Here is a 72,089-nt window from a genome sequence, read left to right as displayed (position 1 = left end):
CATATTCACTAAAGATCCATCCGGTATTCCATGTGTCACTGTTGAAGCCTTCTATTTCCAATCCTTTCCCAAATCGAAGTACTGCTCCTCCTGACCCTGTCACTGTAGACGGGGAAGAGAAATTTGAAGTAGAGGCTATCTTGGACTACATGAGGAGAAGAAACCAGAACCAGTTTATGATTAAATGGAAGGGGTATGGACCCAAAGAAAATTTGTGGGAAACCGAGGTGAACATCCACGCTAAGAGTCTGGTACAATCCTTTAAAAGGGCCCATCCGGAGAAGTTTGCCCGGATGGGCATCCGGAGGCTGCCCCTTGGGTGGGCAATGTCATGAAGATTCTGCCAGTAACAGGCACCCCAGGTTCCCTGGTTCTTGATCGCGGGCACCTCTGTTGGCGCCAGGCGGCTATTTAAACCTGCCTGTTGGATATGGTCCCCGCTGTCTGCTCTACAGCGTTTATGTGACTTACCTGTGAAAGACCCGGCTTACCTGTAATCATCCAGTTATCTGCCTGCACCTGATCTCGGCCTGTTTGTGACTACTCTTCTGCCTGCTCCTCTGTACTTCAGCTGCCCGCCTGATATCTGACCCAGCCTGTCTGACTATCCTTGTGTTGTTCCCATCTGTTCCTGGTTCCGATCCAGTCTGCCAAGCTTTTCGAGTCTGCTAAGCTGATCCAGTCTGCTAAGCTGATCCAGTCTACCAAGCTAATCCTGTCTACCAAGCTGATCCAGTCTGCTAACATGATCCAGTCTGCTAACTTGCTCCAGTCTTCTATGCTGATCCAGTCTGCCAAGCTGATCCAGTCTGCTAACCTGATTCAATCTGCTAACCAGATCCAGTCTGTTAAGCTGATCCAGTCTGCCAAGCTGATCCAGTCTGCTAACCTGATTCAGTCTGCTAACCAGATCCAGTCTGTTAAGCTGATCCAGTCTGCCAAGCTGATCCAGTCTGCTAACCTGTTCCTGTCTGCTAAGCTGATCCAATCTGCTGATTCAGCCAGGCACCCGTACCACTCCTCACTCCTGTGCCTTGTGTTACCTTACCAGGGGGCAGCGAGTGGGAGGTCTTCCTCTGCAATTCGGGCTCAAAACCATCAGGTACGTGACACATCAATATTTATGTTGTCATCTGCATAGCTCCACACCTATCATCCAGAATTTTTTAAGCTCCCTGGATGCAGGGTGAGCTATCATACTCATGGGTGTCCGCAAGGAGGGGGGCGAGGGGGGGTCAAGTGTCCTCCCCCCCCCCCCGGAATCAGCAAGGTGTCCGCACACCAGGGCCGGTACCAGGGCAATTGTCCAAAAACAAGTGCAGGAAAGTAAAGTGTTCAAACATGATAAGAGAAGGTTCAATTCCCCGGAGCACAGCCTTATATACTGTGGGGCTGACACCTGGATCTCCATCCCCAATGTCACAGGCTGGCCATCACTGTTATCTTCTGTTATCAGCGAACTGCTTGTGGAATGTATCTCCAGTTGCTGGACAGCGGGACCTGTCAGCATAGACAGTAACACCTTACACTGTCATCCAGGTTGGGCATCAGGCTGAACATTCTGTTATCATATGAAGAGATTTAACACTTTACTTCCCTGCATGCTTTTGCTTGGCTACTCTTATGCTGCGTAAGCACGGTCAGAATTTCCGACAACAGATGTTCGATGTGAGCTTGTTGATGGAAATTCCAACCATGTGTAGGCTCCATCGGACATTTGCTGTTGGAATTTCTGACAACAAATGTTTGAGAGCTGGATCTCAAATTTTTCGACAACAAAATTTGTTGACGGAAATCGCGAGCGTGTGTAGACAATTCCAACACACAAAATTCCACGCATGCTCGGAATGAATCAGAAGAGCCGCACTGGCTATTGAACTTCATTTTTCTAGCCTCTTCATACAGTACATCTTGTACGTCACCGCTTTCTTGAAGTTTGGAATTTCCGACAACATTGTGTGTATGCAAGACAAGTTTGAGCCAACATCAGCAAACTGTTCCGACAAAGTTGGGAGCATGAAATTGTCCACAATGTCTTGGCATGCTGACGCAAAGGGGACAAGCCCAACCCCTGAAAAACAAGCCCACACCATAATCCCCCCTCCACCTAATGATTTTGCCCAGTGCACAAAGCAAGGTCTATAAAGACATGGATGAGCGAGTTTTGGGTGGAGGAACTTGACTGACGTGCACAGAGTCCTGGCCTCAACCCGATAGAACACCTTAGGGATGAATTAGAGCAGAGATTTTGAGCCAGGCCTTCTCACTCAACATAAGTGCCTGACCTCACAAATGCTCTTCTGGAAGAATGGTCAAACATTCCCATAGACACACTCCTAAACCTTGTGGACAGCCTTCCCAGAAACGTTGAAGCTATTAGAGCTGCAAAGGGAGGGACAAATCATAAATAATATTTAACCCTACAGACTAAGACTGGGATGCCATTAAAGTCTATGTGCGTGTAAAGACAGGTGTCCCAATACTTTTGGTAATATAGTGTTTTGTTTATATATATATATATATATTTTAAACATATATGTTTGTTTTCTCTGTAAGTTCTTCAACTTTAGCTGTATCAGCCCTTCGTGTATTTTACAGACCATAGGACGCTATACATAATTATCCTCATCCGTGAAAACAACCGTGTAAACTAAAACAGGGAAACATAGATCCAAAATCAAAGCCTGGATGCAATCCTTAAAATGACACTAAATTCCTTAAAATGACAGTGATGTTTGCGTTCATTGTCTGATCTTTAGTGGCATTAGTGGCATTACGACAATCCATTTTGTCTGGCCGCTTACATCTGACGTACTTCTGAAGGGATGTTTGGGTATTTAGATATCTCCAGATGCATATCTTATATTGTTGGAAATTGTCCAATTTACAGTAAGTTCCACAAGAAAGGAAAAATAAATCCCTTTCCAAAATTGTTTTCAGCACTGGAAGCAAAAGCTGGCATACCATACCAGCATCTTCTAGGAACTTAAAGGGGACCTGTTAGACCTTAAAAAAGCATACAACTTTTTTAAAACTGCCAAGTATTTGGTAACATTTCCATATAATTTTGTTAGTCTTCTAAATAATGTCTTCCTGATTACAGATCCGGAATAACCAATGGGCCTGTTTTTTTTAAAGACAAAACTGGATGTTAGGGCATCTGTTTGATCCAATGACACATCTAGAGAACCATCATAATTCAATGCAACATTCAACTAAAGAAAATTTGTCATGATTTTTATTTTACAGTACATGTAGAACCTTGTTACATGTTTTTAGGTGCTTTCTAACCCTAGTTGTGAAGTCCGTCCTGCCTCCCCCCCACCACAGCCGATACGACAACAGCTATGAAGGAGGCGACTGATCCAGCTGCAAGCGCTTTCCTGAGACAAGCAATGGCAAAATTAACACAGAGCATGACACTACACCCTCCCTTTGCATTCCTCTTGCCCTTGCTGGTCTCAGGAAAGTCCTTGCAGCCGAGACAAACTGCAGCTATCTCCTTCCTTTTGCCGGATTGGCAAACGCAAGTATGTGCATTTGCAAGACTGCATATCAGATAGGGTGGTAAGCAATATTGGGGTTTCACAGGTGACAGTTCTCTCTCCCTTCCCATTTACTGCCACTGATTTCAGCTACCAGAATCTTGCTATCTTCAGAAGTTTTCTGATGACTCTGTGTTCGTGGGATGTATCACGGTTGGGGAAGAGACTGAGCATAAGATTGTGGTAAAGAACTTTGTCACATGGTGTGAGGATAGTCATCTGTATTTAAATGTGACTAAGACATAGGAGCTGGTTGTGGATTTGCTCACTGGCTTATCCATCTGTGCATACATGCACTTTAGCATGAAGATGACAGCATCCTCAAGCCTCCAGTCTTGGCTGGTAGGCAAACTGCAAAGGGTCTAAATATTTACTAACCACAGGCCGTAACTGATGTAAAGTCTCTCCAAGGTCTTCATTAGGGATGAGCTTCGTGTTCGAAATCCGAACTCTTGGTCCGTTCGCGTCAAAATTCGTGTGGCGCGCACGGCCCACAATGCACTGCGATGGCGCAGTGCATTGCTGGCTCATGATTGGCCAAGCATGCGCTGTGACCCCGCATGCTTGGCCAATCGCAGCGCCAGCAGCGAGGAGAGCCATGATTGGCCACAGGCAGGATGCCTGTGGCCAATCATAGCTCAGGCTGTGTAGTGCACGCCCCACACTATATAAGGCCGCCTTTGAGGCGGCCTCGTGTAGTGTGTTGGCATCTGAAGCAGTGGGTGTTCTGTGTACCTTCAACACAGTTACACACCGATCGTTTTTGGCTGATTTCCTATCTTGCTCTTGTGTAGTGGTTATTGTCTGTGCCCTGACCGCAGTATACACCGTGATATTCACCTCACCTATATAGCTAGTGATCCATCTTTAATAATAGAGCTTGCAGTCAGTAGTGTTAGGAGATAGTGCGTGCTGTTTGCGTGCTCTGTACCCAGTACATACCGCTATAATCCACCTACATAGCTGTTCTCTATTTGAGCCCAATTGCCATCTGCAGGAGTTATTGGAAGTTGTGTGTGCCTCCAGCACAGCACAGTATACATCTGTATATACCCCTTTATCTCTGCTGTTCTATAAAAAAGGCATCTGCAGGAGTTTTTTGGTTCTGGGTGATGCCAGCAGCCCAATTTTTCTGCCCCTGTTTAACAGGGGAGTTTAATTACAATTTTTGATGCAATGCTTTGCAGCAGGGATAATTCCTGCAATAAAACTAGAGTATATGGCAGAGGTTGCAGTGTGGTGGCACCAGCACCAGTGCCTAAGGCCCAATTTTTCTGCCCCTGTTTAACAGGGGCGTTTAAGTACAATTTTTGATGCAATGCTTTGCAGCAGGGCTAATTCCAGCAAAAAAACTAGAGTATATGGAAGAGGTTGCAGTGTGGTGGCACCAGCAGCAGTGCCTAAGGCCAAATTTTTCTGCCCCTGTTTAACAGGGACATGTAATTACAATTCTTGATATAATATTTCACAGGAGGGCCCCTTCCTGTGCCCACCCAGAGTAACGGTGAGGACTTATAGTGTTGTGGCACCAGCACCACAACCACCAAAGGTCAATTTTTCTACCACTGTTCAACAATGGCATGTAATTACAATTCTTGATATAATCGTTCACAGCAGGGCGCTCCAGCGCCCACCAAGAGTCACTTTGAGGGCTTACAATGTTGTGGCAAAACCAACACCTTGTTCCGCCATTTCTGCAGAGCATATAGGGCAGGCCCCTACTTTCAAACATCCAACTTACAAACATCAGACAGCAGCAAGTGAGATGAAAAAAGATGGACGACAAAACAAATTATACAGGGGTGATAACCCTTCCCTATGTTTTCCAAAAAGCTTAAAAATAGTTTTTTTGACTGGAGCTACACTTTAAAAAAGTACCAGTTGAAAATTACAAACAGATTCAACTTAACACAACAAACCTACACAGTCCCTGTCTTGTTTGCACCGCCTGTATACTGCTGTTCTGAGTATATAGGGCCTGGGGGCCACACGCATTTCCTTTTTTTAATATGGGTACAGGGTTCCCCTTAATATGCGTACAAGACCCAAATAGGCTGGTAATGGGCAGGGAGGGCTACCCATGCCATTTTTCTGAATGATTTTCAACCATATTGCAGGAACCAGATATAACATTAAAACCGCAAGCAGTTTTAAATGGTGTTATTTCCGTTTAATGTCATTTTGTGCAGGGACTGTTCTAAACACGGGAAACACGTGGCACTTCACAGGCATACTACAGACACCCCCAGGCACCATATTTAAAGGAATATTTCACTTTTTTTTTCACTTTAATCGTCATTAAAATCAGTGCTCCCGCCAAAACGGCCGTTTTTAAAACTTTTTTTTGCATTGACCCATGTCCCCTGAGGCAGGAGTCAGGTCCCCAAACCCTTTTTAGGACAGTATCTTGCATATTAGCCGTTAAAATTAGCACTTTCCATTTCGAACGTTCGAGTCCCATAGACTTCAATGGGGTTCTAACGTTCGTAACGAACGCGGGGTCCGTTCGAAAGTTCTGGTGCGAACCGAACCGGGGGGTGTTCGACTCATCCCTAGTCTTCATGATGTAGGAGGTCAAAGCCACTGGTCTGTAATCCTTGGAGCCACAAGGATGTGGTATCTTCGGCACAGGAACAAGGCAAGGCGTCTTCCACAGTACAGGTACCTTTCATAGACTCAGGTGAAAGACCCATTGAAGGACACCCCCCAGCTGGTCTGCACACTTGCTAAACACCCTGGGGCTAACTCCATCAGGGCCTGCTGATTATCCTGCCTTAAGTCTCCTCAACTCCTCAACTCTCCTGATCAGCTGTAACAGACATTGCTACACAGCTATAACAGACTTTCCTGTGAATGAGGAGTAGAGTTGTTCTTATAAAAAGAACAACTGGTGAAAATATCCAATAGGGGATAAGCAGAATGCCCCTTAAAGGAGGAAGGAGATCTAGTATGAGGAGTTAAGGGTACTTGCCTCAACTCTGCTTGTCTACAACTTTACAATGCAAGTCAATCAGCTAACTTTTGAAAACAATGTATTCTATGTGGCTAACAATGTATCTCAGGAGTTCCAGGATCTATATAGAGGAATCAAGATCTCCTTCCTTCTGCTGGTGAACCCTCTAGTGATATAAAGATCTGTATAGTGGAATCGGGGCCTCCTTCTTCCTGCTGCTGACCCCTCTAGTAATATACTGTAAATATCTATACATAAGGAATCAGGACCTCGTTGCTCCTGCTTGTGAACCCTCTAGTGATATAAAGATCTGTATAGTGGAATCGGGGCCTCCTTCTTCCTGCTGCTGACCCCTCTAGTAATATACTGTAAATATCTATACATAAGGAATCAGGACCTCGTTGCTCCTGCTTGTGAACCCTCTAGTGATATAAAGATCTGTATAGGGGAAAACAGGACCTCCTTCATCCTGATGGTGACCCCTCTAGTGCTATAACGATCTATATAGAGGAATCAGGACCTCCTTCCTCCTGTTGGTTACCCCTCTAGTGATATCAAAATCTATATAGAGGAATCAGGACCTCCTTTCTCCTGCTAGAGATCCCTCTAGTGATATAAAGATCTATATAGAGGAATCAGGGCCTCCTTCTTCCTGCTGCTGACCCCTCTAGTAATATACTGTAAATATCTATACATAAGGAATCAGGACCTCGTTGCTCCTGCTTGTGAACCCTCTAGTGATATAAAGATCTGTATAGGGGAAAACAGGACCTCCTTCATCCTGATGGTGACCCCTCTAGTGCTATAACGATCTATATAGAGGAATCAGGACCTCCTTCCTCCTGTTGGTTACCCCTCTAGTGATATCAAAATCTATATAGAGGAATCAAGACCTCCTTTCTCCTGCTAGAGATCCCTCTAGTGATATAAAGATCTATATAGAGGAATCAGGGCCTCCTTCTTCCTGCTGCTGACCCCTCTAGTAATATACTGTAAATATCTATACATAAGGAATCAGGACCTCGTTGCTCCTGCTGGTGAACCCTCTAGTGATATAAAGATCTGTATAGGGAAAAACAGGACCTCCTTCATCCTGATGGTGACCCCTCTAGTGCTATAACGATCTATATAGAGGAATCAGGACCTCCTTCCTCCTGTTGGTTACCCCTCTAGTGATATTAAAATCTATATAGAGGAATTAGGACCTCCTTCCTCCTGCTGGAGATCCTTCTAGTGATATAAAGATCTACATAGAGGAATCAGGACCTCCTTCCTCCTGCTGGTGACCCATCTAGTGATATAAATATCTGTATAGGGGAAAACAGGACCTCCTTCATCCTGATGGTGACCCCTCTAGTGCTATAACGATCTATATAGAGGAATCAGGACCTCCTTCCTCCTGTTGGTTACCCCTCTAGTGATATCAAAATCTATATAGAGGAATCAGGACCTCCTTTCTCCTGCTAGAGATCCCTCTAGTGATATAAAGATCTATATAGAGGAATCAGGACCTCCTTCCTTCCTCCTGCTGGTGATCCCTCTAAAGAAAACTAAAGATCTACATAGGGAAATCAGGACCTCCTAACTTCTGCTGGTAACCCCTCTAGTGATAGTGAAGATCAATAGGAGGGTGCACTTCAGGTTTCATGCTGGAGGCCCACAGTCGAGTGGGCTCCCAGCATGAATATATGTGTGGCACCATGGAAGAAAGCCCACTTTGGTGAAACTGTATATACAGTATGTATTGCGTTGTCGAATAATGGCACTGCCGTTGAACCCAGATGGAATACCGATTGAGAATGGGTGGTATAAACCTAGGTTTGTCCCAAGCATGTTTAAATTCACTAACTGTTGACTAGCTAACTACCTCAACTTGAAGTCTGTTCCAAGTATAAACTACTCTTTCGGTAAAATAATATTTTCTAAGGTTAGTTTTGAACGTTCCTGCTGCTAGTTTGAGGTCATGCACCCTTGTTCTTGATAGGTAATGTGTTAATAATCTTTTACTAATACAACTCACTTCTCTTTCCTTTATTTTTCTTTTTGCAGCTTGCATAAACTCCCTGAGCTAGGCTTTTTTATTTATTTTTTTCGTTTTTAAAAGAATACGCTTCCATTCCTTGCCCGAAACGGATTGGACAGACCCAGATATGAATTGGCTGACTGTACTACAACAAGTACAACGTCAAGTCAATCCGTCCTGGAACTCCAGCCAAATCCACCGGGGCCTGACGCGGAGATAAAATCTTGTCTAAACGGGAGTTGAAATGCATCATTCAGAACTGGCGAGAGTGAAAGGGGAGCACATTTCTGTGACCCGAAAGAAAAAATAAAATCCTTCAACTCTGCTTTTAAGTCCAGAACGAACTTTTGCTTATGAAAACAAATTGTACATGGGGGGGGGATCCTGAGCAATAGGCTTTGCGAGACAAAGGGGAAAATGTATTATAAGATGCGGTTAGGGTTCCCCAAGTGACCTCAATATGAATCAGGCTCGGCTCATTGGCTGTGCTAATCTTTCAATAGGAAAACGGGTTTTCTTTGTAAAAACAGAGAGCGGGGAGATGTTAACACTGTGGGCACACTGTGCTGCCAGTGAATCACTTCTTATGCATGTGGTTATTGCAACCTGCATAATCACTGAATGCTCTATTAGGGGGAAGCTATTTTGAATAAGTTTCTTTTTTTTTTTGTCACTTTTGTAACATTTCCCCTCTAACGGGGTTTTCATACTTTTAAAGAAGAACATTGGCGCCTAGATGAGGAAAGCACCAATGTTAAAGAATATGTAAGCCCGATCACTGGAATCTCATATAAGAATGTGTACATAAAATCAAGTTTGTTTAAAAAATATACATATTTTGTATTTATTTTTTTATATTTTCCTCACTATCGGGTTTTTATTGTTGTCTGTGTCCCCACTGAGGGTATTTACTCTCGCTATTTGTCCTGATGATCATTTTTACCGGGACCAAAATGAAGAGAAAATGCAAAATGTAAGAGTTGTTGCTGGAACAGGAATAGAGTGAAAATCTTCCAGTGGGGACATTTGTGCCAATGACAACTAAGGACAGTCATAGACAGAGCAAATGTCTTTCCTGCACCCACGAGGTGCAGGAAATGTAAAATCTGGCAGGCTGGTTGTACCCATGTTGAACGATTCCTCAGCCTGCCCATACATGGTTCAAACCTTGGCCGGCTTCTGCTTAACCAGCTGAGATTCGAACCATCTATGGCCGGCCCAAGACAGGATTTTTTCTCCTTTGGAGCGATCTCCTTTTACTTCCTGTTGCCTCAAGACAGGACATAAAATAAAAAAATTGAATATTTGAGGTGAGGAGTAAGGGTTAAAAGTAGGAGATGGATATTGGAGAAGGGTGGGATGGAAGATGTGGAATGAGAGGGGTTAGAGAAGGCAATTTCTGATCGTTGGTGATCGTGGAGCTTGAGTAGAGGAAGGGTGTCTGCCCCATTAACCACTTCAGCCCCGAAAGATTTTACCCCCTTCCTGACCAGAGCACTTTTTACAATTTGACACTGCGTTACTTTAACTGACAATTGCGTGGTCATGCAATCCTGTACCCAAAAACGGCATTTACGTCCTTTTTCCCACAAATAGAGCTTTTTTTTGTGGTATTTGACCACCTCTGCGGGTTTTATTTTTTGCGTTATAAACAAAAAACGAGCGACAATTTTGGAAAAAAAAATTATATTTTTTACTTTTTGCTATAATAAATGTAGCGGCTATAACCCTCGATAGGGCGGCCTTGACTTTTGGGCTTACCGGTTACCTCCGATTGGCTTGTTCTTCCACGTCTAGGGGTTCCCAGGGTTTGTACCCAACAACTTTGGACGCTGACACCGTAAAAGTCCTTTAGAAAGGTTTTTATTTGCAGGGGTAACATTCAACAAACAAAGTCTTGTATGGGAACAGAGGGCAAGGGTGAAGAATCTCAGGCACCTTGAACTGCTAATCACCAGAAAGTCTCTAATGCAACCCAGAGAGTAGCCACTTGCAGCTGGACGCTTCAAGGCTGAACAAATCTCTAGCCAGAGATTATGGCAGTCAGCACTTTGATCCAGAACTTACAAAGTCTTTGACCTTGAATAAAGCTTGCAACCGAAAATGAACAGGAGCCTTTCCTTAGTACCTGGAACGTTCTCTGTCTCCTTGGCAGTACTGGAAAAGCGTGGATTTCATTAGTGTCCTTGACAACCCAGCAACCAGGCACTTCTTGGGATGCCAGCTTGTTGGCCCTCCTCCGAAGAGTCCTCCCCGATCACTTACACGGGCTGTGGTACCCTCCAAGTTGAGAGCACACCCGGATGCCTTGAATCCTCCTTCAGTTACTGCGCCTCGGACCAGCCGGGTTCCGAGACTCGGGAACAGATGGATCCTTACCCCGGATCATGCGGGTCTAATGGGGCTAATGAAACCGACCATGTTGCGGGGCGGCACACGCTCCTGTGTCCGGGATCCCTCGCGGGGCTACCCCGGTCCAGATCCAGGAACAGGCAGCTATGGCCTCACGAATTAACCCTAAACACGTGACTTCAACACGTGACACACCCTCTGATTGGCTCCGGGGAACGCAGATACCTAAAGTGTCCAACCAGGCCTGGTTCTGGGCCTGTCATGTGCACCTAACTGTACACATGACCAGGCAGAACTCTAAGCCCTTGTACACACGGTCAGATATTCCAATGAGAAATGTCTGATCGGACCGTGTTGTCGGATATTCCAACAGTGTGTGGGCTCCATCGGACTGTTTCCGTCGGAATATCCAATGGACCAAGTTTTAGAGCTTGGCTATAAAACTTTCCGACAACATGATCCGATCGGACTTTGTTAGATCGTTTGTAGAGAATTCCGATCGGACAAAGTGCCACGCATGCTCAGATCAAATTCCTAGACCAAAGCTATTGGCTACTAGCCTCAACGTAGTCCCATCGTAACGAAATAACGTCATCACATTCTGAACGATCGGATTTTCCGACAACTTTGTCCGACCATGTGTATGCAGCACAAGTTTCGGACAAAATCCGTCTGACAAAATCTGACGGATTTTGTTGTCGGAATATCCGACCGTGTGTACAAGGGCTAACACAGCCAAACTGATGCCAAAGTTAAACCTACATAATCAGCCCTCAGAACCCCTTTACTGTTCTAAGAAAAGCAAAATTTGTACATAGCAGACACCTTGTCCAAAGTGTCGCCGCTACATAAATATCCTCCAATTTAAAAAAAAAAAGTTCTTCATCAGTTTAGACCAATATATATTCTTCTACATATGTTTGGTAAAACAAAAACGCAATAAGCGTATATTGATTGGTTTGTGCGAAAGTTATAGCGTCTACAAACTATGTGAACGATTTTTGGCATTTTTATTATTTATTTATTAGTAATGGCGGCGATTTTTTAGAGGTACTATGACATTGTGACAGACAGATCAGACACTTTTGACACATTTTTGGGACCATTGACATTTATACAGTGATCCTATGCACTGATTACTGTATAAATGTCACTGATAGGGGAGGGTTAACACTAGGGGGCAATCAAGGGGTTAAATGTGTGTTCAATAGATGTGTTCTAACTGTATGGGGATAGGACTGACTGGGGGAGGAGACATATTGTTGTTCCTACTTAGTGGGAACAACAATATGTCTCTTCTCCCCTGACAGAACAGAGATTTGTGTTTACACACACAAATCCCCATGCTGACTGTCGTGCACATGATCGCACGTGGCTGGTGGCATATGCATGCCCTCTGGTGGCTCTTAAAGGGAAAGCTGTACCCATACAGGGTTTCACCCAGGAGAGCCATTCTGCAGCAGTATATCTACATGAGGCTGTCGGGAACCAGTTAGAGGGCCAACATTTGAGGCTCTTAAGGTTACAGGTGGTGGCACCTAATAATTGTTCTCAAACGGTGGGAATGTATTAGGAGGAGTGAGAGGCATAAGAGAGAAATAAAAATAAAAAGGAACCCCCAAAGTTCAGATGTGAATAAAAGAGGTGCTAATCAGTGTCAGAAAGGGAAACAAAGAAAGGATGAGGGGATAAGCAAAAAAAGAAAGGAGGATAAAAAGGAAAGAGGGGAAGGGAGGACACGGGGTAGTGGACTTCAGTGTATAAAGAGAATGGACTCTGCAAAATGTCTTAGCCCTTGTACACACGGTCGGATATTCTGATGGACAATGCCGATCGGATCATGTTGTCGGATAATCCGACAGTGTGTGGGCTCCATCGGACTGTTTCCATCGGAGTATCCGACGGACCAAGTTTTCCAACTTGTCTATAACATTTTCTGACAACATGCTCCGATCGGACTTTGTCCGATCATGTGTAGAGAATTCCGATCGGACAAAGTGCCACGCATGCTCAGATCAAATGCCTAGACCCAAGCTATTGGCAACTAGCCTGAACATAGTCCCGTCCTAACGAAATAACGTCATCACGTTAAGTACGATCTGATTTTCTGACTACTTTGTCCGACTGTGTGTATGCAACAGTTTCGGACAAAATCCGTCAGACAAAATCCGACATATTTGGTTGTTGAAATGTCCGACCGTGTGTACAAGGGCTTATAATTCATGTGTGGCGACTAGAAACCCACCATGGATAGGTTATTATGGTCAAACCAAGGAGAACAGGTTTTAAAAAAAATCATTTTGGGTATCATTCAGAATAGCTTTCATCTTCTCCTGAATCGTATTGCCCATGATTCTTTGTTTAAAGTGGTTGTAAACCCTTACAAACCACTTTGACCCACAGGTAAGCCTAGATTAAGGCTTACCTGTAGGTCCAAGCAATATCTCCTAAACCTATATGGTTTAGGAGATATTTGCCCGAAAACGGGCACCGCTGTCTACGGCGCATGCGCCGTAGATAGCGGCGCGCAGGCGCACTGAACGCGGCAGTTCCAAGAACGGAGCTGCCGCATTTGTCGATTCCCGTGCGCATGCGCGGGAGCGACGTCATCGCGGCTTCGCCGAATGACAGCGGCGGAGCTGCGAGACGCCACCAGCAAGATGGATGGACTACAGGGGACAGCGGCGACTTCGCTGGCTCCTGTGTCAGGTAAGTGACAAATAATGGGCTACTATGCGATGCATAGTAGTCCATTATGCTTTACCTTTGCAGGGAAAAAAAGAGGAAGTAAACTCATCAGGGTTTACTTCCTCTTTAACTTCGGTGAAATATACCATTGCATGTTTTCACACTTTGACAATGGTTTGTCTAGTAGACAGAAATATAAACAATACAAACTTCTGCTCATATTTGGTTATATTGGGTATAGGTCTATGTAATAAGGCTTTCCAGGGGTTCTTGGGTAGAGAGATATTTAGGACTGAATGTATGAGATTATAGACACTGTACGCAGTCATAATTCCTTCATTTTGAGACACTTCCTCCAGATATGTAGAAGGGAACCTCTAAAACAATTTGGGGAAGCCCCAGGTGCCAATGTAGCAAAGAGTTTTGGAGTCATGTACCTGGGCAGTACTTTGTAGGAATTCTTCTGGGCTATGATTTTGGTCAAGATTCTGCCGCATCTAAACAAATGGAAAGGAACAAATTAATAACAAATAATAATAGTAAAATGTTTTTATTATTATTATTGTTATTTATTATTATTAATTTGTTACGTTCCATTCGTTTAGATGCGGCATTCGATATTTCAGGTCATTTGTAACTTTGGATAAATTTGTATTCGTTACGTTCACTAACAGTCAAATTTGAAAAGAAATTCCAATACCTATAATTTAATATTTTGTTATTATTTCTGATTTGTCAATTTTCAGGTTTTCTGATTTTCGAATTTACGAATTTACAAATATTCGGAAAAATCCGTTAAACAGGTTTTCGTTAATTCAAAAATTTCTAAAATAACGAATTTGTCTAAATTTGTTAAAAAAAAACTAATTTGGAACAAAACAAATTGCACATGTCTACACACCATCTTATGATGCTGTCATGACAGTGGCCCACTTCTTAGGTAAGAATTTCACCTACAGTATTTGCTGGTTTGCGCTAAATTCTTTATTTGGTATTTTGGTCTTAAAATATTCCACACTAAGGGCCCATTCACACCTAAGCGTTTTGTAGCTTGAAGCCTGAAGCTACAAAACGCTTGAGGGGAAAAAATCCATTATTCTCTATGGAGATGGTTCACATCTCCACTCCAAGTCTCCTGAAGCCCAACTCCTGAAGCTCAAACAAGTTCAGGGCCCTTTTTTTGTCGCATGCAGGGGGCAGATTTGGGCGTTTTTGGAGCATATTCACCCAGGAAGCAGATGAAAAAAAATCTAAAAACATAGCAACAAATAATGAAACAGATGAGAATTTTTCCTAGTGGCTAATAAAAAAAATGCCAAAGCTCAAAAACGCCGGAAAACGCTGCATGTAAACGTGCAAATGCACGCATCAAAACGCCTGAAAAACACAAAAAAATGCTACACTCAGGTGTGAATGGGGCCTACGGGTTTTAAACAGCTTCAAACTTTTTAAGATTTGCATAAATTGTATTATGTTTAACTCTTTAATGCACCCTTCCTCGTACACACCACACAACGTATGGGAAAGAGCTCTTTATACCTGCTGGAGAAATTCAATGAATTCCCACCCTCAGATGTTGTTTTAATATTGCTGCTGAATACATTGTGTCTATGCACATGCTACACAAGTGTTTCAGGCTGTGCTCCGTGTCTGTTTCCCCCATCCATATTTATCTTCATGACAGATGGTGACAGGTTCTTGGCCGTCCGTGGAGATGGCGTCCAAGCACTAGTTCAGGTCCTTCAGACGTGCGTGTTTACTTTGGTCCTTCTTGAAGTCGTCCAAGATGATCGATAGTGAGTTCAGTTTATTCTCCAGCTCTGGCCCTCTCAGGTACTTAACGGTCATTTAAATTCATTCACTTGTTCTTGAACTTGAATCTGTTATTCAAATTGAAACACCATCAGGGTTGTAAAACACAAACGGAATGGCATGAAACGTATTTATTACAGCCATAAATCAGGGACAGTGCGCTCTTGACATCCCTACAAAAACAAGGTCCTTCATATGGGGGGCGAGAACACGGCTTGAGCGTCTACAGCCAGACACTGGTCCGTCTGTGGTAGGGCCTGGAGCCGACGTGCTACCTATCCTGATTCACTGATTGGCTGTTTATTTTCTTTGAGTTCCTTCCATCCAAAGGGAAGGATTCGGTAGTTGTGGTCTCTGAGTGTACACGGAGCAAGCATATTTATTTCCCCTGGTGTGGCTAATACTAGGAAGAATTGCTGGGAGGTGGAAAATGATAGACGCATTACAGCTCTAAATTGTTTTACAGCTTGTAGGTTCAGAGTCGTACACATGCCAGTGGGACCACACGATATCTAGGTTGGCAAAAGCATGCATGTCACAGGCAAAGAGAACCAGTCACCGACAGGTCTTTTTATTCAGAATTTTTTGAATCATGTGAGTAGTCTGTGGCAAGCTTCAGTCACATGTCAATCAATCCACTGGCTTCTGCTCACCCAACAAATTAAATTCAAAATAGTAACAACTACCTACAAAGAAATCCACAACTCCGCCCCCAGCTACATCACTGACCTAGTCTCAAAATACCAACCTAATCGTTCTCTTCGTTCTTCTAAATACCTCCTGCTCTCGAGCTCTCTCATCACCTCCTCCCATGCTCGCCTCCAGGACTTTTCCAGAGCCTATCCAAGCCTATGGAACTCCTTACCCCCAATCTGAACCAAACAGAAAAGACAAAGACAAGTGGGACTTTATATGAGGCATGCACCCTGGAGATAACGCTGTGATAGTGAATATGATAGGTTCTACACACCTTGCGCTTCATATAAAGTCCCACCTAGTTGTTTGGTCTTTCCAAACTTTATTCACTTACCCCCAATCTGTCCATCTATCTCCTACTCTATTAGCTTTTAGACGATCCCTGAAAAACCCTCCTCTTCAGAGAAGCCTATCCTACTCACATCTAACAACTGTATTTTCATTTTGTCCATCTGATCAACCCCCACAGCTACTAACCTTTGTTCCACTTGGCCCTCCCTTCTAGATTGTAAGCTCTAACGAGCGGGGCCCTCTGATCCCTCCTGTATTGAATTGTATTGTAAGTGTACTGTCTTCCCCGATGTTGTAAAGTGATACGCAGACTGTTGGCGCTATAAAAATCCTGTATAATAATAATAATGTCAGCAGCCTCTGACAGTCATTTGTAACAATGGGAAGTTTTTGACAGACTTTTGATACATGGAAGAAGTCTCTTGTATTATGCAAGAAGCCTCTATCAGTCAATTGCAAAATGTGAACAGTAATGCCGCGTACACACGAGCGGACTTTTCAACATCCAAAGTCCGAAGGACCGAGTCCGTCAGACTATCCGATCGTGTGTGGGCTGCAACGGACTTTTGATTCACCAAAGTCTGACGGACTTTAGAATATGGAACATGCTTCAAATTTTCCCGAAGGAACTCCGCCGGACCCGGTCCCCTTCGAAAACTCCGCTCATGTGTATGCTACTCCGACGGACTAAAACCGACGCTAGGGCAGCTATTGGCTACTGGCTATGAACTTCCTTATTCGAGTCGGGTCGTACGTCATCACGTTCGAATCCGTCGGAGTTTAGTGTGATCGTGTGTGGCCAAGTCCGTTCGGCCGAAAAGTCTGTCAGAACTCCGTCGGAACTCCGTCGGAACTCCGGCGGAACTCCTTTGGAAGTCTGTCGGACATAAGTCCTCTCGTGTGTACGGGGCATAAGTGTGGATAACAGGTAGGGTTGCAGCATTGGGTCATTTTTGTTACTTGCAAGCAGTCTCTAATACCTATTGCTTAACCCGCATGTAGGCATGTGCAGTCTACTTTCTCCACTGCAGGTGACACTCTTCCGCAGTGGCACTGCAGTTGGAGAGGAAGTCAAAGGGAACACAGTTCCCTCTATAGTTTCCTGGGTCACTGTGGAAGCACCCAATTGCATGCTAATCCCCCATGTGACTCCAGCAGCCATCTTGGGTCAGACAGAGCCTACTTAAGGCTCTGGCTCCCAGGCTTTGTGCACTTTTTTTGCAAGTTGGTAGGGTAGAGACAGGTACCCCGCCTATTAGGGACAGAACTAGCAATAGAGAAAGGTTCCTGGCGAGGAGGAAAAGTCTCTGAACATCTTTCTGTTTAGGGCGCTGGGAGGCCAGGCCACATTCTGCTCTCTTAACAGATGCTGTAAACCCGTCTGATACCTGTCATCTTCATATCCTTGGAATTCATGAGTGCACTTGGTTGGGCAGGCATCTCTACGGGCTTTTGTTAACTGTCATTGCTTTACTTCAATACAAGTTTTCTATTGCACTTGTCTGTGTAAGTTACCCCTGCTGTACACGCTGCACCCCACCTACAAGCAGCCCTTTGGCACATTTTGTGTGGCCCTTGGGGCCTCTGCAGACACTAATCTGTGTTTTCCTATTGCCCTGTTATAGCAATGATTTCTAGGAGTCTCAAGTAAGATGTCTGGAGTCTATGACTGTCTCCCGAAGCATGTCCCAAGTCTCCCCAACTCCTATAGCATGTCCACAGCCTGACCATCTCTTGTGTCATGTCTGCTGTGTCTGACTATCTCCTGTACCATGTCCACATTTTCTGACCATCTCTTGTACGATGTTCACAGTCTCTGACCATCTTCTATCTCATGGGACAAGAGATGGGCCTCCCCAGGTGACATCATTAGGTAGATTAAACTCCATGCATGTGTGCTACCCCCGGCCCGCCTCTGTGGGATACATGTGTCAAAAGAAGTGGCTGTACACCACAATAATGTTAGTCCGTATATTGCAACAGCCCAGTTAATCCAACAAAAATCACCATGGTAGCAGGTACAGAAGGTTGACGTGTTTCACACATGTCCACAGTCTCTGACCATCTCTTATATTATATCCACAGTCTCTGACCATCTATTTTATCATGTCCACAGTCTCTGACCATCACTTATATTATATCCACAGTCTCTGACCATCACTTATATTATATCCACAGTCTCTGACCATCACTTATATTATATCCACAGACTCTGACCATCACTTTTATCATGTCCACAGTCTCTGACCATCTGTTATATTATATCCACAGTCTCTGCTCATCTCTTTTATTATGTCCAGAGCCGTCTTTAAGGCAGGGCAAAAGGGGCAGCTGCCCTGGGCCCTGCCATTGTTGTGGGGCCCAAAACAGTTGCCTCATACTTGCCAACTATTCAGATTTAAATTCCCTTGTCCCTTGAAGTTTTAGTCCTGTGCTGTGTCCCAATATCTCAGTGTGAAGTGCTGGTACTAATGCTGCCCAGCTCTTCCCTATTGTTGTGTGCAGATGACTCACCTGCAGACCCTGTGTTTACATGTAAATAACCGGCATTCATATGTAAATAGTGGCGACAATACTAATGTATATCATGCTCCCCTGCTGTGAGGTGATGATGTGCTGTAACCTCTAGCAACTAATCAGTGAGCCGTAATGTGTGCTGTAACCTCTAGCAACCAGTCAGTAAGCAGTAATGAAATGCTGTAACTGCTGGCAACCAATCGCAACTGCTGCCTGATCTGATACAGTAAACTGATTTTAAGTCTAGTCTAGCTGCTATTTATTGTATGTCTCAGAGCAGTGGGAGAGGGAAATTGCATGGGGGGGGGGGGGGGGGGCCCAAGAAATTTTTGCCCAGGGTCCAATCAATATTAAAGACGGCCCTGATTATGTCCACGGTCTCTTGTATCATGCCTGTCTGTCCAGATCGGACTGAATTTCCACTGTAAACTCTGTAAATAAGATAAATCGAGAAAAAAGGGCCCTTGAGCAATATTTCATATTTAGCTGATTTACTTACATTATGTTAGACACATAGAACCTTAAGGTTGGGCTCACCTACAGTCAGGTCCATAAATATTGGGACATCAACACAATTCTAATCTTTTTGGCTGAAGACAGTTGCAGTAGAGGCCTGGTAGAGCATCACCAGGGATGAAACCCAGCGTCTGGTGATGTCTATGCATTCCAAACTTCAGGCTGTATGTGACTACAAAGGATTTGCAACCAAGTATTAAAAAGTGAAAGTTTGATGGATGATTGTTAATCTATCCCATTACCTTTGGTCCCTTAAAAAGTGGGAGGCACATATACAAACTGTTGTAATTCCTACACCGTTCACCTGATTTGGATGCAAATACCGTCAAATTAAAGCTTAAAGTCTGCAGTTAAAGCACATCTGGTTTGTTTCATTTCAAATCCATTGTGGTGGTGTATAGTGGCAAAAAGATTAGAATTGTGTTGATGTCCCAATATTTATGGACCTGACTGTATATGCAAATTGAATGCGGGTTTCCCCAACCCGTATGACAGGAGAGTGTGACTGGCTCTCAATGGAGCTGGTTCACAAAGCTCTGGGCAGCTGCGGTCCACACTTGGAAAGGGTCCTGTGTGCCTTTTGGTCCGATTTAGGTGCGAATTCAGGCAAAAATTCAGACCTGATTCACACCTGAATCAGTGAACCTGGATGCACCGGGCTCCATGTTGCAGCCGCAGCATGTGTGAACAGAGCCTGAAGAGGAACTGTGGGCAAAGTAAAAATTGCATATGTGATAATGTGAACACAGCTGCTTTGTTTTTTTTTTTAGTCCTAAGTTAGTTAAAAGGTTTAGATACAGTTTAAAACTCCCCCCGTCCCTCCATTTTTTTCCCCCCTCTTCACTATTTCGGTGCCACACAACAGGTCCCGTACCACAATCTCGGTCCACTTCAGATGGCTACTTCTTCTGGGTGCATGAAGTCAGCTCTGATCATACACTGGACTCCCTTTGCATTTAAAAAAAATGATGACAGCAAGCAGGGGTGTGGCAGGAAGGGGAAAAGATCCCCTGCTTGCTGTCACTAGGTGCAGTGGATCGGGGAGACACTGCAGGAGTGGGAATTTGTTATTGTTACATGTTCCAAACGATGAACTTATCCTTTAAAGCAAAAATAACTTCCTTTTTGAAAAATTTGTCTTTAACCACTTGCTTACTGGGCACTTAAACCCCCCTCAGTCCCAGACCAATTTTCAGCTTTCAGCGCTGATGCACTTTGAGTGACAATTGCGCGGGCATACAACACTGTACCCAAATGAAATTTTTATCATTTTTTTCCCACAAATAGAGCTTTCTTTTGGTGGTATTTAGTTACAGCTCGGAGTTTTATTTTTTGCTAAACAAACAAAAAAAGATGCAAAAAAAATAAAAAATCATGTTTTAATAGTTTGTTATAAAATTTTGCAAACGGGTCATTTTTCTCCTTCATTGAAGTGCGCTGATTAGGCAGCACTGATAGGCTGCATTGGTGGGCACTGATGGGCTGCATTGGTGGGCACTGATAGGCTGCATTGGTGGGCACTGATAGGCTGCACTGGTGGGCACTGATAGGCATAGTTAAGGCGGCACTAATAGGCACAGATAAGGCGGCACCGATGGGCACAGATAAGGCGGCACTGATGGGCAAAGATGGGCACAGATAAAATGGCACGGATGGGTGGCACGGATAAGTGGCACGGATGGGTGGCACGGATGGGCACTGATAGGTACCACTGATAGATGGGACTGATGGGCACTGATAGGTGGCACTGATAGGTGGCACTGATGGGCGGCACTGCTGGGCACTGATGGGCGGCACTGCTGGGCACTGATGGGCGGCACTGGGGTGCAGCACCTTTGAGGCAGATTGTGGGCACTGTGGGTGGCACTGTGGGTGGCACTGTGGGTGGCACTGCTGGGTGGCACTGTGGGCACTATGGGCACTGCTGGGTGGCACTGACGGGGGGCACTTACTTTTATTCAGGATGGCACTGCAGGGGGCAGGTGGGCACTGGCAGGGGGCAGGTGGTCGCTTGTATTGCTGGCCGTGATCGGGACTGATGTCCCGATCACAGCCGCCGGTGATCGGCTTTTTTTTTTTCTCCTCGCGCTGTCAGCGCGAGGAGGAATAATAGCCGATTACCGGCTCCGTTCTATCACATGATCAGCTGTCATTGGCTGACAGCTGATCACGTGATAAGGGGTCGGGATCGACCCCTTGCACGGATCGGTGATCAGGCGAGTCTCATGGACTCGCCGATCACAGGGCGCGCAGGCCGCTCGTGCACGGGACGACGTCAATAGACGTAGTCCCGGAAAAGTAGGTCGGATCCCAAGTGGTTAAAGGCATTATCAACCTTCCTACCTGAACCTTGTATTTTAACCTGCATAGAATGAACATTGCTCATATATTTAGGATGCAAATTGGAGTTTAATGACCATAGCAAACCTTCATTAACAAGATGTATAAATAACAGAATAACATCCAATACAATAGGAATCAAGTCCTTGTAGGCATTTCTACTTAATTGATTACCTGTGTAAACTAGTACAGTTTTGGGAGATGGAAAGTTTTCCCAATGCCATCTTCTGACTGAAGTCTTTCTTGAGACCTTCTTCAAACTATCTCCTTAAGCCCCTCCTGTTCCTGTCTGACCCACCAATCAGGTAAGTACCTTAACTCTACATTTTCTTTTAATTTCCAAAAACCTCCTATGCCAACCCTCCTGTAAAACCAGTCATGTAGGCCCTAAGTCTATGTCTCTCTTAATTTTCTCCCAACTTAAAGTGGATGTAAACCCTCACATATACCCAGTGAAGTGAACAGCCTCAGATGATACACAGAGATGAAACAAAGCTCCCTATATAAGTTGTATATGTTTATCTGCTGTCTTCAGCTTTATATACTGTTTAGAAAGTGCACATCATGTTAGAATTTTCTCTTCCTGATTCCCCTGTAAGTGTGGATTCTTGCCATACATTGTGAGACAGCCTTTTGGATGAAAGGCACACACACAACCTCTCCACATAGGCAGAGCAAGGAAGAAACAATGCAGAGCTGTACTGTGAATAGACCAACTCTCTGCTAATCTAACAAAATTCAGCCTGCTTTTTTTCTCAGTTGATGGAAAAGTTCTCAGGAGTTATCATGCTGATAACAGAAGAACGGAGCAGGAGAAAGCCGCTGTACTTTGAAGATAGATAATAAAACACTTCAGATATATGTGCCCGGCTCAAATTTCATGAATGAGGTTTACATCCACTTTAACTATTCTTGAGTCTTTTAATCTAGTGCTGGTGCGGGTGAATACTACACAGTAATTAGATCTGACAAAGACACAAACAGGCAAATGAAATTACCAGAGAGCTCACCATGCAATCTTTCATCACATCTCTCCCACGGGATGCAACACAGAGGAAGTGGGAAGGCATGTACTAGGCGCTGAATACCAAACAAAAAGTTACCTGTCCCTAGGGACAAGCTTTCTGAAGGAATACATGGACATAGGGGAATCAGCCATGACACTACAAACTGCAGCCACAACATGTGAGCTCACCATTACAACTTAAGGCAAACAAACAGCACAGGCAATATACTGTAACTAATACCTAACAAAAAAAACAGAACTTTTGAAAGTTTACAATGCCTTTTAATGGTAACAATGGTTGGGCAGAAAACCAGTCTTTAGTCTTCATCCTCTTTGTAGACAACCTACCCATATTGGTTGGTAGCAGGTGCATTCCTCCTCACAGACAAATGTGTGTTTTATAGTTTTTACAAAACCCCAAAACATACAGTATTTCTCAAATGAGAACAATTTATGCCTCTCTACCAAAGTCCATGGCGCCAAAACGTAACAGCTTTTTTTTTCCTTTTCTTTACAAGGTCTAACCAAACATTTGAAGGCCTCAGAATGACATCAAGAGTCACCCCGCACCGCTCGTATCCTGTGCGGAATGCAATGAAAGCCCAGGAAAGAAAACGCTAATTTTCCACATGGGAAGTGCTGCACTTGAAATAATATTTCTCTTGTCTCCATTTGGGGAACCTGAAAAGGAATTGAATTGTACACCTGACCTCGAGCTAGCACCAGTTCTTCCAGACACACCAGAGAGGCCAGCGGTTACACTTGCAGCCTGGAGACTTCGACGTGAATGCTACAGTAATTGATTATAACATCAGCGTAGGAGTCTATTCCCAGACGTTCCTTCATCTTGCTTTTCAGACTCCCTAAGAATGTAGGTGTGAAGCGTATCACTTACACTTCAAGGAATAGCTGTGTAGGCCACACTAACCTCCCTGCTTTTGAAAAAGTTGCCTGTGCTGCCTTAAAAAAAAAAAGAAAAAAAATTGTTCTTAGCCTCTGTGGAATTGCGCTTCTGAAACTCGTCTTCGCCTGGCCTTGCACGATCCATAGTTCAGCGTCTCCGAGTTAAGAAAGAGCGCTGAGCTAAGGCAAAAGCAAGTTCAGAAAGCCGCAGAGAGAGTAAGCTAGTCCAACATCTATAAAAATGTGGTTTTTCTATGTAGGCAAGCAAAATATAAAAATTCTATAGAGGACGATAAATTCATAATAAATATTACTGAAATACTGGAAGCAGACCTGCGAGTTAGGCCCAAAAAAATACTCTCGCTGAATAACCAAAGGGATGGAGGCCAGGGACACTTCTGTTTATTACAGATATTTTTCAGGTTAGAAAAAGAGTGCAGTGCATTGGGACCTGGGTCAGGAGGATGTGGGGAGTGATTAAACTACTTTTCTTTTCTTTTTTTTTTTTTACAGACCATGTACAAGCACCCACATGCTAGATTTGGCTCCTTTGCAAACTCTGTCAAGGAGAAGAAATATTTATTTTTATAGCATGCTATGTAATTTTTATGTTATAATTAAAATATTTAAAAGGGGGCATGTCTGCTCTGATCTTCAGTAATTTTTTATTAATGTAGAAAAAAACACAATAATATTCCCTAAAACTGATTTTATTTTATTTTAAATTCTTATTTTCAATTTGTAGAATTATAAAGAAGGAAAAAAAAACATTTAAAAAACAGACAGTGACGATTTTATTTTAAACTGATTGCAAGTAATATTTAATTGTCCAATAATTTGTAAAAAAAAAAAGAATAATTTGCAGTCAATACAGTTTTGTGTTATACTATGTGATTTATTATTGCTCTGTGTCTTTAAGCTCTGTCCCCTTCTGTCTAACTGAACTCTCTCCCCCACTGTAGTTCTGTATATTTCCCTCCTCTTCCTGTCTCTGATTCATTTGCTCAGTATACCACCATGTTGTAACATCTTTCCATGTGGCTTACAACACCTACGTTTTTCTACCTATGAATATCCATCATTACAGAACATTCAAAAGGATTCATCATCTGTCTCTCCATACGGTGAGTTTATTCATTGAGTTAAGCTGTCTGAATTGATGCAAGAGATAAATAGAACACCAGGTCGTGTAAGCACTATATGAAGCTGGAGATAAAGTTTATGACCTTGTAGTTGTGTCAGAACATACAGTATTCTTCCATGTTACTCAGTTTGCAGAAGATTCTGGGCTTTCTATTAGAAGATTTAGCACTGCCAGGAGTCCTGCAGGTAATCTAAGAATAAAGTTTATTTACACACATGGCACTTGCCTTTGATCTCCATATCAGGTTTTACCAATGGAGAAGGTCTGGAGCCCACAACGATGAAGCTGATAGACCATTTAAATTCAATATCTCCATAAGTTGGTAGGTTCTTTTCATGTTTTCATTGTTTTCCTTTGGATTCCTCATTTTGCCATCCAAGCTTCAAGGATAATTAAACCCAAGAATGAAAGAGCAACATATTGCAACTTATAGTCTTTAGATTTTTTTTTTTTGAGGGGGGGGGGGGGGGGATAGAAGGTGTTGGGGACTTTAGATGAGGTACTTGGGGCACAAATTAGTAATAAGTCAGTATAATAGCATTTATTTTCATGAACAAGTAAATTACATTTGTAGTTTGTACATACATGAGTATGAATAATTTCGTACATATACAGCAATAACGTATTGCAACTCAGATATAAATGTAATTAAAATCATAGCACACTGCATCATATTATGATGTAAGTCAGTTATACTTCATGTCATAAAATCGACTAAAATTGCAAACATTACATGGGTCTAAGTAAAAATTATTAAACCGTAAATTGAAAACATGAACGTATCCAACAATGCTTAACGCATTTCGTAGATTCGTTCCACTTCCGAAGGATGCATAAATCTTCTGCAAGGGACATGTAAATACCAATATGATCTGGTATTAAATGTAAACATCAGGAAGAAAATAAAAGTGGGAGGAAAAAAAGAAGACAATTCCTATAATACATACAACCATGCGGTACTGCAGACTGTGGGCTGCTAGAAATGTCTATCCCGGGAGCTGTGGTGATAGAGACTGCAGATCCACTGGATAATTTTACAGTACCAGGAAGGTGCTTCCCTCTTCTCTGTTGCTAACTGGGTTGGTTCCACTTCCCAGGCTCTTCTGTTCCTCCATGTAGGACCAGATTTATGCCCCCTTCACACTGCCAGAGTTCGCCAGCGAATCCCCCCCTGCTTAGCAGGGGATCTCTCCGCTGGTCCATGCTGAGCAGGGGGATGACAGGCCGGTGTCTGCTCCACTGATGCAGAGTGGACACAGGCATAGCCTGCTTTCCTCTATGGGTTGTCAGATGGAAACGGACCACCTGTCCATTTCCAACTGACTGTCATCCGATTCTCCAGATGGATGGGGAATGGACCCCATCCATCTGTTTTTAGTGGGCAGGATCCGATGTTGGCGGTTGTCAGCCGGACACATGTCCATTGACATCTGCCACTCCATAGAGAGCTATGCATGGTCCGATTGGGTCCACCTGAAAAACAGACAGGTGGATCCGATCAGTTCTTCAGTGTGAAAGGAGCCTTAGACCTATTTTTTTAATTATATATTCTATATTATTTTATTATTGTTTATTTTTTAGTATTTTTATATATTTTTGCCATATATATATATATATATATATATATATATATGACAAAAATATATAAAAATACTATATATATATATATATATATATATATATTTTTTTTTTTTTATACAGGGGAGCCTTCTTTCAGGGGGCCCAGGGCAGTTAACCCACTTGTCCCCTTATAAATCCAGCAGTGCCTCTGTACAGTTGGGATTAAGGTAAATTGCCTGACTGCGATGTGTGGAAGGAGATTGAGGAGCATACATTCACAAAAATCCTCTCCAATGAATAAACCTGGAAGCGATGTGTATTACGTCACTTCAGGGTTCACAGCTGTCATTCCTCAGCTACTTTAGATGGGGGAAAAGCTAACCAAGCATGATACCACCAAATGAATGCTCGATCTGTCTTCAAAATATTATAAAAAATTATTTTGGGTAGAGTGTTGCATGATGGAGTAGATGTCAGCCAAACTAACATAGCGTTGAAAACTCAAAAATGGCCTGGTAAGGAAGGGGTATTAGAAACTGTTACTCAAATGGTTAAGCTAGTTTAAAACTGGCTGACATTGTTACTTCCTTCTAAAGTATTTACACCATCAGCACCTCTCAAGTGAAGAACCATTATGCTCTCTTCTCCATGAGTCCTTCTTCTGACCCCTACATCACTTCTGAGTCTTGTTGTGATGTAGGTGTCAGATGAAGCAACCACATAGTATGGCGGTGGGGTGTATAGGCATCCAACGCTCCTAAAAGTATCAAATGCCAAAGACGTGTATTTATTTTCTTTAAATGCTTTAAACCACGAAAAAAAAAAAAACGATGACACAAAAGTTGATGGAATGGGTGGCAGCTGCAGGTTAAATGATGTACCTACACTTGGAGCTCCACTTCCATGACCGCTGTGTCCACCGAAAACACAGTGGATTGCGGATCGCGGTAACCAACCGCATTCAGTGGCTGGGATGTCTGGGATCGCTTCACTATGCGATCACATGATCTCAGTGTCAATACAACAGGTACGAATGGGTTTAATTCAAAACAGTTGTGCTTAGTTATCATATTAGCTATCACATGGCACCTGGGCCAATTAAAGCACCCTGTACCATGTGACTAGCTGTAGCCAATCACACAGATCACTAGTAATCACAGCTGTTGTGAATGAAACTCATTCATCACAGTTCAAAGCATTGAACAGCAAATAACCACTAATAACCACTGTAACAGCAATTTACACTGTTAAGTGTTAAAAGAAAAATAAAGAAAAAAGAACTACTTTGATGAAAGCATGTGAAAAAAAGAAATAAATCAATAGGAAAAAAAAAAGAAATCAACATTTTAACCACTTAACGACCGCCGCATGCCATTGTACGTCATCACAATGGCATGTACAGGCACAAGCACATACATGTACGTGCTTGCCTTCCAGCGGGTGGGGGGTTCGATCGGACCCCCTCCCGCTGGATGCGGTGGTCCGGTTCGCTTCAGGAGCGATCCGGGATGAGGGGATGGCTGTTGGTTTCTGGCCATCCCCTCTCGATCGCTCCTGGCGAATGAGAAGCTTCCTCCCACTGTGTATTGTATACACAGGCAGGGACGAAGTGATGTCATTCTCCTCGGGGCGGTCTTATTGACCGGACTACGAGGAGAGGACACAGTAAGTCTGCACCAAACACTACACTGACACTAACACATAGGCACACAAACCCCCCCCCCCCCCCCGATCACCCCCCCCAGTCACAGTGTCACTGATTGCAGTGATCATTTATTTACTGATCACTGCATTCAGTGTCAGTTGTAAAAGTAAATAGTGTCAGGGCAGTTAGTGTTAGGTCCAGGGTAGCCCCCTATCACCCCCCAATAAAGATTTAACCCCCTGATTGCCCTTAGAGTTAACCCTTTCACCCCCTTTTGCTAGTGTCACTAAGCGATAATTTTTCTGATTGCTGCAATTGTGTCGCTAGTGTCGCTAGGTAGCTAGTTATTTTTTTAGGTTCACCGCCAGGTTTTTATAGCGCTAGGTACCCCGATATACTACCCAATAATGGTTTTAACCCCTTGATTGCCCCTAATTAACCCTTTCACCCCATTTGCCAGTGTCACTAAGCGATCATTTTTCTGATCGCTGCATTAGTGTCGCTAGTGTCGCTAGGTAGCTAGTTATTTTTTTAGGTTCACCGCCATGTTTTTTTAGCGCTAGGTACCCCGATATACTACCCAATAACGGTTTTAACCCCCTGATTGCCCCTAGTTAACCCTTTCACCCCCTTTTGCCAGTGTCACTAAGCGATCATTTTTCTGATCGCTGCATTAGTGTCACTAGTGTCGCTAGGTAGCTAGTTATTTTTTTTTAGGTTCACCGCCAGGTTTTTATAGTGCTAGGTACCCCCATATACTACCCAATAATGGTTTTAACCCCCTGATTGCCCCTAGTTAGCCCTTTCACCAGCGATCACCGTATAAGTGTCACTGGTGACGCTGGTTAGCCAGTTAGTTATTTAGGTTCCCCGTCAGGTTTTTATATAGCGCCAGGGACCCCAATATAATACCTAATAAAAATTTGAACCCCCTGATTGCCCCTAGTTAACCCTTTCACCAGTGATCACCGTATAAGTGTTACGGGTGACTCTGGTTAGTTAGTTTGCTTTTTATAGCATCAGGGCACCCCCCATTTATTACCCAATAAAGGTTTAACCCCCTGATCACCCGGCGGGTGATATCAATTAGGTTTTAGGGTCAGGGTCTGAGTCGCCCCAGGCAGTGCTAGGCTAGTGCCAGTACCACTAACACCCAGTTTAGGGTTCCAAAAAAACGCATTGTTAGCGGGATCAGCCCAGATACCTGCTAGCACCTGCGTTTTGCCCCTCTGCCCAGCCCACCCAAGTGCAGTATCGATCGATCGCTGTCACTTACAAAACACTAAACACATAACTGCAGCGTTCGCAGAGTCAGGCCTGATCCCTGCGATCGCTAACAGTTTTTTTTGGTAGCGTTTTATATTTAAATCCGGAAGGCAGTGCTTGGTTTTCGGGGTCCCGTACATGGCTAGGCTCCCAAAAAGTCCCCCATATGTGGTATCCCCGTACTCGGGAGAAGCAGCAAAATTTATTTTGGGGTGTAATTTGACTTATGCCCATAGCATGTGTGAGCAATATATCATTTAGTGACAACTTTGGGCAAAAAAAATAAAAAATTGTAATATTCCTGAAACTTGTGGCAAAATATAAAATATTTCATGGACTCAACATGCCTCTCAGTAAATAGCTTGGGGTGTCTACTTTCCAAAATGGGGTCATTTGGGGGGGTTTTGTGGTATTTTGGCATTTTATGGCCTTCGAAACTGTGATAGGTAGTGAGGAGTGAAAACAAAAATTTGCACCCTTAGAAACCCTGAAGGCAGTGATTGGTTTTCGGGGTGCCGTACGCAGCTAGACTCCCAAAAAGTCCCACATATGTGGTATCCCCGTACTCAGGAGAAGCAGCAGAATATATTTTGGGGTGCAATTCCACATATAACTATGGCATGTGTGAGCAATATATCATTTATTGACAACTTTTTGTAAACTTTTTTTTTTTTTGTGTCATTATTCAATCATTTGGGACAAAAAAAAATATTCAATGGGCTCAACATGCCACTCAGCAATTTCCTTGGGGTGTCTACTTTCCAAAATGGGGTCATTTGGGGGGGTTTGTGTTATTTTGGCATTTTATGGCGTTCGAAACTGTGATAGGTAGTGAGGAGTGAAATCAAAAATTTGCACCCTTAGAAATCCTGAAGGCATTGATTGGATTTCGGGGTGCCGTACGTGGTTAGACTCCCAAAAAGTCCCACATATGTTGTATCCCCGTACTCAGGAGAAGCAGCAGAATATATTTTGGGGTGCAATTCCACATATAACTATGGCATGTGTGAGCAATATATCATTTAGTGACAACTTTTTGCAAACTTTTTTTTTTTTTTTGTGTGTCATTATTCAATCACTTGGGAAAAAAAAAAAAATATTCAGTGGGCTCAACATGCCCCTCAGCAATTTCCTTGGGGTGTCTACTTTCCAAAATGGGGTCATTTGGGGGGGTTTGTACTGCCCTGACATTTTAGCACCTCAAGAAATGAGATAGGCAGTCATAAATTAAAAGCTGTGTAAATTCCAGAAAATGTACTCTAGTTTGTAGACGCTATAACTTTTACGCAAACCAATAAATATACACTTATTGACATTTTTTTTACTAAAGACATGTGGCTGAATACATTTTGCCCTAAATGTATGACTAAAATTGAGTTTATTTAATTTTTCTTATAACAAAAAGTAGAAAATATCTTTTTTTCTCAAAATTTTCGGTCTTTTTCCATTTATATCGCAAAAAATAAAAATCACAGAGGCAATCAAATACCATCAAAAGAAAGCTCTATTTGTGGGAAGAAAAGGACGCAAATTTCGTTTGGGTACAACATTGCATGACCGCGCAATTACCAGTTAAAGCAGTGCAGTGCAAAATTGTAAAAAGACCTCTGGTCCTTAGGCTGAAAATTGGTCCAGGGCTAAAGTGGTTAAAAACTGTTTTTAAAAAATTGAATTAAAAAGTATTTTATTTATTTATATATATTTTAAACCACTAATAACAGTGTAACAGCAATTTACACTGTCAAGTGTTAAAAAAAAGAAAAAATAATCCATGCTCACCCACCCCAGAGTAGTATAGTGCATTTTAAAAAGCTGTACTGCATTGGTGACAGTATGTACAAAGAAAATTGTGGAATTTTTTTTGTATTTAATTTCATAATTTTTCAAAAAATTCTGACAAAAAAAACTACAACTTTAAAAAAACTCGCTATGCCTCTTACTAAATACCTCAGACTGTCTACATTCCAAAAATGGGTCATTTGGGAGATATTTGTACTGTCTTGGCGTTTTAAGGGCCTCGAGATATGAGAAAGGTCACCAGTACATCAGGGTTGATTAATCTTCTAATATATACCATAGTTTATAGACATTATAACTTTCACACAAAACAATTAATATACGCTTTCTTGGGATTTTTTTAAACCACTAATAACAGTGTAACAGCAATTTACACTGTCAAGTGTTAAAAAAAAGAAAAAAAATCCATGCTCACCCACCCCAGAGTAGTATAGTGCCACTATGGTGACACTGAACTACTTTGATGAAAGCATGTAAAAAAAAAGAAAGAAAGAAATAGGAAAAAAAGAAATCAACATTTTAAAAACAGTTTTTAAAAATTTGATTTTATTGGATATGTTTTATAACAAAAAGTAGAAAATATTGTTTGTTTGTTTTTACAAATGTTTTGTTTATATAGAACCCCCCCAAAAAAAAAAAAAACATAAAAAAACAAAAACAAAATCCCAGCAAAAGAAAGCTTTATTTATGTAAAAAAAAAAAAAAAATAATATAAATTTCATTTTTGTACCCTGTTGCTTGACCGTGAAATTGCCAGTTAAATTGGTGCAGTGCTAAAGATAAAATCTTAAGAAAGGGAAAAAACCATGGTAAATCTAAAATATCAATAAGAGCTGCCTGCACAACAGAATCTCTGTGAATAAATAAAGCATAACAATAATAATAGAGTGTGGCGCTTAATAAAAATGTTTTAAGATTAAATAAACGATTGCATTTACGGTATTACACTATGTGGCCCTATTTCTTTCCCTTTTGGCATATGTAATTTTGGGAAGTACCACAGTGTGTACCAGCCGCTATACCTTTGTTGGATTCCTATACAAATTCACACAGTGAAGAATCCTGTCCATTTTTTTTTTTTTTTAATGTATGTTTATTGAAAAAATATCTTTTTACGTAACAGAAAAAATATACTCTCGGTATAGACAGTCAGAATTGTCGTTACAAATATAACAGCAAAAACCGCCACAGGCGGGATGTAAAGTGTTAAGACATATATAAATCACAGTTGGGGGGGGGGGGGGATACACCACAGGATCGAACACAAAAGTTACATAATTAAAATAAAAACTATAAGTTGTAAAAGGGACATATAATTTAAATCCCGAGACCGAACCTTAGTAAAACATTCCTGGGAGTTCATAACGTTGTATCAGGGTGCTGTCTCCGGGTTGAATGTGGAGTTATCCCACCTATCCCATATCTTAGAGAACTTGGGTAGGGAGCCCTAAACCAGTGCAGTCATGTGTTCCATCATGCGCATTTGTGCAATAGTGGAGATTAGCTGTGAGTGGATAGGGGGGGTAGGAGACAGCCAGAGGGCAGGAATTACTCTCTTGGCTGCCAAAAGAGTAAAAGCTGTCAACTTCTTGGCGTGTTTAGATAGTGCCGTAATAGGCAGGCTTAGTAGATAGTGCCTAGGGTCTAAAGGGATATCTATCCCTAGCACAGAGTGGAGTAGGGATTGGACCGAGGACCAGAAAGGTACAATTAAAGGACAGTTCAAGAATATATGGTAATGGGTGCCTTCATACCGTAGACACCTCCAACACAGTTTAGATACGGTGGGATCATATTCGTGTAACAGTTCCGGGGTTTTGTACCAAAACATCAGTACCTTATAGGCCGTCTCTCTCTGCTCCACGCACCTAGAAACTTTAGAAGTGGACATCCAGATCTCCTGCCATTGAGAGAGAGTTAAAGAAATTGGTAGAATTTTGGCCCATCTCCTCATATAGAGGTGGGATTCTATGGTAGGGGAGATTGAATTGTGGAGTATATTGTATATGGAGGATATGAGGCCTTTCTGACAAGGGCCCTGGGTGCATAAAGTCTCGACCGCTACAACCCTGGCAGACAGACAATACCAGAAGCCTCAAAAAACGTAGCCGTGCTCTTGAGCGTCTGTGGCGTAAAACAAAGTCACAGCGAGATTTCAACCAATATAAATCTGCCCTCCAAAAATACCATTCCTGCCTGCACACTGCCAAACAGACCTACTTTATCACTCTCATTAAGACCCTCTCGCGCAGTCCCCGTCAACTGTTTTCTACCTTTACCACTCTACTTCATCCTCCATTACTCCCACCCACTAACTTACTCACTGCCCAGGAGATTGCTTATCACTTCAAAAATAAGATTGAGACGATTCGTCTCAAGATCTCCGCTCTACAGACATCTCCCTCACCTTACACTCCTTGTCCTCCTGCACAATCAATACTTTTCTCTTTTGACCCAGCTACTATAGAGGAAGTCACTAAACTTTTTTCTAATGCCCAACTAACCTCCTGCCCCTGGACCCTGTTCCTTCTCAAATACTACGGTTACCATCTGACTCTATCCTACACTCCTTAACTCATATCTTCAACCTCTCACTCTCTACTGGCATCTTCCCCAACCCTCTAAAACATGCACTAGTCACTCCCATACCAAAAAAAGGCCTCAGACCCCACCAATCTTAACAACTTAAGACCCATCTCTTTACTCCCTTTTGCCTCCAAACTCCTTGACCATTTAGTCTACAACCGACTGAACAACCACCTCATTGAAAATAACCTTCTTGATCCCCTTCAGTCTGGATTTCGCCCACAGCACTCCACAGAATCTGCCCTCCTAAAACTCACAAATGACTTACTAACAGCCAAAACGAATGTTCATTATTCCATACTCTTACTCTTGGACGTTTCTGCTGCCTTTGATACAGTTGACCACCCCCTCCTCCTCAAAAAACTCAATTTGCTTGGTCTCCATGGCTGCACTCTCCGTTGGTTTGAATCTTACCTATCTCATCGCACCTTCAGTGTCACTTACAACTCCACTTCCTCTTCTCCAACTCCCCTTTCCGTTGGGGTCCCCCAAAGTTCTGTCTTTGGACCTCTACTGTTCTTGATCTACAGGTCCTCCCTCTGTCAGCTGATAGCCTCCCATGGCTTTCTCTACCAATTATATGCTGATGACACCCAAATCTATCTCTCTGCACCTCAGCTGACCCCATCAATCTCCTCACGCATCATTGAGCTACTAACAGACGTATCAGCCTGGATGTCAAACCACTTCCTCAAACTAAATCTATCTAAAACTGAGCTCTTAATATTTCCTCCCCCATGTGCTCCTTCGCCTGACTTCTCTGTCAAGATAAATGGCACATCTATTAGTCCGTCCCCACATGCCAGGATTCTAGGGGTAACCTTAGACTCCGAACTGTCCTTTCAGGCCCACATACAAGCCCTACCAAATCATGCCGCCTTAGCCTCCGCAACATTTCCAGAATACGCCCCTTTTTAACTAATGACACCACCAAGCTTCTAATTCACTCCCTGGTCATCTCTCGCCTCGACTACTGCAACTCCCTCCTCGTTGGATTACCTTTACATAGACTATCCCCCCTTCAGTCCATAATGAATGCCGCTGCCAGACTTATCCATCTTACCAGCCATTCAGTGTCCTCCACCCCTCTCTGCCAATCCCTCCATTGGCTTCCACTCACCCAACGATGAAAATTCAAAGTACTAACAACAATTTACAAAGCCATCCATAACTCTGCCCCCAGCTACATCACTAATCTAGTCCCAAAATACCAACCAAGTCGCTCTCTTCGGTCATCCCAAGACCTCTTGCTCTTTAGCTCCCTTGTCACTTCCTCCCATGCTCGCCTCCAGGATTTCTCCAGAGCTTCTCCCATCCTTTGGAACTCCCTACCCCAATCTGTCCGACTGTCCCCTAATCTATCTATCTTTAGACGATCCCAGAAAACCCTTCTCTTCAAAGAAGCCTATCCTGCTTCTAACTAACACTGTTTTACTTCCTCCATCAGCTCATCCCCCCCCCACAGCTATTACCTTTTGTATCAATTGACCCTTACTTTTTAGATTGTAAGCTCTAACGAGCAGGGCTCTCTGATTCCTCATGTACCAAATTGTAATGTAACTGTAATGTCTGCCCTAATGTTGTAAAGCGCTGCGCAAACTGTTGGCGCTATATAAAACCTGTATAATAATAATAATATTTGATATTGTTTGTGTTTCACTGAAACATTTTTATTAAGCGCTGTTTTTATTTCATTTTGCCATTTTCGCCATTTTTATTTCGCCATTATTATTTCAGTGCTAAAGATAGTCTGCCATGAATGGGGTAAAACATTTTGCAGGTCAAGTGGTTCAAATAAATAAATAAATAAAAATAAGTAGGTAATATTAAATTAAATAAATAAATATTGCATTATACAAACTAACTACACATTCTAATACCCACTGGACTTTATTTTCGCCAAATTGCATTTTGTTAAATATCTCAGCTATATCCCACGCCTCGCTGCTTTATAACCCATAAAACAGCGCCGGTGTTCAGTTTTTTACCTCTAGACTCCATCTCGATAAGCCATATGGCCCAGCGGTCTGTTTTAAATCAGTAGGCGATATCGGCATGGACATAGAGAGTAAAGTAGCCGCGCATGATATTGGTGGGGGATTTGCAAGAGTTATGGTCTTGGCTTTGGTTCAGTGAGGGAATATCAAGTGTTTTCTTCCACAGGGAGGAAAATGTAGTTATCAGATGAAAATACACTTGAAAGGAAAGCAGCCAACTAACACAAGAAAAGAAAAGACCCAAAGATAGGGAACACTGTATTTTTTTATATTTTTTTTCCCCCTTTTTTTTTAGCGCGTTGATACTTTCCTAAGTCAAAGTTAAGAATCGGCTTATTGATCCTGAATTTAAATTCACAGAAAGACATTTACCATAAACCGCCGGATGACCTCATTGGATTCCACCACAGAATTTGGGGAATCAGACATGAAATATGCGATCCTTTTGCTGAGGTTAAGTTCTTAAAAGCCTTGGCAAGAACAAACTGTTTTTTTTTATTTTTTTTTTTAATACTTTGTTTTATTCTTGACAAAAGGCTTCAAATGTCTATCAATAGCATGTGAGCTGCAGATATCACCTGCAGTCTGCACACTTGACATTCACGCGTAAGTGTTTCCAGAGGTTGGACAATAATTGCCGTCCTAGATAAAACCTTCTTTTGAGAATTGTCTGTGTTTCCGCTGAAATAAAACTATAATCTTTCACTCAAAAAGCTTGAAAACTTTTCCATGATCTTTTGGGATACAAAAAAAAAGAAAAAGCATTTTTTTTTTTTTTTTTTTAGAAATAAAGTTGAACCCGAAATAAGGTCATTTAGAAAAACAGATAACAGGTAGTCCTCAGAAGCTTTAAAGGTTTTGCAAAACATATCAGGAGCTGAATTTTTTTTTCAGCATGGGTGAACGTGAAACTCCAACTTTTGCTGAGAAAACAACAGTCGCATCCAAGAAAGGACTTTTGCAAGCTTCAGTGAGACTCATACCTGCTTCTCTTTTGAAGATATGAAGACAAGCTACTATGATTACTATGAATGGGAGTGTCTACCTGTTATCACATGATCAGTCCCAGCGTCTGGCATATTTCCTTGGATATGGATATTGTCCCATGGTTATGGAGGCATCAATTTGGACCGGACCTAATCATAGGTTGTGTTGAAGGATAAGCAACCTATCTAGTTAACCATAGAAAATGCATATCATTTCCATCTTGGGATTCTCTGTTGGACACACTCCTTTTATCTTGTGCCAAAGTGAGAATTGGCCCTAGTGGGTTCCTCATGAAGCTGTGGTGACCATGTTGTGGTGCCTCCCTTTGTTTGGCCTGGATTCATGTGCCTCCTTCCTTCTCTTCCCTTTGTCCTGGTTAAAGCTCTCTTTTTGGCCTGAGCTTTTTGACTCCATGTATAGATGATTTACAGGTTATTATTATTTACACAAAAAAGACCAGAATAACGGACTATTGCGGTACCAGTAAGGAGCTCATACATAATTCCATTTCAACAAATTTATTAACAAAAATATATACATATAAACATTTTAACCACTTTCAGACCGGACCATTTTGCTGGTAAATGACCAGAGGTCTTTTTACAATTTGGCACTGCGCTGCTTTAACTGGTAATTGCGCGGTCATGCAATGTTGTACCCAAACAAAATTTGCGTCCTTTTCTTCCCACAAATAGAGCTTTCTTTTGATGGTATTTGATTGCCTCTGCCATTTTTATTTTTTGCGATATAAGCATAAAAAGACCGAAAATTTTGAAAAAAAATGATATTTTCTACTTTTTGTTATTAGAAAAATCCAATAAACTCAATTTTAGTCATACATTTAGGCCAAAATGTATTCAGCCACATGTCTTTGGTAAAAAAAAAGTCAATAATTGTATATTTATTGGTTTGCGCAAAAGTTGTCACATCTACAAACTAAGGTACGTTTTCTGGAATTTACGCAGCTTTTAGTTTACGACTGCCTATCTCATTTCTTGAGGTGCTAAAATGGCAGGGCAGTTTAAAACCCCCCCAAATGACCCCATTTTGGAAAGTAGACACCCTAAGGAAATTGATAAGTGGCATGTTGAGCCCATTGAATATTTTATTTTTTTGCCTCAAGCGATTGAATAATGACAAAAAAAAATTTTTTTTTTTTTTTACACAAAGTTGTCACTAAATTATATATTGCTCACACATGCTATGGGCATATGTGAAATGACACCCCAAAATAAATTCTGTTGCTTCTCCTGAGTACGGGGATACCACATATGTGGGACTTTTTGGGAGCCTAGCCGCGTACGGGGCCCCGAAAACCAAGCACCGCCTTCAGGCTTTCTAAGGGCGTACATTTTTGATTTCACTTCTCACTACCTATTACAGTTTTGAAGGCCATAAAATGCCAAGATGGCACAAAACCCCCACAAATGACCCCATTTTAGAAAGTAGACACCTCAAGCTATTTGCTGAGAGGCATTTTGAGTCCATGGAATATTTTATATTTTGCCACAAGTTGCGGGAAAATTACAAACTTTTTTTTTTTTTTTCACAAAGTTGTCACTAAATGATATATTGCTCACGCATGCCATGGGCATATGTGAAATGACACCCCAAAATAAATTCTGCTGCTTCTCCTGAGTACGGAGATACCACATATGTGGGACTTTTTGGGAGCCTAGCCACGTACGGGGCCCCGAAAACCAAGCACCGCCTTCAGGCTTTCTAAGGGCGTTACAGTTTTGAAGGCCATAAAATGCCAAGATGGCACAAACCCCCCCCAAATGACCTCATTTTGGAAAGTAGACACCCCTAAATTTAGGGGTACACTAGTGAGACTAGGTAATAAATGGCGGGTGCCCTGAAACTATAAAAAAATAACTAACCAACCAGCGTCACCTGTAACAGTTATATGGTGATCACTGGTGAAAGGGTTAACTAGGGGGCAATCAGGGGGCTTTATGCGGTAGTATATGGGGGTCCCTGGCGCTATAAAAAGCTGCGGCGAACCTAAATACCTACCTGCCTAACTAGCGTCACCTGTGACACTAATACAGCGATCAGAAAAACGATCGCTTATTAGGCTGGGTTCACACTGGAGCGATGCGGGAACGCCACGAATCCGCGGCGGGTTCCCGCATCACATGCCTCCCGGCGGCAGTACACACTGCCCTATGCGAACTGCTGGGAGTGTCAGTGAAATGTTAATGACACCCCCAGATCAGTTCGCATATCGCAGTGCGATCTGCAAACTCGGATCGCATGGTGTGAACACCCATGCGATCCGATTCTGCTGCGGACCAAAAAAAGGGTCCCGTACGAGTTTGCGGCGGGTGCGACACGAATTCAGCCATACTATCTGTATGGCTGAACTCGAATCGCACAGAGATCGGATGTGATTTGCACTGCAGTGCGGTGCGAATCACATCCGTTCTCATAAACCGCTGCAATGTGAACCCAGCCTTAGTGACACTGGCGACGGGGGGTGATCACGGGGTTAAACCTTTATTGGGGGGGTTAGGGGGGTACCTTAGAACTAAAGGGGGCTAACCCTAACTGCCCTAACAGTTATTACAGTCACAAATGACACCCGCCGGGTGATCAGGGGGTTAAACCTTTATTAGGTAATAAATGGCGGGTGCCCTGAAACTATAAAAAAATAACTAACCAACCAGCGTCACCTGTAACAGTTATATGGTGATCACTGGTGAAAGGGTTAACTAGGGGGCAATCAGGGGGCTTTATTCGGTAGTATATGGGGGTCCCTGGTGCTATAAAAAGCTGCGGCGAACCTAAATACCTACCTGCCTAACTAGCGTCCCCTGTGACACTAATACAGCGATCAGAAAAACGATCGCTTATTAGGCTGGGTTCACACTGGAGCGATGCGGGAACGCCACGAATCCGCGGCGGGTTCCCGCATCGCATGCCTCCCGGCGGCAGTTCACACTGCCCTATGCGAACTGCTGGGAGTGTCAGTGAAATGTTAATGACACCCCCAGATCAGTTCGCATATCGCAGTGTGATCTGCAAACTCGGATCGCATGGTGTGAACACCCATGCGATCCGATTCTGCTGCGGACCAAAAAAAGGGTCCCGTGCGAATTTGCGGCGGGTGTGATGCGAATTCAGCCATACTATCTGTATGGCTGAACTCGAATCGCACAGAGATCGGATGTGATTTGCACTGCAGTGCGGTGCGAATCACATTCGTTCTCATAAACCGCTGCAATGTGAACCCAGCCTTAGTGACACTGGCGACGGGGGGTGATTACGGGGTTAAACCTTTATTGGGGGGGTTAGGGGGGTACATTAGAACTAAAGGGGGCTAACCCTAACTGCCCTAACAGTTATTACAGTCACAAATGACACCAATGCAAAAAAAAAAAAATGACATTGGTGTCACTGTGACTGGGGGGCAGGGGTAATTGGGGGGGTGATCGGGGGGTGTGAGTGTGCCTGGCATGTTCTACTGTGTAGTGTCGTGTTGGTGCAACTCACCGATCCTCTCTCCTCGGTGTCGGAACGAAAAATACCGACACGGAGGAGAGATTACATCACTTCCTCTCCTGTGTTTACATTACAGGAGAGGAAGTGATGTCACGGAGCATTTTCATTCGTCGGGAGCGATCGCGAGGGGGTGGCCATGAATGAATGGCTGTCCCCTCGTCCGGGAACGCTCCCGAACGAATACCGACCGCCGCAGGCACCGGGCGGGGGCCCGATCGGGCCCCCGACCCGCGGGCAGGCAAGGACGTACATGTAAGCCCTTATGCCTGCCCGTGCCATTCTGTCGACGTACATCGTCGTGCGGCGGTCGGGAGGTGGTTAAAATCATGAAAAAATTTTCTCATGAGATTATAACAATTACAGTTACACTATGTGTCAAGAGCAGAGTGGTAACGTGTTTCGCAGACAGCTTCTTCAGAACCACAGGTCTATTGACTGGAGAATCTTGAATTAAAAACGGGAGAAAGAAATATCATTAGGCATATGCCACATGTAAATATACAAATTCCTTTATAATCATAATAACAACAGTAATTTGGGCTCAATGCATTTATAGACCAATTCAGGTCCTTATAAAGATAAAGAAAGTTGAAAAAGAGTTGAAAAATAACAGACTTAGTGGTAGGGTTAACAAGTTGTAAAACTTTATTACAAGGGAATCAGAAAAAACAAAGAGTAATATGAAAGACTGCATCATATATTTCATTTTTTATTTTCACCATAATTCCACTTTAACCTATTGCCGGCCATGCATTGTAGTTTTACTGCTACAGTGCTGGCCGGCTGCTCAGAATCACGTAAATATACATGATTGTTTATTTCTGGGTAGGGGGTGACGGGCTGCGCTCTCACTGGCTCCCTTATATGTGGATCAGCGGGTCCTGGTGTTCTAAAATCGAGGATTTTTACATGTCTTCCCTCATCACTGGGGTTCCCCCCATGTCTTTCCTTATCACTGAGGTTCCCCTCATGTCTTCCCTTATCACTGGGGTCCCCCCATGTCTTCTATAACACTAGGCCCCCATGTGTTTCCTCATCACTAGTCCCCCACATATCTTCCCTCATCACTGGGGTCCCCCCATTTCTTCCCTCTTCACTAGGCCCCCTATGTCCTTTATTCATAATTAGGGCCCCCCACATCTTCCCTCATCACTGGGGTCCCCCCGTGTCTTCTCTCATCACTAGGCCCCCCCATGTCTTCCCTCCTCACTAGGGCCCCCCACATCTTTCCTCATCACTGGGGTCCCCCCATTTCTTCCCTCATCACTAGGCCCCCTATGTCTTTATTCATCATTAGGGCCCCCCACATCTTCCCTCATCGCTGGGGTCCCCCCGTGTCTTCTCTCATCACTAGGCCCCCCCCGTGTCTTCTCTCATCACTAGGCCCCCCCATGTCTTCCCTCCTCACTAGGGCCCCCCACATCTTTCCTCATCACTGGGGTCCCCCATGTCCTCCCACATCACTAGTCCCCCATGTCTTCCCTCCTCACTAGGGCCCCACATTTTTCCTTATCACTGGGGTCCCCCCATGTCTGCCCTCATCACTGGGGTCCCCCCATGTTTTCCCACATCACTAGACCCCCATGTCTTCCCTCCTCACTAGCCCCCCCACATCTTCCCTCATCCCTAGGGCCCTCATATCTTCCCTAATCACTGGGGTTCCCCATATGTCTCCCCTCCATCACTGGATCCCCCATGTCTTCCCTCATCACTGGGGTTCACCCCATGTCTTCCCCCATCACTGTGGTCCCCCATGTCTTCCCCATGACTGGAGCCCCCATGTCTTCCCTCATCACTAAGCCCCTCATGTCTTTCCTCCTCACTAGGGCCCCCCACATTTTCCCTCATCACTGGAGTCCCCCATGTTTTCCCTCATTACTGGGGTCCCCCATGTCTTCCCCCCTCACTGGAGCCCCCTGTGTCTTCCCTCATGACTAGGGCCCCCCACATCTTCCCTCATCCCAGGGGTTACCCCATGTCTTCCCTCATCACTGGGGTCCCCCATATCTTTCCTCATCACTGGAGCCCCCCATGTCTTCCCTCATCACTGGGGTCCCCCCCTGTCTTCCCCATCACTGGAGCCCCCCCATGTCTTCCCTCATCACGGGGGTCCCCCCATGTCTTCCCTCATCACTGGAGCCCCCCCCATGTCTTCCCTCATCACTGGGGTTTTGGCAATAATACTGCAAAAATCCCTGGGGTTCCCCATATGTATTCCCCCATCACTGGAGCCCCCATGTCTTCCCTCATTACTAGGACCCCCCACATCTTCCCTCATCACTGGGGTCCATTCCCATGTCTTCCCCCATCCCTAGGGCTCCCCCATGTCTTCCCTCCTCACTAGGGCCCCCCCACATCTTTCCTTATCACTGGGGTCCCCCCATGTCTGCCCTCATCACTGGGGTCCCCCCATGTCTTCCAACATCACTAGACCCCCATGTCTTCCCTCCTCACTAGGCTCCCCCCCACATCTTCCCTCATCCCTAGGGCCCTCATATCTTCCCTAATCACTGGGGTTCCCCATATGTCTCCCCTCCATCACTGGATCCCCCATGTCTTCCCTCATCACTGGGGACCCCATGTCTTCCCTCATTACTAGGGCCCCCACATCTTCCCTCATCACTGGGGTTCACCCCCATGTCTTCCCCCATCAATGGAGTCCCCCCATGTCTTCCCCATGACTGGAGCCCCCATGTCTTCCCTCATCACTAAGCCCCTCGTGTCTTCCCTCATCACTAGGGCCCCCCACATTTTCCCTCATCACTGGAGTCCCCCATGTCTTCCCTCGTTACTGGGGTCCCCCGTGTCTTCCCCCTCACTGGAGCCCCTGTGTCTTCCCTCATGACTAGGGCCCCCCACATCTTCCCTCATCACAGGGGTTACCCCCATGTCTTCCCTCATCACTGGGGTCCCCCATATCTTTCCTCATCACTGGAGCCCCCCATGTCTTCCCTCATCACTGGGGTCCCCCTATGTCTTCCCTATCACTGGAGACCCCCATGTCTTCCCTCATCACTGGGGTCCCCCCATGTCTTCCCCCATCACTGGAGCCCCCCATGTCTTCCCTCATCACTGGAGTTTTGGCAATAATACTGCAAAAATCATTGGGGTTCCCCATATGTATTCCCTCATCACTGGGGTCCCCCCATGTCTTCCAACATCACTAGACCCCCATGTCTTCCCTCCTCACTAGGCTCCCCCCCACATCTTCCCTCATCCCTAGGGCCCTCATATCTTCCCTAATCACTGGGGTTCCCCATATGCCTCCCCTCCATCACTGGATCCCCCATGTCTTCCCTCATCACTGGGGACCCCATGTCTTCCCTCATTACTAGGGCCCCCACATCTTCCCTCATCACTGGGGTTCACCCCCATGTCTTCCCCCATCAATGGAGTCCCCCCATGTCTTCCCCATGACTGGAGCCCCCATGTCTTCCCTCAACACTAAGCCCCTCATATCTTCCCTCATCACTAGGGCCCCCCACATTTTCCCTCATCACTGGAGTCCCCCATATCTTCCCTCATTACTGGGGTCCCCCCATGTCTTCCCCCATCACTGGAGCCCCCCCCCCCCCCCGTCTTCCCTCATCACTGTGTTTTTTGCAATAATACTGCAAAATACAAGAAATCTAAAAACAGAAAATACATAATGGACTTCTCAATGGTCTGTGTGACAAAATCATCCAGGTTTCAGAGAGCTAGACAGAGCAATGACTCACAATAGCAAGAATAATACGTTGATGATCAGAACAAGCATAGAGAAGCTGAGACCAAATGCAGTCCAAAAAATCTTTGGAATCTCTTATTGAATGAATAGTCAGACAGAGATCAGACTTAGACAGACCTTCATCCAGGACATTAGCAGATAGACCACCTTGTTGACCAGGCCCAGGCTGAATGTCCAGCAGTCTACTTGAGCTTTCATAATTAGGGTAGGTGTTTACAGCAAAGACCTGAGCTCAAAAAAAAACAGCAAATGATGAAGGCTTAAAGTGGTTGTAAACTCTTTTTAAAAAATCCTGAAAAAAAAAATCCTGCAAGACAAAGACATAATGAGCTAGTATGCATAGCATGCTAGCTCATTATGAATAACTTACCTGAGAACGAAGCCCCCGAAACGGTCCTCCGTCTTCCTCTTCGCCGCTGCCATGGATCCCGGAGCGACTTCCGGGTCTCGCGGCTCCGGCGCTGTAATTCGCTGGAGCCGTGATGACATCACTCCCGCGCATGCGCACGGGAGCCAACGCTCGCGGCATATCGCCGCAATCTGCAGCCTGCCCAGTGCGCCTGCGCGTCGCTGTCTACGGCGCATGGCTGTCTTCGGGCAAATATCTCCTAAACCGTATAGGTTTAGGAGATATTTCTTGGACCTACAGGTAAGCCTTAATCTAGGCTTACCTGTAGGTCAAAGTTGGTTGTAAGGGTGTACAACCACTTTAAGGCTGGACTCACACTAGTGCGAATTCAATGCATCCAATTCTCAATAGCAGGAGATTGTGACCGGATGGAGCTGGTTCACATATGGAGCCAGTTAACATATCTCCGCTGTGGCTTCGGTGTGAATTTGCACCGGGGTCCTGTGCATCTTTTGGTCCATTTCAGAACCAAATTCAGACAAAAATTCAGGCTGAAATTGGACCTGAAACTGAGAACGGGGACCCACCGGACCCCTGCTGTGAGCCACATGCGGCTTAGATGTGAACCCAGCTTCAAGCTAATTATTGCCCAGGACCACATTGGAATATTTTTTTAATTATTTTATCATTAAATGATCACCTGCCACAAGGTTAGGTTTTGTTATGTTTTGGATCAACAGAAGTCAGAATTGGTTGAACCTAGATCACAAGAATGGTAAGCAAATGTATCCACTCTGCTGGTGGATGTAATTGTGGGGGCTGTATTACTGTACTTACCAGTTTAGATTCAATGTATTGTCATTGGGTAAGGTGCTATTCTTCATAATATTAAAGGGTTTTATATGCACCCTTTCAAAGACTTGGAGGCCCTCACAATCTTTTTTGAGGCTGTCTATGGAAATTCAATGAAAGCTGGGCAGTAAACTGTGTCTTATTACGTAAGCAGATTGTAACAATATACAACCAAAAAGCCCACGAGCAATGCAGATATCAATGGCAGAGATTTCCTTGTTCAGCTTAGGTTAATAGTGAGTAAATGTACTTTTTTATGAGTGCATGACACAATCCTGGATCGCTTTCTGAGGAAAAGTCTTCTAGAACAATGTACCCCCGAAATCCATAAGAGCAGCAACAGCTGTGCGGGCGGTAACAAAACACTAGAAACCAAAACGTACCTACTGTCCAGTGATACAACCTGCCAAATTCCAGCAGTTCCAGCTTAATCCTACCTAGATTTGCACTTTCCAAGTCTCAATTTCACAACTCCTGGATTTTGGATAAATGTTGTCAGAAACATATCTTCCCACTCTTCCGTTTCTCTTCTCTGAGATAGCATCCTTACTGAACACAATTCTAGTTTATTGTACTCCCTGTGCTATAAATCCCACTTTATCTAACATATAACACTTGAAAGAATCCATATTTCCACTTCCAGTACTTGATTATTGTGCAAAGATTACTGCTCAAAATCTTACCATAAGACGGCACGTGTTATACGTTTTGGATATAGTAGGGAAGAGTTGGAGTTTGTGACGTCACTGAAAATTTGTCCTGGTGACCATTGCCATTGGAAAGGAAAGTGAGGGAAAATTCAAAATTCTAGAGTCATCCCCAGAACAGTAATAGAAGGGAAGCCCTCCAATGGTCCAGTGATTACATTTTAAGGTAAAACTAACAGCAAAACAGTTTTTTTTTTAGTTTTGGATAGAGTGGAGAGGGATTAGAATGCTTGTTAGTTTGTATTCCTGTCTGTGCCCCTGTTAGGGAGACTCACCCTCTCTATCTGTCCTGTTTACCATTCTCATTGAAAGTGAAAGTAAAATAAAATCCCAAATTTAGGGGTTGTACCCAGAAAAGTAGTAGAGGCGAAATCTTCCAATGGGGACACTGGATCTGGTGAGCTGGAGGTCCCCAAGAGGTTCCCTTAATTTAGAGGGATTTCCTCTCATCTTCGGTTTGGCTATGTGACAGGAAGTGAATGGAAATCTCCCTGATGGGGAACAGATGGCAAAAAATAAACTGATAGGGGTTATGACCCTCTCTAAGCCTTTGTACACACGGTCGGACATTCCGACGGAATGTCCGATCAGACCATGTTGTCGGATAATTCCGACTGTGTGTGGGCTCCATCGGACTGTTTCCGTCGGAATATCCGACGGACAAAGTTTTAGAGCTGAGCTATACAACTTTCCGACAACATGATCAGATCGGACTTTGTCCGATTGTGTGTAGAGAATTCTGATCGGACAAAGTGGCACGCATGCTCAGATCAAATTCCTAGACCAAAGCTATTGGCTACTAGCCTGAACGTAGTCCCGTCGTAACTAAATAAAGTCGTCACGTTATGCACGATTGGATTTTCCGACAACTTTGTCCGACTGTGTGTATGCAACACAAGTTTCGAACAAAGACATACATCATCCTCATTGCAATTTTAGCAGCAACCGTGGAGTGGTGGGAGCCTCCGGGCATTATACTTCTATCTCGTTTTTTAGCAATTTGTCAGACAAGCCCTCAGTGATACTTTATACCATCTCAATGCTGGACTGTTAAAGCTGCCAAGGCGCATATAGCTATTTAATACTGATTGCCATTGTCTACACACGATCGGATTGTACTACCCCAGGTATCTATCTCTCTCCGGTCTTTCCAAGACCTTTGGTATATTCATACTTCAGCTTTTCAGCTATACTTTGATCTATGCAGTAAATTTCATTGGTCCCCGAAAATAGTACCATGTTATCTTGAGTGATCAATACAGATGTTCATTTGAATATTTTTACACAAATTTTGCAACAATCCTGAATCGGATATGCTCTGTGTGGACTACCTTATTGTTTAAATCACTCCAACAGCTCCAATCATTCTCAATCGGTTACGCATGTGTACGTGTGTGAGGTCTGGTGTCTGGCGCCTTAGTGTTAGGGCATTCTGAGGGGGTTATCCCACTAGCATGGTGGTATCTCATCCCTAGTCTTCATCTCACCTTACTGTATTGGTTAACCACTTCCCGACCGGCGCACGACGATGTACGTCGGCAGAATGGCACGGGCAGGCAAATTGGCGTACAGGTACATCCATTTATATTTGCCTCCCTGCCATCACGTGCACGCCGCCACCGGCTCGTGCCGGTCGGGACCCCCGTGAGTCCGGTCGCAGGTCCCGTGGACTCGATCGCTGTGGGGATACCCACGATCGTCTCACGGGGAGGCTGAACGGGGAGATGCTGTTGTAAACAGCATCTGCCTGTTCTGCCTAGCAACAAGTGACACTGATCTCTGCTCCATGTGATTGGAGCAGAGATCAGTGTTCAATCACTAACACACAGCCACGCCCCCCACAGTTAGTAACACGCCCCTAGGACACACTTAACCCCTACACTGCCACCCCCTGGTTAACCCCTTCACTACCAGTGTCATTAACACAGGAATCAATGCATTTATATAGCACTGATTGCTGTATAAATGACAATGGTCCCAAAAATGTGTCAAAAATGTCCGATGTGTCCGCCATAATGTCGCAATAACAATAAAAATCACTGATCGCCGCCATTACTAGTAAAAAAAAATAATATTAATAAAAATGCCATAAAACTATCCTCTAGTTTGTAAACACTATACATTTTGCGCAAACCAATCAATAATCGCTTATTGCAATTTTTTTTACCAAAAATATGTAGAAGAATACGTATCGGCCAAAACTGAGGAAAAAAAATGTTTTTTTATATATTTTTTGGGGGTATTTATTATAGCAAAAAGTAAAAAAGAATGCATTTTTTCAAAATTGTCGCTCTATTTTTGTTTATAGCGCAAAAAATAAAAACCGCAGAGGTGATCAAATACCACCAAAAGAAAGCTCTATTTGTGCGGGAAAAAAGGACGTCGATTTTGTTTGGGAGCCACGTCGCAGGACCGCACAATTGTCAGTTAAGGGGACGCTGTGCCGAATCGCAAAAAGTGGTGTGGTCTTAAGCCAGAAAAATGGTCCGGTCTGAAATTGGTTAATAAAGGTTGCTTTTCTACATATATATATAAAACTTTTTTTTTGATATACCATGGTTGACCCCCGTTATTGCTACTCTTTAGAAGACATCTCTGTGTCTCAGGTCTTTGTTTTTGCAATTGACTCTTTGTAGCTTCCGAGGAGTCACGTCTCCTTGACGAATCAGTGTAGATATACTAATTTGTATAGTACAATTGGCTGGTGGTCCTATGTTCTATTTTATTTTTGTAAATTAATTTACTGTTTCCATTACTTGAGATGCCGGCACCTGCACCCGAAGCCGATTGAAGAATCGGTTTGTATGAGGACATTGCTGGATCCCTGGACAGGTAAGTGTCTTTATATTAAAAGTCAGCAACTACAGTATTTCTAGCTCAGTGATTCTCAACCAGGGTTCCTCCAGAGGTTGCTAGGGGTTCCTTCAGCATTGGGCCATTTCTGCCTCTCGGATAAGTTCCCACTGACACCATTGATCTTTTCAGCTATCTGTAAGGGGGTAATTCTTCCCAATGATCACAAGTGTAAGGACCATTCTTCCTACTGACCATGACACTAATGCAGGGGTCAAGTCCTGGGAAAAAAAGTGTGGGAACTCCCACCCAAGATCCATTCCCCCACCAAAAAAAAAAAAAAAGTACGCTCATATGCATATATACTTCAAAGAAAATACAGTACAACATTTATTGTAAAGTGCAAGTTTACAAAAACAAAATAACGTGTCAAACAAAACAATCAACACAATGGGTGATGATCTTTCCCTCGCAGGGAATTTCTACCACAAATACACCCTGTTCCAAATTCTGTTACACAGCCCATTAGAAAATATCCCACAAACAGGAATAACGTTGTACTTGGCGTTTAAGATTATCAACTTTCCGAGATTTATTATCATCTGCGCTGCGATGTGTGGTCAGCCATTTTGTGACATATGGCAAAGGATCCCATAAATGCACAGGGGGGCCAATGAGACTAATAAACAATAGAGAAGATAGGCGTTCAATGCCAAGCCCACTCCTAATGGGTGACATCACCAAATTCATATATATAATCATACTCCTTTAACAAATAAACTGCAACATTTATAGTACCAGTTTACAAGGACACCTCCAAAATTCACATGCCTTAAATAAATCTAGAACAGATGTAACAAAATAATTTAAGCTGTATGCTATACTAATAAAAAACCACCACAAATGTGTGAAAACGGTTCCCTCGCAGGGGATTGCAATGACTGGGGGCCCCTTCTGCACTATGTCTCTATGCAAGCTACGATATGTGGGGCCCCTTCTGCCGCAAGATGTCCACACATGTGTTGGTCTGTGCAGGGGAGGGAGGTCGGGCATGCTGAGTGTGCCGGCCCGGAGCTCCTCTTCTCAGGCTGCCTGTATTGTTTCTGCAAAGTGGGGCTCAGGCCCCAGGCCACTCACTCATCTGTTCCCATCAATGCAGCCTGATCAGTGCCCATCAAATGGAGCTTTGTCAGTGCCCCCATCAGAGAGCAGGGGTTCCCTTCAGACAGCCCCCCCATCAGAGTGTCCCCATAACAGTGCCCTCATCAGAGAAGCAGGTGTTTTCACGGAGGGGGGAAGTAGCAGAATGGAGGGGGACACAGAGGAAAACTGGAGGGGGGCAGAGAGGAAAACTGGAGGGGGACAGTAGCAGAACAGAGGGGACATTAGCAGAACGGAGGGGACAGCAGAACGGAGGGGGACACGGAGGAAAACTGGTAGGGGTGCAACGGATCAAAAAACTCACGGATCGGATCATTCCTCGGATCAGAGTCATGGATCGGATCATTTTTCGAATCAGCAAATAATTATTGAATTTGCAAAAACCTGTGAAAATGCCACCACCATATAGTACCCACTGCAATATACATCTCCCCCACTGTAATATTGGCTGAGCATGGATGGGTATGTCTGGGTATTGGCAGAGTAAGTATTGGCAGGGTAAGCATTGGCAGGGTATTGCAGAATATTGGCAGGGTAGGTATTGCAGAGTATTGGCAGGGTATGTATTGCAGAGTATTGGCAGGGTATGTATTGCAGAGTAGCGGTGGGGTATTGCAGAGTATTGGCAGAGTATTGAAGAATATTGGCAGGGTATTGCAGAGTATTGGCAGGGTATGTATTGCAGAGTATTGCAGGGTATTGGCAGAGTATTGCAGAGTATTGGCAGGGTATGTATTGCAGAGTATTGGCAGGGTATGTATTGCAGAGTATTGGCAGAGTATTGGCAGAGTATTGCAGGGTATTGGCAGAGTATTGCAGAGTATTGGCAGGGTATTGCAGAGTATTGGAAGAGTATTGCAGAGTATTGGCACAGTATTGCAGAGTATTGATAGGGTATTGCAGAGTATTGGCAGGGTATTTATTGGCAGATTATTGGCAGGGTATTGCAGAGTATTGGCAGGGTATTGCAGAGTATTGGCAGAGTATTGCAGAGTATTGATAGGGTATTGCAGAGTATTGGCAGGGTGTTGCAGAGTATTGGCAGGGTATGTATTGCAGAGTATTGGCAGGATATTGAAGAGTATTGGCAGGATATTGAAGAGTATTGATAGGGTATTGCAGGGTGTGTATTGGCAGAGTATTGGCAGGGTATTGCAGAGTATTGGCACAGTATTGCAGAGTATTGGCACAGTATTGCAGAGTATTGATGGGGTATTGCAGAGTATTGGCAGGGTATTGAAGAGTATTGGCAGGATATTGAAGAGTATTGATAGGGTATTGCAGGGTGTGTATTGGCAGAGTATTGGCAGGGTATTGCAGAGTATTGGCACAGTATTGCAGAGTATTGGCACAGTATTGCAGAGTATTGATGGGGTATTGCAGAGTATTGATGGGGTATTGCAGAGTATTGGCAGGGTATTGCAGAGTATTGGCAGGGTATTGAAGAGTATTGGCAGAGTATTGGCAGGGTATTGCAGAGTATTGGCAGGGTATTGAAGAGTATTGGCAGAGTATTGGCAGAGTATTGGCAGAGTATTGGCAGAGTATTGAAGAGTATTGGCAGGGTATTGGCAGGGTATGTATTGGCAGAGTATTGTGGAGTATTGACAGGGTATTGCAGAGTATTGGCAGGGTATTTATTGGCAGAGTATTGGCAGGGTATTGCAGAGTATTGTCAGGGTATGTATTGCAGAGTATTGCAGAGTATTGACAGGATATTGAAGAGTATTGGCAGAATATTGAAGAGTATTGATAGGGTATTGCAGGGTGTGTATTGGCAGAGTATTGGCAGGGTATTGCAGAGTATTGGCAGGGTATGTATTGCAGAGTATTGGCAGAGTATTGGCAGAGTATTGGCAGAGTATTGACAGGGTATTGCAGAGTATTGGCAGGGTATTTATTGGCAGAGTATTGGTAGGGTATTGCAGAGTATTGATAGGGTATTGCAGGGTGTGTATTGGCAGAGTATTGGCAGGATATTGCAGAGTATTGGCGGGGTATTGCAGAGTATTGGCGGGGTATTGCAGAGTATTGGCAGGGTATTGCAGAGTATTGGCAGGGTATTGGCAGAGTATTGAAGAGTATTGACAGGGTATTGCAGAGTATTGGCAGGGTATTTATTGGCAGAGTATTGGCAGGGTATTGCAGAGTATTGGCAGGGTATTGAAGAGTATTGGCAGAGTATTGGCAGAGTATTGGCAGAGTATTGAAGAGTATTGACAGGGTATTGCAGAGTATTGGCAGGGTATTTATTGGCAGAGTATTGGCAGGGTATTGCAGAGTATTGGCACAGTATTGCAGAGTATTGATAGGGTATTGCAGAGTATTGGCAGGGTGTTGCAGAGTATTGGCAGGGTATGTATTGCAGAGTATTGGCAGGATATTGAAGAGTATTGGCAGAGTATTGAAGAGTATTGGCAGGGTATTGCAGAGTATTGGCAGGGTATGTATTGGCAGGGTATTGCAGAGTATTGGCCGGGTATGTATTGGCAGGGTATTGCAGAGTATTGGCAGGGTATTGCAGAGTATTGACAGAGTATTGCAGAGTATTGATAGGGTACTGCAGAGTATTGGCAGGGTATTGCAGAGTATTGGCAGGGTATGTATTGCAGAGTATTGGCAGAGTATTGTGGAGTATTGACAGGGTATTGCAGAGTATTGGCAGGGTATTTATTGGCAGAGTATTGGCAGGGTATTGCAGAGTATTGTCAGGGTATGTATTGCAGAGTATTGCAGAGTATTGACAGGATATTGAAGAGTATTGGCAGAATATTGAAGAGTATTGATAGGGTATTGCAGGGTGTGTATTGGCAGAGTATTGGCAGGGTATGTATTGCAGAGTATTGGCAGGGTATGTATTGCAGAGTATTGGCAGAGTATTGACAGGGTATTGCAGAGTATTGGCAGGGTATGTATTGCAGATTATTGGCGGGGTATTGCAGAGTATTGGTGGGGTATTGCAGAGTATTGGTGGGGTATTGCAGAGTATTGGCGGGGTATTGGCAGGGTATGTATTGGCAGAGTATTGTGGAGTATTGACAGGGTATTGCAGAGTATTGGCAGGGTATTTATTGGCAGAGTATTGGCAGGGTATTGCAGAGTATTGTCAGGGTATGTATTGCAGAGTATTGCAGAGTATTGACAGGATATTGAAGAGTATTGGCAGAATATTGAAGAGTATTGATAGGGTATTGCAGGGTGTGTATTGGCAGAGTATTGGCAGGGTATTGCAGAGTATTGGCAGGGTATGTATTGCAGAGTATTGGCAGAGTATTGGCAGAGTATTGGCAGAGTATTGACAGGGTATTGCAGAGTATTGGCAGGGTATTTATTGGCAGAGTATTGGTAGGGTATTGCAGAGTATTGATAGGGTATTGCAGGGTGTGTATTGGCAGAGTATTGGCAGGATATTGCAGAGTATTGGCGGGGTATTGCAGAGTATTGGCGGGGTATTGCAGAGTATTGGCAGGGTATTGCAGAGTATTGGCAGGGTATTGGCAGAGTATTGAAGAGTATTGACAGGGTATTGCAGAGTATTGGCAGGGTATTTATTGGCAGAGTATTGGCAGGGTATTGCAGAGTATTGGCAGGGTATTGAAGAGTATTGGCAGAGTATTGGCAGAGTATTGGCAGAGTATTGAAGAGTATTGACAGGGTATTGCAGAGTATTGGCAGGGTATTTATTGGCAGAGTATTGGCAGGGTATTGCAGAGTATTGGCACAGTATTGCAGAGTATTGATAGGGTATTGCAGAGTATTGGCAGGGTGTTGCAGAGTATTGGCAGGGTATGTATTGCAGAGTATTGGCAGGATATTGAAGAGTATTGGCAGAGTATTGAAGAGTATTGGCAGGGTATTGCAGAGTATTGGCAGGGTATGTATTGGCAGGGTATTGCAGAGTATTGGCCGGGTATGTATTGGCAGGGTATTGCAGAGTATTGGCAGGGTATTGCAGAGTATTGACAGAGTATTGCAGAGTATTGATAGGGTACTGCAGAGTATTGGCAGGGTATTGCAGAGTATTGGCAGGGTATGTATTGCAGAGTATTGGCAGAGTATTGTGGAGTATTGACAGGGTATTGCAGAGTATTGGCAGGGTATTTATTGGCAGAGTATTGGCAGGGTATTGCAGAGTATTGTCAGGGTATGTATTGCAGAGTATTGCAGAGTATTGACAGGATATTGAAGAGTATTGGCAGAATATTGAAGAGTATTGATAGGGTATTGCAGGGTGTGTATTGGCAGAGTATTGGCAGGGTATGTATTGCAGAGTATTGGCAGGGTATGTATTGCAGAGTATTGGCAGAGTATTGACAGGGTATTGCAGAGTATTGGCAGGGTATGTATTGCAGATTATTGGCGGGGTATTGCAGAGTATTGGTGGGGTATTGCAGAGTATTGGTGGGGTATTGCAGAGTATTGGCGGGGTAGTGCAGAGTATTGATAGGGTAGTGCAGAGTATTGATAGGGTATTGCAGAGTATTGGCAGGGTATTGCAGATTATTGATACTGATAGGGTATTGCAGAGTATTGATAGGGTATTGCAGAGTATTGGCAGGGTATTGCAGAGTATTGATAGGGTATTGCAGAGTATTGATAGGGTATTGCAGAGTATTGATAGGGTACTGCAGAGTATTGGCAGGGTATGTATTGCAGAGTATTGGCGGGTATTGCAGAGTATTGGCGGGGTATTGCAGAGTATTGATGAGTATTGGCGGGGTATTGCAGAGTATTGGCGGGGTATTGCAAAGTATTGGCGGGGTATTGCAGAGTATTGGCGGGGTATTGCAGAGTATTGATGAGTATTGGCAGGGTATTGCAGAGTATTGATGAGTATTGGCAGGGTATTGCAGAGTATTGATGAGTATTGGCAGTATGGATGAGTATTGGCAATTTGGCAGGGTATTGCAGAATGCAACTTACTTACACACTACTAGTGACTGACCTCCTGGTATTCTCTTCCCTTCTGTTCTGGGGGGAGAAGAACTAAGTAAACTCACAGTGCAGCGGCTGTTTCCACAGGAGGCACTGGGTAGAGGGGAGCGGGAGGACAGTCCGGCGCGTCACACTGACGGTCTCGTGCCAGTGCGTGCCCACGCCGAAGTCATGTGACCGGTTGCTAGGCAGGGGCCGCTCCGCATCTAGCAACCGGTCACATGACTTCGGCGTGGGCACGCACAGTCACTCGGCGGCTGAGGAGCGGCGCGGACTACGCGCTGCATAGCCTCAGCCGGCCCGGCTCAGATAGCTAATGGGAACGGCGTTCCCGCTGTGGAAATAGTACGGGAACGCCGTTCCCATGCGTTCCCGCAGCACTCGAGCCCTGCACTAATGTATCATGAGTTGTAGATTTCAAATTTTTAGCAGGGGTTCCCTGAGCCCGGAGAACTATTTCAAGGGTTCCTCTGTTTTGAAAAGGTTGAGAAAGACTGTTCTAGCTGCTGACTATTCATTTTTATGGAGGAGCCTGGAGCTCCTCTTTAAGGTCAACTTCTGCTTTGCCCAAAATTACACACTTATTTGATCTTGTCACCATTTCCTCATATAATATATCCCATTGCGCACGCTCCTAGAAATAATAATGAGCAAGTGAATGTTGTAGCAGCTACCGGTTGGAGATCGGTAAAACCATAATTTGAAGCACACCATGGATCTTCAAAATAACATCCAAACATTTCTTAAAATTATCACAATGGTACAGGTGCACCATTTTGGGGGGGAACGCACAACCTCACTACCTTTTAGGCAAGTGGTGTACTGGGCGACCCGAAATGTTGCACCTTTACCATTATGATATGATATCACTTTAGGAAATGTTTGGTTGTTATCTTGAACATTCATTGTGCGTGGAGATATATGCTTTGCCACCATTCCCTGGAGCTTCCTTGTACTTACCTGATTGTAGAATATGTATGTGTTGTATTTACATAGCTGTGTGAGGAGCTGGGGGTGGGAACAGGAAGTAGGAAGTTATGAAGTGAAACTAGAAGAAATAGGTTTTACATGCGGCTCTCTGCTGGCTGGAATAGACAAGTTCTTTACAAGGTTCATCTGACTATTCATCATTGCTTCTACACAGGGCTTTTTTTTCTCAGAGAATAGGTGCAGGAACACCCCCTTTCTGAGCCACCTCTTTTCTCCACCCCTACCCACCTCCGAGCACCGTTCCTTGGTTCCATCCCCTACCCACCTCTCAGTACTGCCCTTTTAGACACTACAGAACTAAGGATCAATTTGTGGTGCTAAGTAATCTGTAAGGAATTTGGTAACTATAACAAGAAAAGCAGTAAATTAGAACCCCCACAGCCAGCAACAATAGACCACCCCACCACAAAAAATCCCCCCCAGCAACAATAGACTCCCAGCAGCAACAATGGATCTCCCCACAGCCAGCATCAATAGATTCTCTGGGAGCCAGCAACAATAGACCCCTCCCTCAACAGTAGATCTCGCCCAGCAACAACTGACCCCCCCAGCAATATAAGACCCACCTCCAGCAATAGTGGGTCTTCCACCAGCAACAAAACTTCCTCATAAACAATAGACCCCATGCAAAAATAGATACCCTCCAGCTAGAATAGATCCCCTAGCAGTGAGTATCAATAGACCCTGCAGCACACCCCAGCACCACTTGTTGTCAGTGGTGGTGGAGGTGGCGGAACTGCGTTCCCCGCGTTCCCGCTGAAAAAAAGCCCGCTTCTACAAAATCTATACAGTGACGGAACTGAAATCCCTGAAACATCATGGCTCAGAATCTACGTGGCATAAAACCCCTAATCTTTGATAATGACATTGCTAACAACTGGCTGAAAATCAAAAGAGAATGGGACATGTACAGCAAAGCAGGACTCTCAGACAAGTCAAAAAAGGCACAAGCTTACACTGTTCTCAATTATGCTGGTTCAGATGCACTAGATACATATGAGTCATTTCATTTTCAAGATAATGAGGACAGAGAGGACCCTGATGTCTTAATCAGGAAATGTGAGATATACTTACCACAACGTAATGTGATAATAGACAGACATGCATTTAACATGATGGTTCAGAAACCTGATGAAAGAATACAATCCTACGAAGCCACACTGAGACTGCTGGCTAAAAAATTTTGGTGCACAGATAAAATGATACGTGACAGGATTGTATGTGGGATCTACAATCGTGCAGTTCATGCTCAGTTGTTCAGGAAGAAAGATTTAAAACTGGAAACAGCCATCAGAATATGGATGTTGTTTGAACATTCTGAAAGGGCCACTTATGCCGCGTACACACGATCGAATTGTCCGGCAAACAATCCGCCTAACGAACGGACTTGGCCACACACGGACACTCCGAAAGTCCGGCGATTTCTAACGCGATGACGTACAGCACGTACGATGGGACTAGAAAAAGGAAGTTCAATAGCCAGTAGCCAATAGCTTCCTTCTCGTACTTGCTTCTGAGCATGCGTCATTCTTAGTCCGCCGGACTAGCATACTGACGAATGGATTTTCTGCTGAAAGCCAAGTCCGGCGGACAAATTTTGAGTCAAAACTACTTTCTAAGTCCGCCAGACTTTACGATGAAAAAGTCTGCTGGAGCCCACACACGATCAAATTGTCTGGCGTAATGCAGTCCGCCTGACTAAGTCCGCCGGACAATTTGATCGTGTGTATGCGGCATAAAGGAACTAAAAAGAGAGGCAGAAGTGTTTGTGGTGCAACAGAACAAAAGGCAATGCAACAACTGTGATAGTGAACACGTTATGTCTGGCTTTTAACCACTTGCCGACCAGCGCACGCCGATGTACATCGGCAGAATGGCGCTGGTAGGCAAAAGGGCGTACAGGTACACCCCCTTTAACCACTTGCCGACCGCCGCAGGACGATATACGTCGACAGAATGGCACGGGCAGGCATATGGGCGTACCTGTACGTCCCTGCCTTCCCGCGGGTGGGTGGCCCCCCCGGTGCCAGCGGCGGTCGGTATCCGTGCAGGAGCGATCCGGGATGAGGGGGCAGCCATTCATTCATGGCCACCCCCTCGCGATCGCTCCTGACGAATGGAAGTGAAGCATGACATCACTTCCTCTCCTGTAATGTAAACACAGGCAGAGGAAGTGATGTAATCTCTCCTCCGTGTTGGTATTTTTCGTTCCGGCACCGAGGAGAGAGGATCGGTGAGTTGCACCAACACGACACTACACAGTAGAACATGCCAGGCACACTCACACCCCCCCTTCACCCCCCGATCACCCCCCCAATTACCCCTGCCCCCCCAGTCACAGTGACACCAATTGCATTTTTTTTTTTTTGCATTGGTGTCATTTGTGACTGTAATAACTGTTAGGGCAGTTAGGGTTAGCCCCCTTTAGTTCTAATGTACCCCCCTAACCCCCCCCAATAAAGGTTTAACCCCGTGATCACCCCCGTCGCCAGTGTCACTAAGGCTGGGTTCACATTGCAGCGGTTTATGAGAACGGATGTGATTCGCACCGCACTGCAGTGCAAATCACATCCGATCTCTGTGCGATTCGAGTTCAGCCATACAGATAGTATGGCTGAATTCGCGCCGCACCCGCCGCAAATTCGCACGGGACCCTTTTTTTGGTCCGTAGCAGAATCGGATCGCATGGGTGTTCACACCATGCGATTCGAGTTTGCAGATCGCACTGCGATATGCGAACTGATCTGGGGGTGTCATTAACATTTCACTGACACTCCCAGCAGTTCGCATAGGGCAGTGTGAACTGGCGCCGGGAGGCATGCGATGCGGGAACCCGCCGCGGATGCGTGGCGTTCCCGCATCGCTCCAGTGTGAACCCAGCCTAATAAGCGATCGTTTTTCTGATCGCTGTATTAGTGTCACAGGTGACGCTAGTTAGGCAGGTAGGTATTTAGGTTCGCCGCAGCTTTTTATAGCACCAGGGACCCCCATATACTACCGCATAAAGCCCCCTGATTGCCCCCTAGTTAACCCTTTCACCAGTGATCACCATATAACTGTTACAGGTGACGCTGGTTGGTTAGTTATTTTTTTTATAGTTTCAGGGCACCCGCCATTTATTACCTAATAAAGGTTTAACCCCCTGATCACCCGGCGGGTGTCATTTGTGACTGTAATAACTGTTAGGGCAGTTAGGGTTAGCCCCCTTTAGTTCTAAGGTACCCCCCTAACCCCCCCAATAAAGGTTTAACCCCGTGATCACCCCCCGTCGCCAGTGTCACTAAGGCTGGGTTCACATTGCAGCGGTTTATGAGAACGGATGTGATTCGCACCGCACTGCAGTGCAAATCACATCCGATCTCTGTGCGATTCGAGTTCAGCCATACAGATAGTATGGCTGAATTCGCGTCGCACCCGCCGCACCCGCCGCAAACTCGCACGGGACCCTTTTTTTGGTCCGCAGCAGAATCGGATCGCATGGGTGTTCACACCATGCGATCCGAGTTTGCAGATCGCACTGCAATATGCGAACTGATCTGGGGGTGTCATTAACATTTCACTGACACTCCCAGCAGTTCGCATAGGGCAGTGTGAACTGGCGCCGGGAGGCATGCGATGTGGGAACCCGCCGCGGATTCGTGGCGTTCCTGCATCGCTCCAGTGTGAACCCAGCCTAATAAGCGATCGTTTTTCTGATCGCTGTATTAGTGTCACAGGTGACGCTAGTTAGGCAGGTAGGTATTTAGGTTCGCCGCAGCTTTTTATAGCGCCAGGGACCCCCATATACTACCGCATAAAGCTCCCTGATTGCCCCCTAGTTAACCCTTAACCAGTGATCACCATATAACTGTTACAGGTGACGCTGGTTGGTTAGTTATTTTTTTATAGTTTCAGGGCACCCGCCATTTATTACCTAGTCTCACTAGTGTACCCCTAAATTTAGGGGTGTCTACTTTCCAAAATGGGGTCATTTGTGCCATCTTGGCATTTTATGGCCTTCAAAACTGTAACGCCCTTAGAAAGCCTGAAGGCGGTGCTTGGTTTTTGGGGCCCCGTACGCGGCTAGGCTCCCAAAAAGTCCCCCATATGTGGTATCCCCGTACTCAGGAGAAGCAGCAGAATTTATTTTGGGGTGTCATTTCACATATGCCCATGGCATGTGTGAGCAATATATCATTTAGTGACAACTTTGTGAAAAAAATAAATAAAAAAAAAAGTTTGTAATTTTCCCGCAACTTGTGGCAAAATATAAAATATTCCATGGACTCAACATGCCTCTCAGCAAATAGCTTGGGGTGTCTACTTTCTAAAATGGGGTCATTTGTGGGGGTTTTGTGCCATCTTGGCATTTTATGGTCTTCAAAACTGTAATAGGTAGTGAGGAGTGAAGTCAAAAATTTACGCCCTTAGAAAGCCTGAAGGCGGTGCTTGGTTTTCGGGGCCCCGTATGCGGCTAGGCTCACAAAAAGTCCCACATATGTGGTATCCCCGTACTCAGGAGAAGCAGCAGAACTTATTTTGGGGTGTCATTTCACATATGCCCATAGCATGTGTGAGCAATATATCATTTAGTGACAACTTTGTGGAAAAAAAAATAAAAAAAAATAAAAGTTTGTAATTTTCCCGCAACTTGTGCCAAATATAAAATATTCCATGGACTCAACATGCCTCTCAGCAAATAGCTTGGGGTGTCTACTTTCTAAAATGGGGTCATTTGTGGGGGTTTTGTGCCATATTGGCATTTTATGGCCTTCAAAACTGTGATAGGTAGTGAGGAGTGAAATTACAAATGTATGCCCTTAGAAATCCTGAAGGCGGTGCTTGGCTTTCGGGGCCCCGTACGCGGCTAGGCTTCCAAAAAGTCGACCACATGTGGTATCCCCGTACTCAGGAGAAGCAGCAGAATGTATTTTGGGGTACAATTCCACATATAACCATGGCATGTGTGAGCAATATATCATTTAGTGACTACTTTGTGTAAAAAAAAAAAATTTTTTTTTGTCATTATTCAATCGCTTGAGGCAAAAAAAAAAATATTCAATGGGCTCAACATGCCTCTTATCAATTTCCTTAGGGTGTCTACTTTCCAAAATGGGGTCATTTGGGGGGGGGGGGTTTGTACTGCCCTGCCATTTAAGCACCTCAAGAAATGAGATAGGCAGTCATAAACTAAAAGCTGCGTAAATTCCAGAAAACGTACCTTAGTTTGTAGATGTGACAACTTTTGCGCAAACCAATAAATATACAGTTATTGACTTTTTTTTTACCAAAGACATGTGGCTGAATACATTTTGGCCTAAATGTATGACTAAAATTGAGTTTATTGGATTTTTCTAATAACAAAAAGTAGAAAATATCATTTTTTTTCAAAATTTGCGGTCTTTTTACGTTTATATCGCAAAAAATAAAAATCGCAGAGTCAGTCAAATACCTTTAAAAGAAAGCTCTATTTGTGGGGAAAAAAGGACGCAAATTTTGTTTGCGTACAACATTGCATGACCGCGCAATTACCAGTTAAAGCAGCGCAGTGCCAAATTGTAAAAAGACCTCTGGTCATTGACCAGCAAAATGGTCCGGTCTGGAAGTGGTTAAGAAGCAGTGTTGCGGACGTGTGGTCTCCGTGACCGCGGGTCCCGCGGACTCAATGTCCGCCGGGTGTCCACGACCGTGTCACGGTGAGGAAGAACGGGGAGATGCTTTTGTAAACAAAGCATTTCCCCGTTCTGCCTAATGACAGGACGGTGATCACAGCTCTTTCTCAGTATGACAGTGTGATCACTGTCCTGTATGTTGAAGTCCAGCTCCCTAACAGTTAGAATCACTCCCTAGGACATGCTTAACCCCTTCACTGCCCCCTAGTGGTTAACCCCTTCACTGCCAATGACATTTACACAGTAATCAATGCATTTTTATAGCATTAATCCCTGTATAAATGACAATGGTCCCAAAATGTGTCAAAAATGGATGATGTGTCCGCCATAATGTCGCAGTCCCGATAAAAATCACAGATCACCGCCATTACTAATTTAAAATATAAATGTCAAAAACTATCCCCTATTTTGTAGATGCTATAAATTTTGCGCAAAACCAATCAATATACGCTTATTGCGTTTTTTTTACCAAAAATATGTAGAAGAATACATATCGGCCTAAACTGAGGATTTTTGGGGCATATTTATTATAGCAAAAAGTAAAAAATATAGCTTTTTCTTTTCAAAATTGACGCTTTTTTTTGTTCATAGCGCAAAAAATAAGAAACGCAGAGGTGATCAAATACCACCAAAAGAAAGTTCTATTTGTGGGGAAAAAAGGACGTCAATTTTGTTTGGGTACAACATCGCACGACCATGCAATTGTCAGTTAAATCGATGCAGTGCCAAATCGCAAAAAGTGCTCTGGTCAAGAAGGGGGTAAAATCTTCCGGGGCATAAGTGGTTAACAAAAGGTGTTACTCATACAACAAATTGAATCATTTTGCAATCGTTTTTCAAAAATCCAAGCCTAGAAAATAGAGGTGCGTGGATGACACCATCTAGTCACACTAAACAACAACATGTGCACAGAATTAATGAAGTGGAAAGGGACGATCACCAAAATAGTTTCCATTGTGAAAGTGTGGATCTTATTGTAAATAAGGGAGAAATATTCATCACCCTCTCAACAGCATGCAACAAACATGTCAAGTTGAAAATTGACACTGGTGCCAAATGCAATGTCATGTCCTTATCCACATTGCACAACATTGACCCCAAAGCTGAATTTGATCAGTCAAATAAAGTAAACCTGATAGCTTATGGTGGTTAAACAATTCAGACACTGGGCACCTCTACCTTGGATCTATAAGGGGACAAGCTGCTATTCCACATTGTGGATAGAAATCTTAAGAGCCTGCTAGGCTTACCAGACAGCATGCGATTAACACATGCGCTTGTACTTCTGGACTACTAACTCAGTCCAGAAGTACATGCAGTACAACAACAGGCTTCTGGGATGACTGCTTATGAGGACTTATTTTGAACTGACACTGTTGGTAAGCTTCCAGTCATGTATCATATGCGCTTAGATGAAACGGCACATCCTACTGTGTGCGCCCTTCAAAGGATCCCACTGGCTACAAAAGAAAAAGTCTTGCAAGAGTTGGAAAGCGTGACTAGACTGGGCATCATTGCACCAGTGCAGGAGGCTACCCCCTGGGTGTCTGCCATGGCAGCAGTAGTCAAGAAAGATGGCACTGTTCCACATATGCATTGATCCCGTGCACCTCAATAAAGTGCTCCTGAGGCCTTATCGCCCATTAAAAACTGTAGCGCAAGTGATCCAACGGCACATCCTACTGTGTGTGCCCCTCGAAGGATCCCACTGGCTATAAAAGAAAAAGTCTTGCAAGAGTTGGAAAGCGTGACTAGACTGGGCATCATTCCACCAATGCAGGAGGCTACCCCCTGGGTGTCTGTCATGGCAGCAGTAGTCAAGAAAGATGACACTGTTTCACATATGCATTGATCCCGTGCACCTTAATAAGGCGCTCCTGAGGCCTTATCGCCCATTAAAAACTGTAGAGCAAGTGATGAAACGGTACATCCTACTGTGTGTGCCCCTCAAAGGATCCCACTGGCTATAAAAGACAAAGTCTTGCAAGAGTTTTAAAGGATGACTAGACTGAGCATCACTGCACCAGTGCAGGAGGCTACTCCCTGGGTGTCTGCATGGCAGCAGTAGTCAAGAAAGATGTCACTGTTCCGCATAAGCATTGATCCTGTGCACCTCAATAAGGCACTCCTGAGGCCTTATCGCCCATTAAAAACTGTAGAGCAAGTGATTGCTGACATGCCACAGGCAAAGGTCTTCAGCATTCTAGATGCAAAATATGGATTCTGGCAAATCCCTCTGGATGAGGAATCATCGTTACTCACAACATTTATGACCCTATATGGGAGATACAAATGTTTACGGATGCCATATGGAATTTCAACTGGAAGCAAAGTCTTTCAGAGATGTATGGAACAGCTCTTTGTTGGACAGCCATGTGAACTAGCCATGGATGATATCTTGATTTGGGAATCCTCCTTTGAAGAGCATGACAAAAGACTTAAATGCGTACTAGACTGTGTCAGAGCCATCAATATATAGATCAAACTTACCAAATGTCGCTTCAGGGTCTCAGAGGTGCCATATGTTGGACACCTTCTCACAGATAAAGGTGTCAAGCCTGACCCAGAAAAAAACAAAGCCATTCATCAAATGCCTGCTCCGGAGGACAAACATGGATTGCAAAGGTTGCTTGGCATGACCAAATATCTCTCGAAGTTCATTCATAACTACAGTGAGATAACATCTCCACTCCTCCAGCTTCTGTGTCAAGATGCTAACTGGTGTTAGACTTAACAACATGCTGTTGCGGTGGATACATTGAAAGCACAATTAACTAGTCCACCTTTCCTACTGCATTTTGATGTGCATAAGGCGGTGGTATTGTCTGCTGATGCTTCCCAACATGGTCTTGGCGCAGTCTGTCTTCAAGAGGGGAGGCCTGTGGCTTTTGCATCAAGAGCCCTCACATAGCCCTTGTACACATGGTCGGACATTCTGCCAACCAAATCCGTTGGATTTTGTCAGCCGGATTTTGTCTGAAGGATTGTGTCCGAAACTGTTGCATACACACGGTCGGACCAAGTTGTCGGAAAATCCGATTGTTCAGAACGTGATGAAGTTATTTTGTTACGACGGGACTACGTTCACGCTAGTAGCCAATAGCTTTGGTGTAGGAATTTGATCTGAGCATGCGTGGCACTTTGTCCGATCGGAATTTTCTACACACGATCGGAGTATGTCCGATCGGACCAGTTTGTCGGAAAACATTTTCAAAAAGTTGGAAAATTGGGTCCGACGGATATTCAGATGGAAACAGTCCGATGCATACCACACACAGTCGGATTATCCAACAAAACAGTCCGATAGGACACATTCCGTTGGAATCTCCGACCGTGTGTACAAGGGCTAAGACTGAAGCACGCTATCCACAAATTGAGAATGGAATTATTGGGACTAGTATTTTTTCCTGTGTAAAATTCCATGATTATATCTATGGCTGTCCTGTGACTGTGGAGACGGATCACCAGCCATTCATAACCATACTGACAAAACCCCTGCACACAGCATCTGCACGCATCCAGTGAATGATGTTAAAGCTTCAATGCTACCACCTAAAGGTAATCTATAAATGAGACTGTGATCTGTTTATTGCGGATGCTTTTTCATGTGCGCACCTCAACACTTCTGAAAATGCTGGCACTATTGAGGATTATGATTTGTTGGCTTTGGATGTGGTGTTGTCACCCAGACAGGTTCAGGAACTGATGGAAGAAACACAGGCAGATGCCACCTGTCAGCGCCTCATGGACACCATTCTCAATGGGTGGCCTGGCTCCTAAGGAAATCCCACATGATATCCGACTATTCTACTCTATGAGGGATGAATTGACAGTGGATGATGGAATAATCCTGCATGGTCAGTATGTAATGTGCCCCATGCAATGCTCTACGGAAGCACCAGATGAGAGAACCTTTACACTTCACCAAATACCTGACAGACCATGGTCTATCACAGCAGCTGACATATTTGAGTGGTCAAACAAGGATTACCTGGTCTTGGTAGATTCATACTCTGGGTGGTGGGAATTTGATGTCCTCCCAAACACTTCCAGTAACACAGTGATTAGTACAAGAAAGCACACATGCACACGTGGAATTCACTATCAATTGATGACTGACAATGCAACATCATTTTCAAGTAGAGAATTCAAGAACTTTGCTCACCAATGGGATTTTCAGCACATCAATAGCAGTCCCAAATACCCCAGATCTAATGGTCTTGCAGAGCAGAGTGTAAGATCGGCCAAGCATCTCCTAGAGAAATGTGCACGTGATGGTTCTGACTATGCAGCCCTACTCAACCTCCGCAACACAACTAGGGATAGCATGCCTTCTCTGGCACAACGTTCACGATCATGACAAACCAGGACTCTGATTCCCAGTGTCCCATCCCAACTCCTGCCAAGAGTTGAGACTGATGTTCAGGATGCTTTATTTACACTTAGGAAAAAAGGAAAGATAAGCCATGACAAATCGGCCAGACGCCTTTGCCCTCTGGAGCCTGGGCAGGTGGTAAGGATGGAGACAACCTGTGGGTTTGACAACTGGCCATGGTTCATAGAAAGGCCTGCCAATCAAAACAGCTATGCTTTCCATTCTGATGGTAGGACCTATGTAAGGAACCGCCGTCCCCTCCTACAGGTACCTGAATCATACTGTACTGTCGCTGTCCATATACCTATGATTACTTCAGGACCCCAAGCACAGCCATCTGCTGCTGCGCCAATCGACACTTCCACCAATGAATGTAACACTCAACCACAACAAAATGATGACGGCAACAGGCAAGAGGTTTCAGATTCCCAAGCCCCACAAGTTGTTACTCGATCTGGAAGAATATGTAAACCCAATCCAAGGTTCCAAAACTTTATCACACACTGACTTTTACTCATCATTTCATTTTTATTGTAGTTTGGTATTGTTCCTTGCTATGCTGCACTCCTTGTTGGTTTTATATTACACTTCATTTATATGCATATCCTTTCTTTAAAAGGGGAAAGATGTAGAATATGTATGTGTTGTATTTACTGTGTAAGGAACTGTGTACGGAAACCTGCGTTACATCAGAGGGGGCGGGGTCACCCACACGTCACTGGGGAACCCCTGGCTCCCTTCACCAGCGTCAGAGGGGGCGGGGTCAGGTGACGGGTGGCCCCGCCCTCCTAATATAAGAAACGTCAGCGCTGGGCTCTCTGCAGTGTCTCAGGAGTGGAGACAGAAGAAGGATGTATGGACAGCGCTGGACTGAGAGATCCCCCGTCGCTGGATATGATCATCCATCGCTGGACCCCGGAGATCCGTCGCTGGATAGCAAGAGTGGATTAGCACCGCTGGAATCTTTTTTTTATTTTTTTCATTTTTAATAAAGGAATTTTTCAAAAGTGTGTTTGTCTTATTTAACCATTTTGACACTTTCTTTGTGAAATGGTAGGGGTACTTTTGTACCCCCTTACCATTTCAAACAGGGGGGGGGCAGGATCTGGGGGTCCCCTTGTTAAAGGGGGCTTCCAGATTCTGATAAGCCCCCCGCCCGCAGACCCCCACAACCAACGGCCAGGGTTGTGAGGATGAGGCCCTTGTCCTTATCAACATGGGGACAAGGTGCTTTGAGGGGTCACAGACCCCCAAAGCATCCTCCCAATGTTGAGGGTATGTGGCCTGGTAGGGTTCAGGAGGGAGGGGGGGCCGCTCTCTCGTCCCCCCCTCTTTTCCTGCGGCCTGCCAGGTTGCGTGCTCGGATAAAGGGTCTGATATGGATTTTTAGGGGGACCCCCACGTCAATTTATTTTTTTAATTTGATGCGGGGTTCCCCTTAATATCCATATCAGACCTGAAGGGTCTGGTATGGATATTTGGGGGGACCCCCACGTCAATTTTTTTTAAATTTGACACGGGGTTCCCCTTAATATCCATGTCAGACCTGAAGGGCCTGGTAATTGAATTTAGGGGAACCCCCACGCTTTTTTTTTTTTTTTTTTTTTTTAATCAATGAATGAATGAATTGTCGGCTAATACAGAGAACACTCATTGAGTGTTCTCTGTATTACGGAGACCCGACAATTTAGCCGCAAGTGATTTTAAAAGACTTTTTTTCCTGCACAAATGACACTTTGTGCAGGGACAGTTCTAAGCACCAGAACCATGCGCCCCTTCACAGGCATACTATAGATACCCCCCAGCTACGAAATTTAAAGGAATATTACACTTTTATTGTTTCACTTTAATCATTATTAAAATCACTGCTCCTGAAAAAACTGCCGTTTTTAAAACTTTTTTTTTTGCATTGATCCATGTCCCCTGGGGCAGGACCCGGGTCCCCAAACACTTTTTAGGACAGTAACCTGCATATTACCCTTTAAAATGAGCACTTTAGATTTCTCCCATAGACTTGTATAGGGTGTTCCGGCTTTTCGAATTTGCTGCGAACAGCCCAAATTGTTCACTGTTCGCTGAACAGGCGAACAGGCAATGTTCGAGTAGAACATGAGTTCGACTCGAACTCGAAGCTCATCCCTAATGATGAGAATTGTAGTTTCCGAACAACTGGAGGGCATGTAAGGGGGCGAGGAGTGCTTAAAGCGGAAGTTCCATTTTTGGGTGGAACTCCGCTTTAACATATTTCGGGGAAGCAAGCAAATTTATAGATTGAGAGATCTTCTAATTCATTTTTTTTTTCTCCTGTAGCCTGATAATGCCATCTGAAAATAACTCTGGCATCCTTTTTCACTCTCAAAGCAAATTTAAAAGTGAGAGGAACAAGCGCACCTAGAGAGGGGGCCCTGCAAAAATGGAAGCTCTAACCACTCAATGTCTGCCCCATAGCAGTTTTACTACTACAGGGCGGCTCTCCTGTGCAGAATCACATATATACTGTATATACACGGGGAGGGGGGGTGAATGCACCACCGGATGGCTGGTTCAGCTGTGATAATTCACAGCAAAAGCCGATTTGTGGGTGCTGAGCACTCTATGTCCTCTGGCACCCACCAATCATCGGCAATACATGTAAAGAAGGCATATCTTATTTCTGACAGGAAGGAAGGGATGTGTTCTGTGTATCTGCAAAGCAGTGACTAAAATACAGTAAAAGCAGCACACAGTGTACACAAAAACACTGGCTAGGCACACAGTTAACCCTTTGATCACTCTAGATGTTTAATCCCTCCCCAGCCCATGTCATTAGTACAGTTACCCAAGAAAATCAGGTCTAGTACTACCCAAGACATGTCTCCATCCCTAAATAATACAACAAAAGGAAAATAGCCCATGGGACTTTAAATGAAGCAAGCATGGGGGCCAACAAAGTAGAGCAAAACACAGTATCATGGGTTATTAAAAGCCAAGCTGTTAGCATAATATCAAATTAGTTGAAACCATACACCTGTAACTGTACTGGCATCTATAACTCAACGCTATTGGCAAGCACCGCTCGCTTCCTCAGGAGTAGATCATTAGGTGCAGTGTCTCTAGAAAAACAAAGTATGCATTCAAAGTACGAGATACTTCACCTAATGATCTACTCCTGAGGAAGCAAGCAGTGCTTTTCGAAACGCGTTGAGTTATAGATGCCTGTACAAACTCAAGCATTGTATACAATTACATGTGTATGGTTTCAACTAATCTGTCATTATGTTAACAGCTTGGATTTTATGCTTGTGCATTTACTCAGGTTTTAATAAACCATGTTACTATGTTTTACTCTACTTTGTTAGCCCCCATGCTTGCCTCATTTAAAGTCCCATGGGCTATTTTCCTTTTGTTAGTACAGTGACAGTGCATATTTTTAGCAGTCACTGAATCCTGCAAAGTGTCAAAAGTGTCAGTTAGTGTCCAATTGTCTGCCATTACTAGTATTAAAAAAAAGAATTCCATACATATATGCCATAGTTTGTAGGTGCTATAACCAATCAATATATGCAGAATACATATTGACCCAAATTGATGAAGAAATTTGACTTTTAACATATTTTTATTGGTTAGGTTGTACAGCAGAAAGTAAAAAATATTGTTTCTTTTTTTTTATCTTCTTTTGTTTATAGCGCAAAACATTTAAATCACACCAAAAGAAAGCTCAATTTGTGGGAAAAAAATTACGTAAATTGTATTTGGGTACACTGTTGCATGACCTTGCAATTGTCAGTTAAAATAATGCGGTGCCATATCGCAAAAAATGGGCTGGTCATGAAGGGGGGGGGGGGTAAATCCCCCAAAGGTCAAGTGGTTTAGGGTTTTTCACTTTAAATGACGATTGTATAATTACATGCTGTTAATCATATGGTCAGGTATGAGAACATAACAGTTGATTTTTTTTTTTTTCTTTACAAAGATGTACTTATTCTTTAGAATGAAAATATATTTTTTGTAATATTCTATGTGTTCCTTTTCTGCCAGCAAAAATAAATCTCTTCAAAATATTACATTTTTTCCTTGAAATAAGTTGCTTAACACAAACTATTTTTGTAACAAGACCTCAATTCCTTCTTTGATGGCTTTTACAAATAATTATACTTCATAAAATAACATTACGAGAGGTTTGCAGGAGACGGGAACTTGGGGTTTGCCCATGTTTATGAAAGCTGGTGAATGAGCTGCATCTGGCCAGGAGAAGATCTCCCATTCTTGGTGAGGGTTTCTCAGTCTCTCTCTTTTCAAAGGTTCCCCCTCAAAGAAACGAAGGCATGCTAAGTCACCACTCCTCAGAAAACGCCTGCCAAACTCTTATTTGATCCTCATCCCAGACAAAAAAGATAGCAGACAATTATGAACCAAAGAAGTCCTTGCCAGATCCCATAATTATTTGATTTCAGGACTCCGTTACGGAGACCTCCAACTTTTCTGAATTGCGGTCTGTGAATCCTACCAAACACTTTAAAGTTGTAGTAGTAAGCTCCAGCATTTGATGTGGTTGGCCCCCATACACAGTGGAGAGGGATTTACAATGTACAGTGGGTTCAGAACTTTACCATGAACCAGAATCTTATTATAAATTAGAGAAGAGCAGCATCAATGATGGCTTAACACTTCCTACCATTGATTAATACTTTGGTAATGGCAAATACTGTATATATATATATATATATATATATATATAAAATATTTTTTTATTTTTTTTCGTCATTCCTAATTAATTCCCAACTCCAGCCAAATCTTTTGCTTTTTGGGAAGAGTTCATGAAGAGTGCCTCTGCAGGGTTTGTATTACCATTAATGTCCTCCTTGTGTAGATTGCCACTTATTTCCTGTCAAGAAAATTAATTAATAGGTTAATAGATTGCCAAACCAATCTATTAACCTTCTATGAGCAGTAGGGATGAGCCGAACACCCCCGGTTCGGTTCGCACCAGAACTTTCGAACGGACCCCGCGTTCGAAACGAACATTAGAACCCCATTGAAGTCTATGGGACTCGAACGTTCGAAATGGAAAGTGCTCATTTTAACGGCTAATATGCAAGATACTGTCCTAAAAAGGGTTTGGGGACCTGACTCCTGCCTCAGGGGACATGGGTCAATGCAAAAAAAGGTTTTAAAAACGGCCGTTTTGGCGGGAGCACTGATTTTAATGACGATTAAAGTGAAAAAAAAAAGTGAAATATTCCTTTAAATATGGTGCCTGGGGGGTGTCTGTAGTATGCCTGTGAAGTGCCACGTGTTTCCCGTGTTTAGAACAGTCCCTGCACAAAATGACATTAAACGGAAATAACACCATTTAAAACTGCTTGCGGTTTTAATGTTATATCTGGTTCCTGCAATATGGTTGAAAATCATTGAGAAAAATGGCATGGGTAGCCCTCCCTGCCCATTACCAGCCTATTTGGGTCTTGTACGCATATTAAGGGGAACCCCGTACCCATATTAAAAAAAGGAAATGCGTGTGGCCCCCAGACCCTATATACTCAGAACAGCAGTATACAGTTGGTGCAAACAAGACAGGGACTGTGTAGGTTTGTTGTGTTAAGTTGAATCTGTTTGTAATTTTCAACTGGTACATTTTTAAAGTGTAGCTCCAGTCAAAAAAAACGATTTTTAAGCTTTTTGGAAAACATAGGGAAGGGTTATCACCCCTGTATAATTTGTTTTGTCGTCCATCTTTTTTCATCTCACTTGCTGCTGTCTGATGTTTGTAAGTTGGATGTTTGAAAGTAGGGGCCTGCCCTATATGCTCTGCAGAAATGGCGGAACAAGGTGTTGGTTTTGCCACAACATTGTAAGCCCTGAAAGTGACTCTTGGTGGGCGCTGGAGCGCCCTGCTGTGAACGATTATATCAAGAATTGTAATTACATGCCATTGTTGAACAGTGGTAGAAAAATTGACCTTTGGTGGTTGTGGTGCTGGTGCCACAACACTATAAGTCCTCACCGTTACTCTGGGTGGGCACAGGAAGAGGCCCTCCTGTGAAATATCAAGAATTGTAATTACATGTCCCTGTTAAACAGGGGCAGAAAAATTGGGCCTTAGGCACTGGTGCCATCACACTGCAACCTCTGCCATATTCTCTAGTTTTATTGCAGGAATTAGCCCTGCTGCAAAGCATTGCATCAAAAATTGTAATTAAACGCCCCTGTTAAACAGGGGCAGAAAAATTGGGCCTTAGGCACTGGTGCTGGTGCCATCACACTGCAACCTCTGCCATATACTCTAGTTTTATTGCAGGAATTAGCCCTGCTGCAAAGCATTGCATCAAAAATTGTACTTAAACGCCCCTGTTAAACAGGGGCAGAAAAATTGGGCCTTAGGCACTGGTGCTGGTGCCACCACACTCCAACCTCTGCCATATACTCTAGTTTTATTGCA

Source organism: Lithobates pipiens, unplaced genomic scaffold (genome assembly GCF_037356315.1).
Source record: "Lithobates pipiens isolate NorthernLeopardFrog02 unplaced genomic scaffold, aLitPip1_a1.2 Scaffold_13, whole genome shotgun sequence".
NCBI lineage: Eukaryota > Metazoa > Chordata > Amphibia > Anura > Ranidae > Lithobates > Lithobates pipiens.
Note: the sequence above shows the minus strand (reverse complement) of the source record.